Genomic DNA, 72,089 nt, shown 5'->3' with positions numbered 1-72,089 from the left:
TATCCAGCTCTAATACAACAGGTGAATCAGTGTGACGTTCCCTGATCGCAACTATCTCACTGAGTAATCTGGGCCCTGCTTTGTTGTCGTTCTCGCCTCGCCTTATGGGACAATCTTGTCTAAAACGATCCGTAGCGTTGTATTAAAAGCGAGATTTAGGTTGCCCTTCAAATATTACCTGCGTTTTATATCCCTCTGTGGCCACGATTGTTGGTATGGCAGTTTTAAGTTCTATTCGCATAATCTGATACCACTGTAAATGTTATAGATTTAGGTTGAAGACCATCTTTCATTCCTGATTTCCCTTATTTTCCCATACTTGCTAAAATGGCATTTTCTCGTTAGGCATTTCTATTGGTAGGTTTGTTATTCTGACTAATTTAATAATCAACATCTGCACATGTTATAACAACATCAGAAAAGGAACCATTAAATTTTCGTAAATATGATTTTCCATTTGTAGTTAGTAATATCTTCCCCATCAGTAGTTTACTGGTTAGTTAGATTCAGACAGCGGTTTCCAGGTTGTCGAGTTGAATGGATTCCAGTATCATATTTAAGGGAGGCTGGGACTGAGGTTTTGGTGAAAAAAGTAAAAATGATCGATTTTCCAATTTGTGCATATTATTGTACGCCGGACTCCTCCGGATCATTTGGCGGTGGTATTTTTCGGGTTCCGCCATTTTTGAAGTACTAGCGTGACATTTATATGTCCGGTTCAGTCCCCATCCACTAGCTTTTACCTACGAAAATGTGTTTTCTTCATATATACATTTTCAGGTATTTAAAATGTTCCAGCTGAACCAGTTTGGTTTCAAATTCCATGAGAATTCATGGGTTGTTAACACCTGTATTGTCTTGATATTAAGAGAAGGAATTTTTTTATAATGTTGATACTTTAAAAGATAGTAGCCTACAAAGGGGTATTTTTTTCATAATTAGAGAAAAACAAAAACATAAAACACATTTTCCCCTCACATTCATGGACTACATATGCAGACTTTATCTCTGTTAAAATTCTTTGCACCGGGCGAGTTGGCCGTGCGCGTAGAGGCGCGCGGCTGTGAGCTTGCATCCGGGAGATAGTAGGTTCGAATCCCACTATCGGCAGCCCTGAAAATGGTTTTCCGTGGTTTCCCATTTTCACACCAGGCAAATGCTGGGGCTGTACCTTAATTAAGGCCACGGCCGCTTCCTTCCAACTCCTAGGCCTTTCCCATCCCATCGTCGCCATAAGACCTATCTGTGTCGGTGCGACGTAAAGCCCCTAGCAAAAAAAAATAAAAAATTCTTTCCATACCTTGAAGTGCCTGTACACCAGTTTTCAATGTGATATTTGAAGTAACTGTTCAGCTGGAGCATTTTTTATGCTTATCGATTTAAAAAAAATTTAAATTGCAAGTGTTAATTTCTCAGAAAGTTCTGTTGCTATTTTCCTGAAAATTGGTATATGGCCTTCTTTCACGATTAGGAGACTATAAACCAAATTTCATTCAATTCTATCATTAATTATTATTTTTTTATAAATTAAGTCCTAACTCCCCTTAAGTTTTATTGTTTGCTAAATCCACTCATGAATTTGTGCTGGCCCTGGTTTATTTGTCTTGTCGGTAAATGCACATTTTATTGTATTCCTCCTAATGCTATTGGTTGCCATTGTAGCTTTACTTTATTTTACTGGGAAATATTAACGCACCAACGTCACACGCAATGAAAGCAGTGTATAGCGAACCGCTCTTCGCCACAGCTCAAAACCGGACTCCTACTTCTGAAAATAAAAGAGGTGGTATGCTAAAGCTCACAAGTCAATTTCTACTTTTAGCGAGTTGCTTCTCATAGCTCATGGGTAATTGCCCTTCTTACATGAGTCATGGATCAACCAGTACGCTACAGACCCTACTTAAAAGTAAGATAATAAGTGAGTCATTGCAAAATCCTACATATCAAAGATTTTATCTCACTTCGCACGTCCTTACAGCCAATGAAAGGCCGCGATATCAGTCACATGGTGAATATTTCTAAAGTCTACCGTTCTAGTCTTTCAGGCAAGCAACTATGTTGAAAGCATCCAAGGGATATGAGCTACGAATGTTTGATAAATAAAATATAATAAAGTATGAGTTTATATTCTTCATTTATTCCTAAATATTACAATCCTTTTCTTAATCATCTTTACCCGGTCGATTAGATTAGCAGTTTGCCTTTTCGTAGCACTAGGAGTGCTAACGTGACTCAATACATTAGTTTACTTAAGCACCTATGCAGAGTTTCACTTAAGCTGTTATAACTTCATTCGGTGTGGAAATTTTTCAAAAAAAATTAAAAAAGCCTGAGGGTATAGAACCAAGGAACAGACTAAAAAAGGAATTATGTAAATAAGTTAATTTGGCTGGGATTTGAATAAAAAAGAAAACGAGGAAAGAAACAAGCGATTTTAGGCTGTTTTTTCGGAACTGCATTTAGGCCGAAAGTTATTTTCGAAACATGTTTTTAGGAAATTGCTTAATTTTACGTTTTTCGTATGTTTTCAACAAGGTAAGGGTTATTCTGCCCGAAGGCAGGTCCGAACCTCCGGAGAGGTGTTCCTGAGTCGGAGTTTACGTGCGGTAGGGTGGCCAGTTCCTTTCCGCTCCTCCATTCCCTTACCCCCACCAACAGCGCGTGGCAACCCATCCAACTCCTGACCACGCCCAATGTTGCTTAACTTCGGAGATCTCACGGGATCCGGTGTTTCAACACGGCTACGGCCGTTTGCGTTTTCAACACAAACAATAAAAACAGAAAGTCTGTCAGTAATCGACTCAGAAGAAATACAATTCAAATCTCTTTCTGGTAGCAAATGCCTTTTTTCTTTCTTCGCATATTTTTATTTTACCAGCTGACTGCACCTTATTTTTTACAATTTACTTTACGTCACACCGACACAGATAGGTCTTACGGCAACGATGGGATAGGAAAGGCCTAGGAGTCGGAAGGAAGCGGCTGTGGCCTTAAGTAAGGTATGGAAATGGAAAACCTCCGAAAACGATCTTCAGGGCTGCCGACAGAGGGGTTCGAACCCACTATCTTCCGGATGCAAGTTCACAGCTGCGTGGCCCTAACCTGACGGACAACTCGCCCGGTTTGACTTTAATTTGAGAGTAACATTTTCATCACTATAAACATATCGTACCGGGCGAGTTGGCCGTGCGCGTAGAGGCGCGCGGCTGTGAGCTTGCATCCGGGAGATAGTAGGTTCGAATCCCGCTATCGGCAGCCCTGAATATGGTTTTCCGTGGTTTCCCATTTTCACACCAGGCAAATGCTGGGGCTGTACCTTAATTAAGGCCACGGCCGCTTCCTTCCAACTCCTAGACCTTTCCTATCCCATCGTCGCCATAAGACCTATCTGTGTCGGTGCGACGTAAAGCCCCTAGCAAAAAAAAAAACATATCGTAATAAGTGCTGATACTTTGTAGTATCTTTCACGTATAGCGTTTTGTTTTTTCAAAGTAATTTTGCGTTCAGTGAGCCATTTTTTAGAGGATTTTTAAATTTGTGCAGCAACATATTATTGTTATGTTTTCCTTCCAATTGTGTTTGACTGTTGTGGTCATGGCCCTCGTAAGAGTTGAAACATTTGTGGTTATTTTTTTAAGTTTCAATTTTGAAAATTTTGTCATTTAAATAAAATTTATTAGAAGTATTCTTAAGCAACATTAAATGTAAAATCATTCATCGGACGCTCGAACACCTATTATGCAAATAAACTGGAGTTGAGTACATAACATTGAATTTCTCATGTATAGTGAACTATATTATCAACTCCATATTTGAGTAATATTTTCATAATTATAATATTTCTTCTTAATTTTTGTTAGTATCGTATGTACACCAGGAAAAATCTCAGAAAACCTTTTAGTGAACTATTATTTTTATAAATCTCGTACGTTAGTAATCATATATTCATGCGTATAACAGAAATTGTACACCTGATATTATCATTGAAGAGTAAATATGTACAGAGTAGGGAAAAGCGAATCTAGATACAAAATAGGTGCGAAGAAGGACAACAGATTAGATACTGTATTTGAAGATGAAAGGTTTGTATGTGTAAGTCAAAACATGTAATTATAACACACGTGCTATTTTAATGTCTAAGTCAGGATTATGAGAGAATAAGATGAGGAACAAATTAACATTATGTAGGTAGTGTGATTTAAAGTAAAGATGAGATATTAACATTCACTTGATGATTTAACGGCTTTGAAATATCCTTCGAGAAATGTCTTATGTCCTCTATTATGTTGACCAAATTAAACCTATATCCTAAATCCTTTCTATGAAGGACGTGAAACCGTCTGAAATATGACGTCCTACTACAGAACTTCTTCCAGAAAGAACTCGAATGTTGTGTTCTTACTCTTCTTCTTCTTATTATTATTTGCGTATGGACTCTTTTGGATCACGCAGTGTTTTTAAGATTCGCCTTTCTGGTCTTCCATATGGCTTTCATTTTTTGTCCATGGGTTCTCTTCCTTTTTTCAATCCGCTTGATTCCTGTTCTCCGTCGAACTTCATTCTCTGGCTGTACTACCTATCTGTTTACTTTTTTACAGAACAGATTTCTGTCTAATATTTCTGATATATTTAGCTGGGCTTTCTCCAGATCATTTTTTTACTTCTTGGATCCATGGAAGACTCTTCAATTTCCTGCTGTATGTTATGACTTTTTGTGTAGGCTTTGTTGTTGGGAATCTTTGAACGTGTCCATAAAATGTCAATCTTCGTGTTATCATCATCATCATCATTATTGATGATTGTGATTTTATATACAGTATTCATTGTATTTAATGACAGCCTTACTGGTACATGATCGGTAGGATTTCCGGAAGCGTTTTCAGAAAAGTTGTCATTAACTACTGTTGTGATTTTACCTCTAGCGGGACTGATCCCACCTGTTTGGGTTTAGAACAGCAGTATGTGCACTGATATTAGAAGAAAATATTTCCAATGAAATCTTCGGCAAAAACTCCTTCAACAGTATACTATGGAGTGAATGTATCATACTCAGTGCCAAAGACTGGAATATGAAATTGAACCAGGTCACATGAAGGTAAGTGTTAACTTTCACATTAAATGTATGTTAATTTAATTGCATGCTTCAAATCGAAGGAAATAGCTCATGAATCTTCATTTTGTGTACAGTAGTCATTTTAGTTAATGTCAGCCTTACTGGTACATGCTCGGTACGATTTTCGGAAATTCATCCAGTAAGATTTCACAGGGGTAAAAACTGGAACAATAAATAATTTCATTATCCTCTATAACTTCCCCTCATAATCAGTAGTAGGGTTATGAGGTTACGATTTTATCGGGGATATTCTGCATTATGTCTTTCTTGATGCAGTAGTGCTTGTTAGATAATAATATCTCCATTAGGTTAAGCTGGTGTCCTTACCTGCCATTTTAGACCTACTCTTCCAGCTGTACATTTTCCCCTCTGTTCACATCAGTTCCAGTATATAATCCTCCGACACCTTCTCTCTCTCTTCTTAATGACACCTGCTGAAACTCAACATAAAATTCCTCTAACGTAATTTCAATGTTGGATTTACATTTATGGAATATGTATTTTAGGGGGAAACATTTATTTTACTTATTCTGGTGTATTAATATAAGGGTATTGAAATCTTATAAATAACGTTAATTCATCGTATAATACAATATCAATTAAAGTTAATAGGTCTCCATCTTACATAACAAAACTAAGCTCACCTTACTACTAGCTCTTACTAGCTAAATCCTATCACGTTTATAGAATCCACATTACGTCATAACTTGCAGAAGTATTAGTTTATTCGGAGAATGCGTCGGTAAACCCACATGTCGAAACTCTCCAGTTTCCTCTTTTCTGCCTGTTTGATATCAGATCTCAGCTGCATAGGTGACAATGGGGAGTATGAGGGAGTGAGCTAGTTACAGTTTTGTGTTTTTTGTAACAGTACGGTCCTTCCATATCCTACTCGGGTTCGTAGTGGCTGCTCTGGTCATGACCTTTCTTCTCTTGATTTTATCAGAGCACCTGTATTAGAAGTACACAGATTTCTGGATGACCTCGAAACCAGCTATTTCTCTTGCATTAGGTTGGTTGGCTTAGTAAAACAATGCCATTAAATCAAATTTGATGTCACTTCAAAAAATCTTAATCATCATCTTGAAAGGAACCGACCCCGTGAGACCAATGCTAATTGTGGAATCCACCTAAAACTCGAGTGTTTACTTTCTCAGTATGTATGTAGGATTGTTGAAGATAACTACTAAGCTTTCAGAAGTTGGTAGGAGCCTATACAAAGGACTTCGGTGAAAGATTAGGCCTGACATGACAAGCTAACAATACTATGGACCCTACCGTCAAAACAGAGCCAAAATGATGATGGTGGTGATTACTGCTTTAAATGGAAGCAAATGGATCATCCTCACAATGAAATTGCTTTGATCTTTATTAGGATATGTTCTCCATGACCATCACCAGAATAAAGACACCTGAAAGAATTTGCCCCTGAGTATTGTAATGAGTATGATTCATATCTTCATTTATATTGCACGAATGCTACTCACATCTCATTCATAACTTACCTTTACCAACCAGAAGGAAAATTAATGACAGGCGGAATTGCAAAAGAAAGAAGTAAACAGCTGGACTCGGAGACATAACTGGTGAAGTGTCCGTTGATGACACAAAGAACTTAGTTTTAGATATTTATATCATTTCGCTAGCAGATCACAGAACTTCCAATATAGCCCCAACGTGTGCAAAAATTAAATTTCTCCGATGTCGTGCTTTCAAATCTTGACTAGCAGTAATGATGCCAATAACTGTTGTATTTCAGGATTATTTGGAGGAGGATTCTTGAGCATTACTATGAGAGAAATATAGAAATGAATGCCCGTATACCTTGCTAAAAATGGTCATGTAATTTTTTAGAAAGAAGGCTGATGAAGAAAGATTAGAGGCACCGCTTGAAAGCCAGATAAGAAAGAAAAGAAGGGCGTATTCATTTTCTGGGCCCTAGTAGCAGTACTCCAAATTTCATTAATTAGTATGTACTTTTTCTTCTTTTTTAACACAATTAGTAGGAGATACTGTCATTTCTAACCTCGACCCATTTCCATTCTATGTAACACATCTTTTTATAGTGAGTGTACTTTCTAGGATGAAAAGGAATGATGGTTGCTTTTTATGAGTATGATGAAGGAGAACCGTCAATGAATCTTTAAGTACAATTTTACAGAATCTGAAAGAGCGGACCTTAAGAGATGCTTCTGGAAAATATATATGTGCCCACGACTAGGTTGTATTGCAATATTATCGTCAATTTCCTCTAACGCAGAATTCTCAACCCCATGGAGAAAGTTGCTTACATGGCAGGGATAACGGGGTAATATCCATGCAAATTTTGCGAATTGTAGTAGAGGTTGGAGAACTCCCAGTACTTCGTCAAGTAGGACCGCAATACATGGATATGGAGAATTGATTTCATCATTTTCAAACTCTTCTCATATTGGATTTTATCTTGACGGAAATTTTTTTATATCCTCTGTCAGAATACAGAATTTTGGTGATGAGCTTCAAGCTATCTACTGCATCTCACGAGGGGTGACTAAATGAGATGTGTGGTTGTAATTAGATCTGAATACAATGTATGTAGGGTGATCTACGATCTCACAGGAATATGATTCGTAGTTTGCGATTTCTATTAGTTTCTGAGTTCGAACATTCATTTCGTTTTATTTTATAGGTTCAATTTTTCAGATAGTTGACTTTCTTTCTTTTCTGTTTGTCTTTCAAACATTTTTATTAGTACCAAAACCTGTCATCTTCTGTGATTTGAGACGGTTTAATTAATTAATTAATTAATTAATTAATTAATTTATTTATTTATTTATTTATTTATTTATTTATTTATTTATTTATTTATTTATTTATTTATTTATTTATTTATTTATTTATTTTATTTGAGAAACCAAAACAGCGAGACGCCGAATTACACAGTTACACAGTGAAATAGACATTTACAATGGAGTAGCACAACGGAAACTTTATGAATGAAGAGGAACAAAGAAATGCAATCAACTAATAACAAAAGTAGCGGAAGAAAATTAAAAACAAAGCGAAGTAAAATCATCTCCGTGCAGGCCATTAAGACCCTTGGAGGAGTGGAAGGTAAAGGTTTCCACTAACCGTAACCTCGGCACCTGGTAGGGTAGAGTGGTTAGCTCTACTCCCGGCCACCTTACGCCCCGGAATTAACCTGGTTCTCATTTTTGTGCAGGCTTAGTGAACCTCAGGGCCATGTGCACTTCCAGAACTGGAAATCTCGTTTCTTAAGTTTCCGACTTCCTGACAGGGAATAGCACCCACTTCCTCCTGGGTGAACCAAACATGCCTTTACGGCCTCGGCCAGGCAGCCCCTAGAAAATAATAGGTGGGCACTTGGCACGAGGCACTTGGCAATTTTACCTCATGTTGGCACCACTACAAAAAATAAATGAAGAACACCCGTCGATCAGAATGACCAATCCTCTTCTTTTCATGTCAGATACAGTTACGCATTTTGTACATATTACTTCGTATGTAATTTCGTATGGCGCTTATGATCTTTCATTTACTTATAAAACTATGAAAATTTAAAAATTGCAATGTTTAAGCTAGACGAAAAATAAAGATGAACTATTTTCATTTGATTGTTGTTGGCAATGTGACTAGTATAGTGGTGCAATCTATAACTACCTTGACTTCCGTATTGAAGTGTTGCCGTTTTGTCTGTCGTCGCTAGCACGTGGTCAGGTGTGATTCACGTGTTATGAAGGTTTTGCTTTCCTTGTGAGATATTTTCTTTGTAACTAGTGCAGGTCGATGTCACAGAAACAGGAGTGCTCCTAATAGTGAAAATGAAATGGTTTATGGCTTTTAGTGCCGGGAGTGTCCGAGGACAAGTTCGACTCGCCAGTTGCAGGTCTTTTGACTTGACTCCCGTAGGCGACCTGCGCCTCGTGATGAGGATGAAATGATGATGAAGACAACACATACACCCAGCCCCCGTACCCGCGAAATTAACCAATGATGGTTAAAATTCGCGACCCTGCCGGGAATCGAACCCGGGACCCCTGTGACCAAAGGGCAGCAAGCTAACCATTTAGCCATGGAGTCTGACCCTCCTAATAGCCAGGTATATGAATTAGTGCGGAGAACTCTCGAGTTGTACGAGAGGGAGAGGGAATTCGTACGCTTGCATGGCCGTCCCTCTGTTCCTGCAGATGAAGATGTGGAATGCACATGTCAAACATTAGGGCTTTCAAAGCATTCTGTTATTCAGAAAAGTGTTCGCCTCCAAGAACTGAAGGAAAAAGGGACTGGGGACTTAGCAGAAGTGAAAATGGGGCTGGATAGTGGGAGCGTATATTCAACGACCGTTTCCATGAGAAACTGATATTTTGGAGGGATAGTTTCTTAAAATATGGAGGCATTTTTGATGACACACAAATACTATTATACCTGGGTTTTATAGAGTAAGAGTTGCTATCATTTTCAGTACATTTAAGTAAACTGTGTCAATAAATCGTTACTTTAGTTCGAATTCAACCAGGACTCAAACTCTGCTTCAAATGAATCCAAAAAGATTTTATATTATACTTTTCTAACTAATTAAAATGTTAAAAATGATGGAGACGATTGTAATGGTATAATTAGTACGTTTCTGGTATTGTTACTCTATCTACAGTATCTTATCTATAATCTGCTTGGATTCAATCGTCATTACTTTCAAAGGGTTAGTCACAAACTTTGTCTAATTCCAAGAAAGACAAGAATTCATTCTTCCTGGATAATAGACTACCCAGTCAATTTTAGATGGGGCAAAATCCCGAACTCGTAGTCCTTGATGGAAATTAGTCACGGATATTCTGGATGTAGACTTTACCTTTCTCGACAGGAGAATGATATTGCCTTAATCCTTCAACAAATATGGCGTAAGACTTCATTGGTTTCACGTGCATATAACAACCACCTTTGAGTTTCTTGACAAACCAAGGTACAGGGACACGTAAACATTCTTAGATCTCTTGATAGATTTCAAATTAAGGCAATGAATGGTCGCTAATTGGAGAGGAGAATGATCTTTAATAGGAGATATAGAACTGACTATTAAGATAATTTTTCGTAAGTAGGATACTAAAAATGAAGGGTCCAGTTTTGCTGTCATTGTTAGTTTCCCTAAATCAATTTCTTCAGATGAATTACCTTCTGACGGCACACATAAATTACGTACTCTACTTTCTTCTGTTAATTTCAAATTGTCTACACAACTAGAGATACTCTTCACTTGAGGCATACCTAAGGCCTGACGGTACGTGCCTCCAGCCAGCAGCACCTGCAGGATGAGGCCAGGAGTGCGACTGCGCAGCATGCAGTGCAATCCCCTGCAACAAAAGCAACATGTGCGCAAGTGAAGCAGGAAAAGCAGTAGACAAGTGAAGAAAGAACCTGCTGAAAGTAAGCACTTTCAATCTGCGAAAACAAGGCTTTGCTTTAAAAAGTTATGATCAACTAATTCAAAAAGAATGAGCATCTTACTTCAGATATCATCAAGCTTTGAAGTGGAACATTTTTAGGAGCTCGAATAATATAAGAAGTTAATAAGGGTTTACGTGTTTCTACTGTTTACTTCCGTTAAAGCGAAAATCTACGACTTAAAGCGATTAGAGCTGTTAAGCATTTCCAGCCAAATTGCACATTGCCATTTTGTGATCATATACCGTTTGGTCCCAGCAAATAGTTTCTGTATTAGAGCAGTTCCATATCCTCCTGAGAAGTGGATCCTCCCAAAATGACACAGAGTTAAAACTTTCAAAGGACAAACGTTGAGTACCGGTTTGTGTATCAGTTGTTGGGAAATTGATTCATCGTGGAAGAGTTTGATTGTTCTCCTTCAAACCACATTTGGACAGGTACACGTAAGGTAGAGCCACCAGATTTTACACAGTTCATCGTCAAGTGCTCAGGTAAGTTCACTTTTCTGCGTTTAAAACAAAACAAGTAAAAGTGTCAGTAAATAAATACAGTATAAAATCACGACAGGAAATACAGGAACATTATGGCAAATAAGCATGTACTTTTAAAATAATATTGGGTGTCTCTGTGTGTGCGCCAAATTAGGAGGGCTGAGTGTTCCATTTTAGGAAAAAGTAGTGAACTGTTTAAAAATTAATTTTGTAGGATTTAATCCAAAAATATTCCGGTTGTCAGGAGGGTATGTGTCTAATACAAAACATTACCCGTATGACCTAGAACGTACTCGATATGGCAGAAGAGTATTTCTATTAACTATTGATCTTTAAAGGTGTGTGTGTGTGTCCAACCCTTCTACCGTTTCTCTACGGGATCGGGTATGAAGTGAGATGAATCTTCGTAGATGTTTTTACGACCGGATGCCCTTCCTGGCGTGAGCCTCATCATCGGATTTAATGAGATGAAATGAATGACGTGATATACTGTATGATGGCCGAGAAGGAGACGGTGAAACTCGGTCCCGACACACAACCTACTCCTATCAAATAGCATCAAGGCTTAACCTCATCCGACGGACGAATCCCCATCAAAAGTGTCATATTCCCTCACTACATATGAGTAATGAGGAGAGGTTTGGAATTTAAACCAGGCTTTTGGTAAGCAATGTAATCATAAAAATTGTATACTTCCACCTCTCCTTCCCTGCCGGCCAAACTTCTGATGATGAATATTTTTCCGACCAAAGGGAACTGGCTAACCATGGTGTCAGAGCATATAGACTAAACGAATTAACCATTTAGCCACCTTGTGGATTATATATATATTTTTTAATGTATCGTTTCATATATTGTAACAGTATAGATAAAATGTGTGTTGTGATTTGAATAGTTTATTATATTATAGTCGTTATTTTAGCTTTAATATGAACAAGACATTGTGTGTGTTTTCAATTTTATTTTCAGTGTGCTCGAATATTAGTATTTTTGATTTAACTGTAAAAATTATCAGGAAGTTGTCAAAGTACAGTGAACACTAGACATGCTTTGCACTTTTTGCTTTCACATATCTTCGGCTACGACGTATTTTACCACTAGAGTCTCAACCTTTTCTGGCCTTTTCCCGATTACATGGGGCCAGAACTACATATAAATTATGCCCAATTTTAAAGGAATGTATTAACTACTACGGTTCCTAAGAGGTTCGTATTGTTAAGTGTTGTTTGCAAAAGGAGAGACGTATATCAACGCAAACACAAATACCCAGTCCACATGGTAGAGGAATTTACCATAAGGGACTACATTCTCGGTCAGGCAAGTGATCGAACAGAAAGGCTGTATACGGACGAATTTTCTCTACAGACTTGCTTTGAACCCGTCCAAAAATATTATATTACGCACAGGTACAGAAATGAAAAGAAGAAAAACACGAATGAAACTACTTTTTTTCAGTTTTTCAATATCATTTTTTCTTCCATTTCTTCATTTATTCGGACAGGAATATGCTTAAATCTACAAGCAATACTGGCCTTTAAACAGAAATAATAAAGGTACCGTGTGATTTCCTAATTCATCATTCAGGCATCCCAGAATTTTCGTATTTCTTTGGCGCTCTACCTTATTTAAGGTCACGGCTTTCATCTCATTCCTAACTCTTTTCTTACACATCGCCATCAAAACCCTATCTGAGTTGGTAGAATGCTGATATACTAAAAACAATAAAAATAATAAAATTCGTTGTTCCAGTATATCATAAATGTAATTTTAATGGAAATTTTTGGTTTCTGTTTTTAAATGTGATCGATTCATTATTTTCCCTGTTTTATTGTTCAAATAACGGCTTCAAATGTGCAAGAAATACCTCCGTTTGTTATAATATATGTTTAGGAGTAATTGTATGATATCAGAAATCGAAACTGAGTTAGGTACAATTATTTAGGATTTTTTGGCTAACTTGTTTAACATTGCACTAACACATCGCGGATTTTCGGTGGCGTAAAGATGGGAAAGGGCTTGATTGGGAAATTGCCGGCCGTAGCATGAAAATGGGAAGCCACGGAAAACCATCTTTTGGGCTGCCGATAGTGGGGTTCGAACCCAAATGCAAACTCACAGCTCAGTTGTTTCAAAGGTTTCAGAAACAGTACTAAGAACGGTGACCATATTTCCTGGATCCGAATTCGGGACAGATGGATGATTCATCTTGGATGATAGGCAAAATCCCTTCTCAGTGCACGTTGGGATACCAATACAGATTTATGTAAAGCACGTTTCAATTTTTCATATCCCATGGCATAACAGGTCTGAAGGGTCTTGGCCTATAAAGCGACCACTGCTCAACCCGAAGGCCTGCAGTTTACGAGATGACGTTAGTTTTGAATTTCTAGACCGAGGCTGCTCCTCAATTATTTTCACGAAGGCTGAGAGGATCTCGAAATAGCCCTCAGCTCTAGGTAAAAGTCCATGAACTGGCTGGGAACCAAACCTGGACCTTCCCGATAAGAGACGGACAAGCTACCCTAATACCACAGGGTGTAGTTGAATTTTGTTAATGTATCTATTTATTTCTAAAACGAACGATACAAAATGCTACCCATGATTATGTATAAACGTTATTAATAATAAAAATCACTTTCATTAAATTTTGTAGAAAGTCTGTTCCATTCTATTGAATGCTTGCAGTTGAAATGCTCGTTAGCGACGAAATGTACCAGTCGTACACGACGACAACTTCTGCACGAGCACTTTGACTTAGTTCTCATACATTACTAAACCAGATTTCCAATGATTACTTTGGATCATCAGCATGGCTTATAAACATTCAATTGTCACTGAGAATTCTCTGATCTCTAGGATATTTAACTATTAAAAATGCCCATTATAAGGACACATTAGTTCCGGTAAGTAACAAAACGAATTCAATCATTTTATTATTAGTAGTACAGTAGTTAAGTATTACTCTTTAATGTAAAAGTGAGTAAATTAACCAGGAGGAAATTCTAAACTTTCTTATTGCAGATTTCTGATATTCGGGACGTATAGTCATAACAGTACTAATTGAACGGAGTCTCAATTTCTAGTACAGTGTATCTTTCCCAAGAAACACTGTATATATATATATTTCCGTAAAAACGAGCTTTGAAAGGTTAGAGGCAAAACCTAATTGTGCCCTAGCTAGACCGCAGTGATATTCATAACTACACCGAGTATGCTCTCTGTGCAAAACGTCTCTCGCAACATTCACGGCTGAGCAAGTCGGCTACGTTGTTTGTGTCACGTAGCTGTGAGCTTGCATTCTGGAGATAGTGGGTTCAAACCCCACTACAGGGAGTACTGAATTTCTTCCGAAGTTAGAATATGCTGGGGCTGTCCCTTCTTTAAGTATACGATCGGTTTCTTCCAGTCCTAAACCTGTCATATTCCATGGTTGCCTTAAGACCTGTTTGTGTTGCTGTGACGTAAAATAAACAGAAAAGGAATCAACGCACACTGCAACTGTTTGTTAATTCTGGACCGTAAATTGCTTCAAGTCCAAAGTTACAACTGTTGCAGTAGTACTAAACATTATTCACTACCATGTAAAATGTCAAATTAAGTTAGTATTTTTGATCATACACATATTTCATGGTGGAAATCGATATTCTTGAGACAGTATGACAGTTTTACTTCCCCATTCACTTTAACACTTCCTTACACATTCGCACACGGTATATGTGTTATCACCGAGCTCGATAGCTGAAGTCGCTTAAGTGCGGCCAGTGTCCAGTATTCGGGAGATAGTAGGTTCGAACCCCACTGTCGGCAGCCCTGAAAATGGTTTTCCGTGGTTTCCCATTTTCACACCAGGAAAATTCTGGGGCTGTACCTTAATTAAGGCCACGGCCGCTTCCTTCCCACTCCTAGCCCTTTCCTGTCCCATCGTCGCCATAAGACCTATCTGTGTCGGTGCGACGTAAAGCAAATAGCAAAAAAAAAAGTGTTATCGTTTTAGTACTGTTCTAAATATTTTAAAATGTGACTGATATTTCTGAAGAATGTCCCGGAATTTGATGTTATTATCCTTTTAATGAAAAGTTAAATTTGAGCACATTATTTGATATATAATGTATTAGATAATAAGGGTTATGGGAAAATCTGCTGCTCTTCATGCAGTGAACAGTATTTCCACCAACTACAGAACAAGGTAATTCTGGGACTCTGTATTACATTATTACTACATTACTGGAAAACCTTGTTGAAGCATAGCCCTTATTAAAATATAAAACCATTTATGCGGCAAAAGCAAAGTTCTTGTTTATAGCAATATCGTATAGTGCTACTTAAGGCGAGGTTCCTGGAAAATGAGAAAAAGAGAAAGTAGTGCCATGTGCCTGTAGTTAAGACAGAGATACAGAGACAAGCACAAGACATGCATTCTCTCCTGCTCTAAAGCAAAGTCAATGCACAAGAAGATTCATAAATACTTAAACAAGAAATACAAATTTTAAGGTAGCCTAGAAACAGAGACAAAAACACATATATAGGTGACCATACATTAATCAAAATGTTAACAATTATATGCACCAACATGGTTATTCAGATATCCTGATTTCGAATATATGGATATAATAGAAGATCATTTAGAAAACAAACAAAATGCCAAATTTTAACTTAAAATCAGAATAGTGACACCAAAATATAAACAACTAACTGATAAGGAGAGATATATGAATGTAGTCATAGACTTTTGGATAGTATGATTGAAATCATGTGATTTATAAGAATTAGCTTTGAATTTAATTTGATTCAATAAATGCTTCACAAACGAGACAGGTAATTTAAAATCTAATTTACTTTTGTAGGATTTAGAACAAAATATTAGTGCATTTAGTCTTAAGTATAGAGCATTATGTTATTGAATTATTATTTGTTCAATATTTCTGTTAAAAGAACATTAAATGTATTGTCACCTTCCAAATACAGTAAGCTATTTGTAAGTATACTCATAGATACAAAACATACATCAAAACGAAAGATGCCTCAAATTGCTATGTAAAAGGGTAATCCACAAATATTACTTTTAAAATTACGATGATGTAAACTTCAAGTATACAATAAGAGTATGAGAATAAAGAGAGCATAGGAAAAGGCAAGGCCATGGCATAATGCATATCAACTGTAAGAAAGCGATTTAAATAATAACAGAGCGCTCGCATGTAGAATGAAAAGAAATGCTCGCGTGACTGAATTTCTTAGCAAGTCGTAGCTGCCCATTAGTAGTCGGACAGTAAAATTTACAAATACTCAAGAGTCTATTTCTTTCAACCATAACGCTGATTATTTTAATTAAAAGCCGAACTGATTATGCTTACAAGATAATTCCCTGTTTTCGGTTTTATAACAGGGATTGGTAAGCAGAACATTAAATATTAGTCATGTGCTTCAAGCTACTAAAATATCGGTTTAAAGTGGCCACTTAACATAAGTGCTCACTGAAATGATAATATTCTCTCAGAGCCTATAAGTTATGCTTCCCTGTAGATTTTCCTCTTTTCACATGTCACAAACATAAATATATTATTCCGAGCTGTAAAAACGTGAATTAGAAAATAATTACTCATTGCTGAATCCCAATATTATTTATTCTCTGAATAAGGTCAGTTACAATCTTCTTTAGAGAGTTAATGGCAGGAGGTCCCGGATATACTCTTAAAAACAATTTTAGTTGGGCAGACCAAGGAAACGTGCGTAAATTATTTAAAATACTTTTATATTTTCTCTTCACAATCAGTAATGTTTTAATAATAAGTGAGATATCAATATTATCAAAAGATAAATAAAGATATTACGTTCCTTTAAAGAGGCTTTCTAGTGGTTGTGAAGCACATTATTAACTTAGGTTACGATATGCACTAAGGAGGATAATACTAATATGTACAGTGCGTTGTATCCCATGTACTACAACGTAAGTAAAATCTATTTGTTTGTTTGTTTTTTGTTTCTTTATTTGCACAATGGATCATAAATATTACCGCTTGATTACTTGTTTTCTAAATTGATAAAATTTATTGCGAATAAGTTAAAAATATAGATAAAACACAAGCTAGAGGAACGAAAATTACATAAATTACTGATTAATGTAAAGAAAGGCAGAGAGTAATAAGCGTAAATTTTTCATCCAAGCACAAGCAACATCGAGAAGGATAGACTGAAAAGATTTTAAAATTACAATGCAATAAGCTTAGTGTCCAAGAACGTACGAGAAGAAGAATTTAGAATGAAGGGAAGTGAAGATGATACACGTAGGTTAACTTACCGAATATTGTCAATAACGATGCGACTTGAAGAATGTCATGTTGTAGTAACTCCCGATGATCAAGTCCTATGCACGTGAACAAATGTAATGGAATGTTTGTACTATAACTATATCCAGAAGTAGTAACATATCTACGTTTATTCTATTCTTTCGACCGTTGTATAAGTATTATGTGCTGTTAAAATTACAACAAGTATCATCACCCTTATCATCGTTATACCCTAATCATCACTTTATCATTTGCCACGTCTTAAGGTAATAATTTATGGTTTTAGTTTTAAAGTTGTAACAAGAATTCTATATCAATTCCTTGCAACATACTTTCATAAATACATTTTATTCTCACAAAATAATGGTCGAAGGAGTGTATCGGGTTCCTTTTCTGTCCAGTCATCAACATATTTAACATTTACTAAACTGAAATGAAGGGAATGTTTCATTTTGAAACTTCAATGTTACGCTTATTAGTATTAAAATACATAATAATAATATTAATAATAATAGTAATTTATATTATAATGCATATCGGGTAATGAATCGTTGTAGGAGATAAAGATAAAAAGAGATTTGAGTTGAGATAGTAAAAGAAGATTTTCCTCCTATTTAAATAAATAACTTAAAAGGGATAAAATTGTGGCCATAAAAGAAGTGCTATTACTCTGTATTGCGTCTAAAAGGAATATGTAAAGTTATATTACAAGCACCAAGAGTTTGTACAGTTGTTTGTGTAGATAAGGTTTTCATTAGAACATAAGTCCTGGAACGTCTGGTGCACATGCTGTACGATTATATTATTTTGCCTATATTAATATTATACTGATATTAAAATGTTTACATCATTGCACAAATGGTGATAGAAAATAAAAATATCGAACATGAAGAGAAAAACTGTTACGCTAAGCTTGTAGATGAAATAATAATAAAACATTAAATAAACCAATGATTACAATCAGGTAAATTCTGGCATGCAACATCTCAATTCTTTATACAAAACTGGGGCGTTCATATAGATTTGGTTCCTATCATTTGATCATTAAAGATGATTAATAATTTGTATACATTCCAAAAATATTGTTGTTAGAAGATTTGAAGTAGATTTCCACTTCGTAGGTGTACGGAATTATTTTATCGCCACTGTCGTTTCTTACATAATGTTCTGATTATCTTACAAAGTTTATCTGCAAGTAGTTGAATGTATTGAATTCATTCAAGTATTATGAAATGTTTTAATTTTCGTTATCTATAAATATCAATGCTTTTTGTAATCTTTTACATAACAAAATAAAATCGAATATTATTTCATTTTTTCTCTACATTATCAAAAATATGTAGTCAAAACTTGAGTTAACTTTGTATTTTCGCATGTTAAGTATAATGAATGAAACACCAATTGTAGTACTCTGTTTCTTCAATGGCCAGTCCGTAATTTGTAATTTGGACTAATTCGAATATAATTTTCGAATGAATTATTGTCATTACTATTTTACATGTAAATAATATGACATTATAAAAGTGAGATCATTTAAAAGTTAGTACTGTTTGACTCATTCTATGATCAGAAATGTTGCTTTAGTTTATAGTATTTAGGAGATATATATGGATTTAGCAGTCGACCACTACGTCTGAATGTTTGTGTCAATGATATTTGTTGCCCATTTTGTAATTCTAGAAATTTTCCACCTTCATTTAAGAAAGGTTACATACCATTAACCAGAATGCCCGATAATTGGTGTATCCAGGTAACCCCAAGTAAGTCCTGGATTCAAATGAGGAAAATAATATCAGAAGCACATTTCACCCTACAAAGAACAGATTTTCGATCGCAATATGGCAGTGATGGTATTATAAATGATGTGGCATTACCTTGATACACAATTCGGCCCAAACAAGGTAAAACAATTGCAAAGGAAACGAAACATCAAACGTTGATTAACAGAATTTACACAGATAATGAGAATATGTTCTACAAGAAAACATTGAACTACTTGCACTTCTTGGGAATCAAAATTCATCTGATATAGAACAATAACGACTAGAATACGTACGTATGTTGACAATGGTGAAGTGAAGTGCATAATATTAATATATTATTTTTCTTTCTCATTACCACGTGGTTTTATACTTCTTACGCCACTTTTTCCATACACTGGTGGGGTCGTGGATGCAAACTGTGTCACAAGTGTCGAAATAGCCCCGTTTCACGACCAGATGCCCTTCTTGAAGCCAACGTAATCACTATTCCCTTGTTCTGTGGTAGCTGGTATTATGGTGTGTTATGTATATATGAAAAGGAATGTGTTGGGATAAACACAAATTCCCAGTCCCCTGCTCATAGGATTAACTAGAAATGATTAAAATCCCAGACCCAGCCAAGAATCGATTCCGGAACCCCCTAAACCGAAAGCCCCAACGCTGGCCATTCAGCCTATGAGCTGGCCTACAATGCTGCTTCATTGTGTTACCGGTACTAAAGTATTCGGTGAACGGGAAATTGTTTCCAAACTCTTTGTGTCGAGTCTTTGGCGAATTCAAACTGCTGCATATAGGCCATATGTGCGAATGTTTAAATGTTGTGCGCAGGTATGACTCACTGATAAATATACAATTTGACGTGTACACGATATTATTTACATTTTGCAATGTTCCGAGGAAGTTAGTCATAGTCTTCACTTATTTATGTCACGCCACTCACGTCCGTATATCTCATCCCACAACTCTTGATCACTATCAACCCAGTGATATTAGGTTTGTTGGCGTATGCAGTTTCTAATTACCCACCTCTTCTAATTCCCTAGCCTATGCTTAGTTCCTTGAGATTTTAGAATCCTAATTTTTCCTCCTTCTTGTAACGATACGAGGAGTTGATAATCTCAATTTCTTTCCTTAAGATAAAAATCATTACCAGTACGTATTTCGATGCGTGGAGTATAGCGAGTATGTGAATAGTTCACAACAATATTAAGAACATCAAATAAAAACACAAGAGCTGAAAAATAAAATGGTATTCATCACAAAATGCCACGCACTGTACAATGTAGTTGACATCTTCAGCTTCCTCAAACCACGACAAGAATAATTTTATATTTTTGAGGAATCTGAGAACATTAATTTGATCTGACGAACATGTGTTCAATAACTTTTGATTTCTGCTTATATACATTCACTGTGCTAAAGAGACTAAGACATCATTTTACATTCTCACTATTAACCAGATTACAATGAAATCACTTGCTTGTGGCTAGACACAGGCAAAATATAACATTCCATATTCCAAGGCATGGTTGCTAGCTCCAAGAGAACAAGGAAACTTTTTGATTTGTAGTGTGCAGGATTCATTTCGCGCAAAAAAAGTTTTAATTTTCATATTTCATGAAAATCTTTATATTACTTCGTATGTTTTAAGATTTCCAATATTGCGCTTAAAACGATATCTTATGTTTTTTTTTCATATTTTCCTCCCTCTGTTAATACTTCCATCAACATTAGCCATTCTATCGAGACAATTTTTCAGGAAACGCATCTGAAAAATCCAGTCCAGTCTTTTCAACAGCAGTCTGGCAACACTGGATGAATTTACCTTTCACCTCCTCCAAGTGGACGAAAACACCTGTGATGTCTACGTCATGAACATTTTGTCAGAAAATATTGAAAATCTACGTGTAGCGCATCGTAGTAAGTGTTAAGTCCAACCAAAGTAATCAAAGATTTATTTTATTCTCTCAGGAACTCGGAAGGCAACAGGTCACCTTTTTGTCATACCCTCCGTACTCACCTGATCATGCACCATGCGATTTCTTTCTCTTTCCACAAAGCTGCGTGGGCGCATATTTCATTTGGCCGAGGAGGTCATTACTGCCAAAAGATAAGTTGTACAGACTCTTTCTTCCAATACTTTTCAGCGGTGTTTCCAGTGGCTATACGAATATTGGCGGACGCGCATAGCAGCCAGTGGCGACTATTTGGAGGGAAGATGTGGTCCTGAGTAAGTGTACGCCGTGTTGTGTGGCAACATTTGAAACTCACTGTTTCTGCTGGCAGTTTACACTCAAGGCGACAGTCCACGAATTTAATGACTACTAGGCCACTAGGCCCTACTGTAAGTAGGAGGTTATCATTGTGTTTTAGAAGACAAAATAAAATCTCTGTTTGTGTCGTTATGTTTATGGTTCGCTGCTGTAACCCGTTCCCAGAGATCTTCATTTCCTTATAGAATGTTGAGAATAAAGAAGCTTCATTTTAAATTCATGAGTTTCATGGCCGCAAAATCACCTTCTTTTCCTCAAAGATCTCATCTTGTGTTATTTCTCTGCCAGAAATTCAAGGCTAAATCTTGTTTCTGTATAAGGCTTTGATCTCTTTCATGGGAGAAGAATAGAAAGCCATATACGGAATATACTTATGAATACAATCTTTTAAAATGTGAAATTAAATACAAAAATAATATATGTATATTATTGTTGTGTTCTCACGTGGCGAGGCTGGTCGCTGCGGTCAACGGGTTGGTGGGCATGTATCCCATACCAGGGCTGACGCAGCGACCAGTCTACTAAAGTTTTCTTTTTTAGGTGGTAGGTAGGAGTAGGGGAATAGGGTAGTTTGTAGTGCGGTGCTTCCTGCACGTATGCTGGCTATCCGCGTACGTATGAGAGGACACTGAGTAGATGTAGAGGTAGATAATTTAGTTAAGTAGTTTTAGGAGAGATGTAGTGCCTATTGTTTGTTTGTTCTGTGTTTCGCTCTGTCTCTGTCTTTATTACCTGTAAACCGATGGTGTACACTAGGGTGGGTAATAAAGATATGTATGTATATTATTGTTGTCCTTTAGAAAAGCATCGTTGTTCCATAGAATCTGGCTAAACTTTTCTCGATTGTCACATTACATGAAATCTATGTATGTGGAATGCAGCGTGGGACAAAGGCTGGCAAACCAATCAAGTAAATCAAATAGTTATCATAAATGTGAAAGGCCTTTTGTTTGCAAGTATTGTAAAGGAAGTCAATAATAGCAACAGCAGAGCGGAGAAGGAGTGCTAGGAACCGAGAGAATTCCATGGTAGGTACAAGGTAGTAAATACTTTTATGGAAAACATCAAATAAAGAAAATACCAGAAGAACAGACGAATTCTAACAAAATACGTTACTACACATATATTTTGGTCTGAGGAAGCATTTTCAACTCTTAGAGAACAGTAATACAATAACAGTAACTAGAATGCATAATGAGGTTTTTTTACGAACTTGGCAACAAAGATCAAAATATTAAGGCCACAATTAAACTACACCTCCAGGGTGTTTAAAAACATTCTTCAAGTGAAAATATTCTATCCTCGAGGAACCAACAGGAAAGGAAGGGGAGAGACGGGGTAAAAGGAGATCGAGAAGGAGATAGCTGCATTAAAAATAAGAGAAAGTACAAGAACACGGTGCACAGATTTAAATTAGTGGAATTTGAATGGAATGTAACTTTTAGACATCTTGTCGTAAAGTAATGTTCCACAAAGTTAATTTTTGTATAATCGGAGATTAAGTTCTCACACTGAGAAAGCGAACACAGATCAGCAAAAGAGGAATATTGAAAGCCAAATCACCCTAGCCCATCCTCCTACTCCATTAAACCCACAACCCCGCCGAATCTCCTACCAGAGAGAAGGCGTTACCTTCTAGGTGGCCCGCCCCTTCCCCTCGGGGAGGGGAATGAAAACTTGTCATGATGATATTTTTGTAGAAGCCTGAAGGGCGATAGGGATTTCAAAGTCCCTGGATTTAGAAAGTTACATGTGTTCGTTAGCTCACCAGTCCTCACACATGCCGAATTTTTCCAGTTGGACGGAAAAATAAAAAAGTACGTGTATAGAATACGAATTTCAGGCGGAGTCCCTCCACACCACACCACATTCCAAGCTGGACTGATTTCACCGGGAAAAGTTTGCCCATTTATAGGAGGAGATGAGGAACGTCTTCGAACAGGAAGGAAACATCGAGAAAGTTCGATGACGTCACAGATGACGTAGCGCAGAAACAGCTGAAAAACCAGGCTTCTCAGTATGTTATAGGAGCATAATGATTGTGGAGCACGAGGCAGGCGAGCAGGTAGCGAAAATATACGTAGTAGCAGGACAAGAGATGACGGTGAACGGAGCAGATAAACAGGTACAGCACACAATTATTTGTACATTAGGAGGAGCACGTTACAATTTATTACTTTCTCGTACATCGGAAGACAATAATAATTGAAGATGAAATGTACAGTGACAAGCTCGATATAGAAACAGACAACTTTATTCAGAAACTACTGTATTGCCATCGTTTTTCTGGACCTACGACCTAGAGGTTAGGCCTGTTTAAGCAACAAACATCACTAAACAAATATCATTCTTCCAGCAGTACCTTTCACCATGGTAGTTTTCTCTTGGCCAACTCCCTTCACATCTGCTTCCTCAAGCCGTCCATGACACTGCATCTCATTCACCAACTATCTACCATTCACGGTAGTTTTGCTCTTGTAAACGGTGTTCCCACAATGTGATTCGTCCATGGCATTAAATGATGGCAGGTCAATTTCTGATTTTTTTCCAGTTTGGTCCTGACGAAGGAGGCTTTATTGTACGAAAAAGAGTGTCTAATATCCTCATTCTCAATCGTCTGCGATGCGTTTAAATACTCATAAGTGACCTATGACTGATATTGATTTCATGCACTTGTCTGCCTACAACATTTGTCGACATGCGGCGGAGTTCAGTACATATCTGACCTACAAGAGAATGGTCAAAACAACCATCTATCTGATGACATCATAAAAGATGTTTAGAGATTAAATTATGAACACAACATGACTCCAAATTATTAAGATTTTCTGGAGGGCAAAGTGATTAGGTATGTTAACCGATTCAGGACATCTACAGTAAAAGTGTAATGATAATCTCACCAAACATGTATAAATATGTAGCCTATCTCGTCTGAGAATTTGTAACATTTTAAATTAGACGGGGTGACTCTTGAAGATAGTCATTATTTTCTCCTGAAAAGACATAAATCATTAATGATTCGTAAACAATAGAAAAGTTGCCTTCACTTTAATGGTTTTCAAAATGCCTATAGAGGCAAATCATTACAGTCATTTACTTTTGTTGACAACGCAAGTGTATTCCTTTCATGTATTAATGTCTTGCGTTTTTTCGTCAATAACTTCATGTTACTGACACTGCACGACACGAACATCCCATAGTTCATTTACTAGCCTCGCTCATCCTTTACCCAGAATAACGTGTGAGATCAGAATTGCAAAGACTAAAGATGTCGTTAGCTGCTTTGGCATTTTCAGCTCAATAAACATGTGCTGCGGGTCAGTATTAGGATAACGTTAGAAGTATAATAAATAAATAATTTGTATGTCAAAATGATTCTAATCGATTACTGGTCGTTACTCTGTATTTACTGTGGGATGCTTAGCCAATTGGCTAATGGCGTGCGAAATTTAACGGAGAAGGGCGTGGATCCGAACCTCGGCAGGAATTGGAGAAGAATTTTACCTGGTGTTAAACATAAGGATTAACGAGACCGGGGAGAGCCGTAATGAATCTTACTTTTTGTCGAATGTGTATTGTATTATGGATAGTGAAATGCTTTAGCTTCCAACATTTGCCTGTGAGATTACTCTCCCTTGCCATGTCTGATTATTGCCCAATCAATCTTAGCTTTCACTACCAATTACCTGATTAATTAAGATCACAAATTTAACTATCTCAGTCAAATGTTTGTACTTAATTTCACAAAATGCTTGTGAAAAACTGTTTAATGTGCACGATATATTTACAAACGACAGGTTTATCCCCTACGTATCAATTATCTACACGAAAGATAGGTATGAGCATTAATAATTGCAATTGAGTAAGATACAAGATTCACATATAACAAATTAAAATTTATGAAAATAATTATATCAAGAATTGAGACAGTGATATAATAAGAAATGGAAAGCAATAACTTTCCAATAAAATAATTTAAAGATGAATTTGAGGTTGCCAAGTGTAATATTTTGAAAAAAAAAGTCATAATGAGATAATAGTCGTAAACAAGACCAGTTTGAGGTCAGTGTACGAGTAAGATGGAGTTCTTGTTCGCTTTACAATCCTAGGACTGGTTTGCAACAATTGTCCGTGTATCTCGGTCTTGGACAAATCATTTTAGTTCTGTGTACGAATGGCGATACACATCCTTCATCAGCTTCCGCGTGTAATTCAATCTTGGTATTCCCGCACAATTCTTTCCGTCTACTCAGCACACTAAAATGGCATAAACAATCCCCTCATGCCCGAAAACATTTCCATTCCAGATGTTTCTTCGCTTCTTTAACAGGCTGAGTTGTTATGGTTTCTCCTCATATGAACGAAGGGAAGATGAAACAAAGATAAAAAGAAAAGGATAATTCAAAGAAAATTTAGCATTATATCTCACGTGCTGAAATGGACCTTTTATATAATGATGTACATTGAACTGCCTTCATAGGTTTCCAGATTGCCTGTTAAACCACTCATATACTGTAATTTATAAGTTTTCAGTGATACTCCTTTGAATAACTGGAATTGTAATGGGTTTACCGGCTGAGTAACATAATTGATATTACATTAAATATAATAATAATAATAATAATAATAATAATAATAATAATAATAATAATAATAATAATAATAATAATAATAATAATAATGGTGTCCGTTATATTCTCCACGTGTAGATAATAATAATTTATTATTAATATTCCTGGGCATAATTCCGTTTTATTGGGGCCGGGATGAGTACATAAGACGGCAGAGCGCTGGCCTTCTGAGTCCAACATTGCAGTTTCGACCCTGGCTCAGTCCGGTGATAATATTTGAAGGTACTCAAATACGTCAACGTCGTGTCAGTAGATTTACTGGAACGCAAAAGAACTCCTGTTAGACAAAATTCTACCACCTCCGCTTCGGTAATTCATCGGAAAATGAACACAAAAAAATTGTTCTGATGGACTGCATACACATATGTGGCGGGGTTGGTGGGGGGGTGGCCAGTCTTAAGAAAAATAATGGACAAGAAGAGTATTATCAGATCCGTGGTATTGTTTCCTAATTCGCAATATGCAGTTAAAATCGTCGGCCTGGTCAGGAGTCGAACGCGGTACCCTCCGAACCGAAGATCGGTACGCTGACCATAAAGCTAAGGAGCCGATTATTATTATTATTATTATTATTATTATTATTATTATTATTATTATTATTTCGTCTTCTTCTTTTCGTTTCGGTCTTCTATGGACTATGTCATTTCAACTGCTTTCTCTTACTATCTTTCACATTTGCCCTGTGTTCCCGCATTCTTCTCCGGTGAGCATCCCTCCGTTCTTCGGTCCACTTCTTGTCGGTTTCCATTTTGGTTTTTTTCTGAAAACTCTATACTTCAAATTTTCTTCTTCAAAGAGTCACGTTCCAAGATGTCCTCATGTGAGATCCCCAGTTCTTGTAGGTCTTTCTCCGCCTCTATAAACCAGATCCCCTTGGCTTTCTTTCCCACAAAGTAAGCACAGATTCGATTGGACAATCTTCCGACGCTCTTTCGTGTCAAGTGGCCATAGGAAGATAATCTCCTTTTGGGTATTGTGTCCGTTATCTTCTCCACGTGTACATATATTTCATAGTTGTGTCGTCTTCTGTACTCTCCGCGTTCTTTGACCGGGCCCAAGATCTTTCTTAATACTTCCTCTCTTTGGCTTCCAGTTGTTCTGCCAGACCTTTCTTATTCATCGCAAGACATTCTGATGCATATTATAGCGCTTCCGGTCGAATAACGATACAGTAGTGCCTGAGTTTGGCCTTGGAGGACATTTATCGTTATTGTAGGTGTCTTTGGACAGATAATAAGCCATTTCCATTTTGTTCATCCAATACACGAAAGCTTCCTATTCACGAATGTTGGGCTCTATCCACTCACTCAGGCATTTGAATTTCTCTGCCTTCTTTGTTTTTCCTTCGTTCACCTTACGTTCTCTGGGTGTTGACTCGATTTTCGTTATGAACTGTGTTTTCTCAAACGAAATCTAAAGCTCTGCCTTTGCTGCTTGCATCTGTAGTTGACTGATTTGTTGTGTGGCCGTATCAAGTGATAAGAGAGAATTGCAAGGTTATCTGCAAAGGCTAAACAGTCGATTGTCAGGTCCTTGGTCTTACAACCTAGTCTGACCCCATTCTCTACACCTTCCTTACACAATACTTTACGCCACTCGCGAATAATTTTGCTCGAGAACACAGTTGAATAGCAGACGTGAGAGCTCATTTCCCTGCCTTAACCCTGTCCGTATTTCGAAGGACTCAAAAATCTCTCCTCTAATTTCACTTTGGAGGTCGTGTCCAACAGGGTTTTCTGAATGATTGAACTTGTCTCATTATCAAAACCCAATTCTTTTATACCCTGGATTAGGGTACTTCGATCCAGCGAATCGTAAGCCTTCTTGAAGTCAACGAAGGTCAATACTAATTTCTTACTTCTCAGTTTCATGTACGATAGAATTGATTTTAGATTCATGATTTTCTCAACACAATATTGCCCTTTCCTAAACTATCCTTGGTATTCTTCCAGTTGCTGATCTAGATGTGCTTCAGCTCTCGTGTTAAGTGCTTTCGCGATAATCTTGTATGTTATTGACAGGAGTGATATGCCACGATAGCTGTTTATGACTGGTTTCTCAATTTTTTTGTGCAGGGGTGAATCAGGGTCGATGTCCGGTCACTTGGCAGTTTCTCTGTTCTCCAAATCTCCTCGATGACATCCGTAAGCTTGTCAACTGCTCTGTCACCTGCATACTTAAAAAGCTCGGCAACTATGGCAACTATTGAGTCCTCACCTTGTGCTTTATTGTTTTCAAGTGACTGAATGATCTGTCTGATCTCTTCTCGGTTGGTGGACTTGAGTCTGGATCAACGGCCATATTTTATTGAAAGGAAAATTTTGTTGGAGCCTCACAGTTGACGAGGGACTCGAAGTATTTCGCCAGGATCTTACAGTTGCCTTTGTCACTGTAGGCAACTTTCCCATCGGAATTCCCAAAGTGAAGACTGGGGTGTGTGTATTTACTGAGATTTTGCTTGAAGTTTTTGTAGAAATCACGAGTGTTGTTCTTAAAATCTTGGTCTATCTGTGCCAAACTATTCTTGTAGAATGCTCGTTTTACCCTGCGTATGATTTTGTCAGCCTAATTTCTCGCGGAAAGGAACCTCGCGTTCTTCCGTTTGTTCCATCCCAGCCAGAAGTCGCCTTTGGTTTATGGCATCGTCGCATTTATTGGTCCAACAAGGATGCTTCCTCGATTTTGTCGGTGGGATAGTTTCTTTTGCCGTTTCAACTACGGCTTCTCTGAGTTGTTCCCAATTCTGTGGCTCAAGTTTCTGACTGAATTCTCTTTGAGTCCTTCATTTTTCCGCATCAAACCTGTTGATATTTCTTCCCTGAAATATTATTATTATTAATATTTTTATAATTATAATTTTTATATAGACCCACGATGGTGTAGAATAGTGAATTTGTTCTTCAATTTCATAGAGGGGTGAAAAGGCCAGTCTAGAATGACAGTCCCTTGCACAATATTGCGAAACTTGAGAGAGCTCAATCAGAAGCCTCTCTCTCTCTCTCTCATACTTCGTTGCTCTCTTCACCATTAGGTAATTATTTCTTGCCTTGTAGGACCCCAAAACTGTTTCGAATAACCAGCCACTAGAAAAACCTTACGTAAACATTATATTACCAGCAACTAGAATTATTTCTATCTGGCACACTAGCAAACCCACCAGTGCCTTGGAAGACATAGTATTGTGTAGTCGATGTACTTTGTCCTTAAGGCAGGCGCCTCGTGTGGGGAAGTTGTATTAATTAATTAATTAATTAATTAATTAATTAATTAATTAATTAATACTAGCCAGAATCATGTCTTTCATGTAGATATCTTCAAGGAAAGCATAACCTTCCAAATGGTGTTTCACTCTCATGTAGTTTTCTACATAGCAGGGGCCTTTGGTGTTTGTTGAAAGAACCACGCACCTAACACGACTCAGCCATCTGAACCACCTGTGGTTTAGCATATTACATGTTGGTAATACCTGCAGACAGTAGGACTTCAGAATCAGGCACTTTATATTTCCTCGAAATCTTTGAGGATCAACCTTAAGCGACGTAGATGAAAACGATTCAGCCATCCCATATATGTTTAGGATTGTCTAGTAGATAAATGTACTGATGATACCAGTATTGCATGTTATAAATCTCATTTTATTGACGGTTAACACTTTACAAATTAAAAAAGCCTTCTTTTTGTATCGAAAAGGACGGCATTATAAGGCTTTCTTATTTGTAAAGTGATACCAGTATGGTACACACGAAGTTTATTACCTACTACTAACTTAGCTCACAGAATTCTCATGTGGTGCATTAAAATTATTGCAACGATAAATAGTTGTCAAGTTCAAGCATACTTTTGAATAATTCAATAGAATATTTTATAAATTCTCATTGAACTTTCGATGATGAATGTGTGCATAATTCTGCTGCAGCTAAGAGCTACAGTGCCTTCAGTCAGGTGGATGGGCAGCAGAAGCTTCTTCAATGACTATTTCAGGTTGTTATTCACCAGTCCTGTTGCTCCAACAACGACCGGTGCTATGGTTACTTGTTACCCTGAATGCTAATCTTTAACTTATGATGCTGTTAAGGATTGCATTAAGAAATGCATTATTACTGATAATACGCCCCCCTCCGCCACGGCACCTAACGCCCTTGAAAGGGCCTTGGCCTGCCCAGCGACAGCTGCTCAGCCCGAAGGCCTGCAGATTACGAGGGGTCGTGTGGTCAGCACGACGCATCCTCTCGGCCGTTATTCTGGGTTTTCGAGATCGAAGCCGCCATCTCATCGTCAGATAGCTCCTCAATTCTAATCACGTAGGCTGAGTAGACCTCGAACCAGCCCTCAGGTCGAGAGAAAAATCCCTGACCTGGCCGGGAATCGAATCCGGAGCCTCCAGGCGAGAGGCAGGCACGCTACTACTACACCACGGGGCCGGATTATTATTGATAGGCTAATGAATTAAATACATTCTGAACCCCAGTATGATCACCACATCGGCACTTGTTTCCCGACAGAACTAAAGTAAGTAACCTCGTATGCTCATGCCGAGGTGGCGCAGCTCTTTTCAGGCACACCCCCAATGGAGGTGAGCTGCATGCACCATTTCAACCACATACCAGCCCTCCTGCCATTCTTAAATTCCTGACAGTACCGGGAGTCGAACCCGAACCCCCGAGAACGGCAGCTAATAACACTAACCGTTACGCTTCGGAGGCGGACTCCCGACAGAACTTAACTCATACGAAGTACATGAGGTCATACGATGTCTGAGGCACACATACGAAAAAAAAATAAAGCAGCAGAATTTATATTCAGATTTAATTCTTTAGACTCTCATTCTACCACTTCACTATTAGACACGCAGTCGTTTATCCATGTGCTATGTCCTCTTAATTGGCCAATGACCTAGCTGTAAGGCCCGTTTAAACAAGAAACACCTCTTTTTAATATTACCAGTTCGAGATCGGTAGCACTGACGGTTTTTGAAATACGACAAAGCTGCGTGATTTTCGCAATTCAGAAAATCTTGTGAAGTCCAGTTTCGATTCGGAAGTGGCTGTTCATGCCGTTAGCGGTTGGGATAGACGATAAGCACATACCAACACTTCACTTCGTGGAAGCAATTTTAATAACTGTTCCTGCACGGGTTGAAATTACAAAAATAAAATTATTTTAAGATTGTACACTGTAACAGTACCAGCCCACCTGGTCACCATGATCTTTAAGGCGTTAAGTCTGAATGGTGTGACACCGAGTTCCGTTGGGCGAAAAATTTTATTTTTTGCTAGGGGCTTTACGTCGCTCCGACACAGATAGGTCTTATGGCGACGATGGGATAGGAAAGGCCAAGGAGTTGGAAGGAAGCGGCCGTGGCCTTAATTAAGGTACAGCCCCAGCATTTGACTGGTGTGAAAATGGGAAACCACGGAAAACCATCTTCAGGGCTGCCGATAGTGGGATTCGAACCTACTATCTCCCGGATGCAAGCTCACAGTCGAGCGCCTCAACGCGCACGGCCAACTCGCCCGGTGAAATTCTTTTTTTCACCCTGAGAATGTTGGCTGGCAGGGGCAGGAGAAGTTGTGGTATACAATTTCTAATCACTAGACTGCGTGCCAGAAGTCAGGATTCAGTTCCTACCCTCTCCGCAGTGTTTATATTCCGTGACGGCATATGGCACTGTTGGTGGTGATTTGTTCGTCGCATGCGGACGTTAAGCCTTGAACAAACTCTTCCGTATTATTCGATTGGAATAGGCTATGTGCCAGCATCGGGTTTTACCATTTTCCTTTCTGTTATGCTATATCACGTCATTAATTTCATTTCATTACCTCTTCTGACGAAGTGGACGTCAAGAAGAGAGCCTCCGGTCGTAAAAGATCGCTACAGAGATTCATCTCATTTCATCCCCGAGCCCGTAGAGAAAAGCGACACCGATTGGACACACACTCTCTCACTCTGTAACTGTATTAAACTAGTGAAATTCCGGATATTTGGTAAAGAACTGCGCTGTGACTCCTCAGGGACAATCATAAATGTGTTCATTAATTATGCTAAAAGGTTTGAGTGCAGTGACTCCATTATGCAGATGAGTGTACGTTAGTACGCTGTTCCCCACTAAAGAGCTGAATGAGAGCCAATACATTAACTTGCCACCAGTGGTTTCCGGTAAGTAGACAGACGTTACATTTAAGTGTTATAATAATAATAATAATAATAATAATAATAATAATAATAATAATAATAATAATAATAATAATAATAATAATAATAATAATAATAATAATAATGTGCGCTTCTGCGGTGTAGTGGTTAGTGTGATTAGTTGCCACCCGCGGAGGTCTGGGTTCGATTTCACGCCCTGCCACTAAAATTGAAAAGTGGTACGAGGTCTGGAAAGGGATCCACCATGCCTCGGGAGGTCAACTGAGTAGAGGGGGTTCGATTCCCACCTCAGTTATCCTCAAAGTGACTTTCCGTGATTCCTACTTCTTTTCAAGGCAAATGCCGGGATGGAACGTAAGGCCACGGCCGCTTCTTTCTCTCTTCCTTGCCTATCCCTTCCCATCTCCCCGTCCCCCATAAGGCGCCTTGGGTAGGTACTCGTTCTCGTCACCAGTTATATCCCCGATCAAATGTCTCACGCTCCAGGACAATATTCCAAATAGAGCAGAATATTCAGGTGAAATAATTTTGTAGGTATCTGGATTAGTTTTGATGTAATGAATTAAAAGGCAAAATGCTGAGTTTTCACAAATAAATGAAATTTTAGTGTGTTAGTACGTATCTGAGAAAAACTTCTTTGCTCATTTCCCGTAAATTACAGTTTTCGCATGTTTCCGTCATAACTTGTAAACTATGAGGTATAACTTAAATGATTTTCTCATTGTATTTCTAGATAAGTTGTAATATCTACAACCAATGACCAGAATCATGTGTCTATGTGATAGTCGTCTCGACAAGAAAATGAAAGAAATGACTAAAATATATTATCGTAAAGAAACACAATAATAAAATATTACTAATGCTGGAAATGTATATCAGTATTCAGTCCTGTAGCATAATTGAAAAAGCAGAAAGGAAGTATATTAATGAAGCTATAAAGGAAGCAGTGAATATCGATCCGAAAAAAGCCACGGAGGTGAGGTCCATCATGCCTCGGCCAGTTCTGAGGTATTTCGCAAAGGAAGCTCCTGGACGGAGTGCTCGATATTCACGAAAATTATAAGATTGGTACTATTAAAGAAAGATAAGAAATTCGATATCTTGGTGTCACTTTTAACGAAACACTCATCTTTGATGCGAACTCTTGTTTAAAAATCTTGCACAAGACGTTAGATGCGTTTACAGCCTCACCACTGTTAAAGGCAGATCAAAAGTTCATTTATTTGAACAAAGCAGTCAACCCTACTCTCGTGTATGCTTTTCAGACCACTGAATTTAGACATATACCGCTTAGCTTCCTGAAAACCGCTGACAAAATGGTAAAGAGCTCCCTAAACGAAATTTTTCAGTTACCCAGGGATACATCCGATAGTGCTCTGTACTCTGATTTAAGATTCAAAGGCCTCAGACTTTTCAAAGCAAGCTGGGAAGTACATCTGCAACATATAAGCGCATGCAACGCTCTTCGCCGAGCCAGCAATAGCCACGTTTTAAAGATGCATTGTTTACAGACCCTCAACATCAGAGGTATTAACCGATTCTCCAATAAAGGCAGTGACCTTCCAAACCCAAGAAAAATATGCCAGGAACTAAGAAGTCGTGAAATAGCAATTTTCCTCAGAAGGGGTTCGGTGTAGAGCTGTATAAAGAGTACACTCCGGCCAATAATTGGATTAGGCATCACCAGGGACTTTCTTGTAGCGAATGGAGAGAGGCAATCAAGATGATATCAAATGTTTCTGCAGTACGAACTATTCTGGGCAGCACTCAGGACGGAAACCTCTGTCGCAGATGCGTCAGAGAGAAAGAAACACTGGCTCAAGTTCTCGGTTCTTGACCCTACGGCAAAGCACAGAGAAACTCACGTCACCACAAGATAAGACCACTATTGCAGAAGAACTCCATAGTGAAAACTTCCGTGTACATGAAGAAGTCCATGGTCTGTCTACGACAGGTAGTACAAGACGAAATGGCATAATTGCCTTTAAAGATAACAACAATAAAGGCTTCATTGTCGATCCTACCATCTGATTCGAGCATCATGTCGGCCAGTCTACTGAAGTTCATCCTGGAAAACAGAACATTTACGCGCTCACCATTCTGTTCTACAAAAATAATTACCAGCTGAATGAAGTAGAGATTATCGGCCTAATGGTTGGTGCTCGTGGCGCAATACCTGTCTTGTTCATAGAATTCTGTAGGAAGTTCCACCTGCTTATGAACAGCATTGAAAGAATAGTTAAGACCATCATACGTGGATCTGTACACATCCTGAAATCTCACCTGTTAGGACCTCCATAACTTAAAAAATCCGTATTACCGCTATATTTCTATACGTTAAAATATTATCTATCCTGATACGCTTTATTGCGGGAAGTCGTTGATTCGTTCAATAAATATTTTGTAAACATATAGAATTTTTTATCTAGAGAGTTACATTGATGTATATATAACAGCGGCTGAGATAGAAATTTAAAATAACCCATTTTTGAAGATTGTAACATAATAATAATCGCCTTAAGAGGTAGATAGATTTTATTTCATCATCTGAGTGCTCGCTCACAACAACATGTCGTGCACCTAGAAAGACTTAGTATACCGTCGCTGTGAGGTGGCGGATGCAGAGTGAGTTTCGGCCCACAAGTCGTCACGGCTGGTCCGTGGTCCGACAGTTCTGCACTCCGACCGGCCAACCGAAAAGAGGAGGCGTGGTTGCGGCTCTACCGTCGCTCTACGCGTTTGTATTCGGGAGACGGAGAGGGACTGGTCCGCACCGTCGGCTGTCCTGAGAATGGTTTTCCGTGGTTTTCCATTCTCCTGCACTAAAGCGAATGCCAGGACAGTTCCTAGCATGGGCCACGGTCGCCAACCCTCTCACCTTCTCCGATACAAACCTCCTCGCCTGAGAGACGGCGTCACCGTCTAGGAGGCCCGCCTCCCCCTTCAGGCGAGGAATGGAAACATTTAGTAGTAGTAGACGTCACCGTGCGACCAATACCTCGTATATCCCAATGCTCTTCATGTCCTTTATCCTCCTTGAGAGTGGTCACGCCTCCCAGTCACACATGGATATGTAGTCCATAAGAACAACGTGCTAATGTGTGAAGGAAATGAACCTTCAATGCATTATACAGTAGGATTGCGTAAATACTTCATGAAAATATACGTTTCTTCTACAAACTGGCACAGGAAAATGAACACAACGAACATTGTTCTGATGGACTCCATACCCATACGTAACTGGGAAGCGTGACCATTCTTAAGGGATTGCGGGATACGCGGTATTTAGACGCTTCACTTAGCATTACTAAATAAACGTTATAGAAGAATATATATTTTTATGGGCTACACGCCCATGATATATGTGTGTTCATATTGTTATTTTGAATGAATTGCAGTATATCAAGTATTAACTATATAATATTGTGTCGTAGTGTAATACCTAGAATCTGTGAGTACACTTTGGAAATTGTTATTTTAGTACATCCTTACAGAATAATAATGCTGATTAGACGTACGGGAGGAAGCGATGCTGCTCTAAGTAGATTACATTTTCAGCCGAGTGGTCAGCGAATTATGAGATGAGATAGTTGCGTGCGTAACGGCGTGCGGTTACGGAGCATTACCAGTAATGAAATATCTGACCTCGTTGATGCACAATGCTCTTAAAAGCATTGACGTAACAGGTAAACAGTTGTAAAATATGTTACAGAATGGTTTCCTTTATCCTGTTTTTGCAGGTTAAACCAGGTGCACACTGAAGTGTTGTCAGATTTTTACAGTTAGTAATATGTATCATTAAATGAATTACCATTTAGTTTGGTAGGATGATATAGAGTCCGCCTCTGTGGTGTAGTAGTTAGTGTGATTAGCTGCCACCCTTAGAGGCCCGGGTTCGATTCCCGGCTCTGCCTTGAAATTTGAAAAGTGGTACTAGGGCTGGAACGGGGTCCACTCAGCCTCGGGAGATCAACTGAGTAGAGGCGGGTTCGATTCCCACCTCAGCCATCTTGTAAGTGGATTCCTGTGGTTTCCCAGTTCTCTTCCAGGAAAATGCCGGGATGGTACCTTACTTAAGGGCACGGTCGCTTCCTTCCCTCTTCCTTGCCCGTTCCTTCCAATCTTCCCCCCCCCCACAAGGCCCCTGTTCAGCATAGTAGGTGAGGGAGCCTGGGTGAGGTACTGGCCATCCTCCCCAGTTATATCCCTCGGCTCAGTGTCTGAAGCTCCGGGACACTGCCCTTGAGGCGGTAGAGGTGGGATCCCTCGCTGAGTGCGAGAGAAAAGCAAAATATTGCAGAATTCTTCCCCGTGAACAGTCGAGATTTTCTTCTGAGGCAAAGTTCTCTGCAAAGCGTAAAAAAAAAATTCTCCTTGTTTTCTGACACGACAAAACCCCAAAGAGCTTATTTTCATGTCTGCAATTTTGCGCCGTGAAAGCATCTATCTAAAAATAATGCAATTTTGTTTGATTTAATTTGTTTCACTGAAATATTATCAGTTGTAAGTTTAATTTCATTTCATTTAACATACATTTTTCCAGTCACATTGTTAAGCGCTGCTTGGTTATTTCCCTCATTTTTACTTTATTGTATCCGTTTCATAAAGCTTACCGTAATGTAATTTGGTTTCATTTATTTCCAAGTTGGTTTAATAAAACAGGAAGCGTTGTTTCAAGCAAGTTTTATTCTTTTTTTACAAGTTGATTTACGTCGCACCAGCGACGATGTGATAGGAAAGGACTAGGAGTTGGAAGGAAATGGCCGTGTCCTTAATTAAGGTACTATGGAAAACCATCTTCAGGGCTGCCGACAGTGTGTTTCGAACCCACTATCTGCCGAATGCACGCTCAGACATCTAGGTGCGATTGCACCGTCCTTTGTTTCTTTCTCGCGAAATTTTCGCGGTCGACGTGATCGGTCGTTGCACCAGGCTGCCTACTTTTGAACTTATCATGCCGGCTAGTGACAAAACCATTGGTCTGCATTGCTTAAGTCCGGCTAGTGACAAAACCATTGGTCTGGATTGGTTAAGTCCGATTATTGACAAAACCATTGGACTATGATCAAGGAAAGGGACTCTTTGGGCATAAGCCCCCAGATTTAGTCCAAGAAGCGGCTGTTAAGCCTCTAGAATTCCGTAGGGCGATAGCAGAGCATTTTATGTTGGACAGTGATGAAAGCCTGAATTAATTTATCATGCTGGTTAGTGACAAAGCCATTGGTCTGAATTGCTTAGGTCTGGTTAGTGACAAAACCATTGGTCTGGATTGGTCGGGTCCGGTTAGTGAAAAAACCATTGGTCTGGACTGGTTAAGTCCGGTTAGTGACAAAAACCAATGGTTTGAATTTCTTAGGTCCGTTTAGTGACAAAGCCATTGGTCTGAATTTCTTAGGTCCCTTTAGTGACGAACCCATTGGTATGGATTGGTTAGGTCCGGTTAGTGACAAAACCATTCGTTTGGATTGGTTAGGTCCGGTTAGTGACAAGACCATTGGTCTGAACTGCTTAGGTCCGGTTAGTGACAAAACCATTGGTCTGGATTGGTTAGGTCCGGTTAGTGACAAAATCATCGGACTGGATTGGTTAGGTCCGGTTAGTGATGAAACCATTGGACTGTGATCAAGGAAAGAGGGTCTGGGGGCACGATTCTTTTCGAGGCCGCGAGTGTGCTATATCCTTCGCTACATTATGATAAATTCAATAGAAAATATTGTTGCTCTGTATTGTATATTATTTCGTTACAGATTGCACGCATTCCACTATATTGCTGGGAATTACGTTATATCCCATTGTATCTCAGCCAATGGAAATGCTATTGCGTGGTTGAGCAATGGAGAATGGTGCGTGCTAAATTATACAAGTAAACGTACTTCTGGGGGCTGGCGGGTGGTTCTCGGGCTGTCGCAGTGAACACACATAAAATATGTACTATTTCAAATCCATGATAACGCTATAAAACTTAGACAGCTGTTACTTAATTTATGCCGTGAAAATAACAAAATTGGTTCTTGTGCACAACAGAAGACATTCTGTACTGCAAACACCACGTATAAAGGAAGAATAGTTTATTAACGTTATGCGGTTTTTCCTTTTAACTGTAATGGTGACTTTGATTATCTGTATTTATTGGACAATACAGGCATTTAGCCCAGATACATATTCACAATGCCCGGTTACATGCACAAACAACTTAAAACGAAAAGAAAAAACACGAGACTTCTTGGCCATGCCATGAGGTCCATCAGATGCTCCGGAAACGTGACGCTCCCTAGGGAGTCATCTAAGTCCCTACATGCCACGTCCATCGTCTCCACTGAATGTTAAGAAAAAATAATAATCATACGACCTACTACTACTGTCCGGCCGTGTCCTCACCCCTGGTGAGAAAATGGGCCACCCTCCCAGTGATGACACGACCGGCCCTATCCGTGGGGCAGACTCCAACATCCCCTACCAGTTGACAGTGCAGATCTCTCGCCATTCCATTAGCGGCCGGCCACATGAGGCGTAAACCGATCTCCTCATGTGCCCTGCCTCTCTCTCTCTCTCTCTCTCTCTCTCATCGCTCCACATATGCCTCTATCATTCTTTTTCCGGTTCTCTGCATATATTTGGGGTAGACCCGTCCTACCCCGTCCTCTAACGGTTATGGCCTGCCCTCCATCTACCCGTCTCTCCTTACTATCTCTTACTCTACATAAATAGTGAGAAATGAGCACACGCCAAAATAAATACAACTACGTGCCGTAAACTATAAGGAAAGAACAAAGGCAAATGAGACAAGACCAGTTAACATGTTACGTAACAAAAATAACAAAGATGAAAGATATAGAGAAGTAGAGATCAAGCAACCATGTGTAGGCCTACTTCTACACTTTCATCTTACCCTGTCAGCGTGTCTGGTAGCACTTACCACTACACGATGATGTTATTATTTAAATTTGATGAGTGCCAATCAACTACTAACCTACTTATGCTGGCCACTTCACTGTTTACATTCCAGGTCACCTATGCGTTTGCTTAATTACATCATACAATACCTTTCACTTTCCTAAAACATAGCTTTTTTACTGAACTTAAAAACTTATTCAAGTTACTTTCACTTTTCCAATTGTTCGCTATCCACACTGAAATGTTTCGTTCATCATTTTTCTTGCATATTTCTTGTTGTTTAACACGTAGAAACAATGCCCTCAACTTCTCTCTCTGTCCCTGTAAAAGAACATAGTAAGTGAAAGTCATCAGTCTTTTCCTCACATAGGATACATTGTGAGCTCTCTTTATTCCTAATCCATCCCTTTAATGGTGACTGTGGTTGTGTTGTTGTTTGAGTCATCAGTCCATAGACTGGTTTTATGCAGCCCTCCATGCCACCCTATCCTGTGCTAAACTTTTTGTTTCTACGTAACTATTGGATCCTACATCTGCTCTAATCTGCTTGTCGTATTCATACCTTGGTCTACTCCTACTGTTCTTACCCCCTACACTTCCTTCAAAAACCAACTGAACAAGTCCTGGGTGTCTTAAGATATGTCCTATCATTCTATCTCTTCTTCTCGTCAAATCTAGCCAAATCGATCTCCTCTCACCAATTCGATTCAGTATCTCTTCATTCGTGATTCGATCTATCCATCTCACCTTTAGCATTCTTCTGTAACACCACATTTCGAAAGCTTCTATTATCTTTCTTTCTGAGCTAGTTATCGTCCATGTTTCACTTCAATACAATGCCACGCTCCACACGAAAGTCTTCAAAATCATCTTTCTAATTCCGATATCAATGTTTGAAGTGAGCAAATTTCTTTTCTTAAGAAAGCTCTTCCTTGCTTGTGCTAGTCTGCACTTTATGTCCTCCTTACTTCTGCCATCGTTAGTTATTTTACTACCCAAGTAACAATATTCATCTACTTCCTTTAAGACTTCATTTAGTAATGTAGTATTTCCTACAGGTGACTGTGGTATTAGATGAAAATAAAAATTATTTTCTATAGTTACTGGTACAGAAACTAAGACTTCAGGGGGAAAACATAGTACCTAAAATACGAATTTTTAACGGCCTTAAAATTGTTTTTACAAATATGTATGTTATAGATTTTATTTTACATGTCTTGCCTATGCCCAATAAAAGTAACAATTTGATATTCTGGTTGTCATGGGTCAGGGTGGAAATATTTCGTGTAGAGATCGAGAACGATATGATGTACCAACATATATCATATTCGAATATTATTTTCGTGAGCCCGACTGAGTAGACCAGGGGGTAGAACGCTGGTCTTCTGAGCTCAAGTTGGCGGGGTCATTCCAGGCTCAGCTCCGTCGTATTTGAAGGTGCTCAAATACTTCAGCCTCGTGTCCAAAGATTAACCGACACATAAAAGAATTCCAGTACCTTGGAGTCCCCGAAACCGTAAAGAGAGTTTATTCGTTTTAAGTCACGCAGAATCTGGCAGGTCTTATGGTGAGGAGGGGACAAGATAGGACTGGAAAGAAGCTCTGAGGTTTGCTTAGTATGAAAATAGGAAACTACGGAAAATCATCTTGAGTCTACCATCTTTCGAAAAATTCCTGAATGCAAACTCACAGCTATATTCGCTCTGTCAGCATCATTACCTTTACTATCAATATTCCTCCCTTGATGTCAGTGTCACAACCATCGCAATTGAAGATGATCTTTCGAATGTTCCCAACTTAATATATTTTCCCCAATATGTGTATATTAAACATTCAATCGGCGAATGTTTCAATTTTGGGGCCAATTGGTTAGGAATACACTCGCCAGTATCGGTATCGCAGTCACACAGCCAAACACATGAAGTGCATGGCACTATTGATCATGATGTCCTTAGTCATTTTACGAAGAAAGCGACATTATTATGATGATTATAAGAATCTCATTTTATTTGTGAATCAGGATGATCTCAAACTCAACGTGTCTGCGCATCCCATTAGATACCTGGTTCAGGACAACACGTTCTTGCCCTACAAACTCCTAGCAGATTCTCTTTCACTTCTTCCAATGTATTTTTCCATGAAACTTAATGACGTGGAAACGTTCCACAGACCACAGACCCCTCTTTCCCACCTCATCAATCAATTCCGCTTTGGCAGTGAGCTAGTCTTCGGAATACTGTAACAGTTCTCCTTTCTTGTCAAGACTCCACCATCAGGCCTATGGAAGGATTATTCGCGATATAGGGCCTTGGAAATGGACAGGGTATGCTAACTTACGCACGTAATGGCGCATTTCAACAATATAATACGTATTTCCTTGGGAGAGGGGATCAATTCTGGTTCTCTTCCGAACCAGACAATATTACGATTGTGAGATCTTGAGAGTTCATTTTCACATTTTTCCGGAATTTCCACGTTCTTTTGCAGATATCTTCATTCTTCTAAATTGTGTATGTCTTCTCTTCCTACTCACAAAATTAATGTTAATTTTTTTACGTCTCACTAACTACTTCAGGTTCGAACCCCGTAGTGCCGAAATTTTGGCCAACGGGAGATCATTCACGTTTGAACTCCTTACTTGGATCGAACCTGCCTTCTTGAGCTCAGAAGGTTTGCGCTATTAAGATTTCAGTCACTTATCTCTGAACTGTCCTCTTTTGTAATTTTAGTACTTAGTTATGGTTAAATAATTGGACACCCCTTTAAAAACAATCACCACCATCCCCTCTCAATAGATGCAGCATCGATCAATATTATATCCACTATTTCTATTGTGAGGATAATTTTACTCCTAACAGAAAAGTCTAATGAAAATGTGTAAGAATAAGGAAGGGCTTACTAGAAAACATTGAGAAAAAATAGAGAAAAATCTGGTGGAAAATATTATGCCTAGATAGAGGGATAAGAATTTCGACTGTAACCAAATGTGGAATTACACAAAAATACAGAGAAAAACACAACTTAATTTTAAAACATGAGACTTGTTTCTACGGGCACATCAAAAGAATGCTACCAGAGACAAGAGCTAAATAAGATAATTCTGGAATTCATGGTGAGTAGGAAGGCACAAATGAATTGGCTAAAAGAAGTCAAGGAGGACATGGAGGTAAAGAGCGTGTTTATATTATAATGGTACAATTTGCTTTATGTCGCACCAACACACTTACTGTAGGTCTTATGGCGATGATGGGGTAGGAAACGGCTATGAGTGGGAAGAAAGTGGCCGTGGCCTTAATTATATAATATACATTATTACAGGATGGCCATTAATACAATTACGGGATTCCGAGATCGAACGATCAACTAAGATTACACGAATAAGAAACAGTCTGGCAACTCCTGGTCGCAAGAACGTAAAGAATTCAATTCCGAAATGTTGAAGAAATACTGAGTTAATTGAAAGAAGAAGAACGAGAAATGTATTATGCTTACCGTAGTCCACAGTAGACTCAAACAACAACAAAGCGAAGTCATCTCCGTACAGGCCGTGGAGGTCCTTAGAGGAGTGGAAAGTAAAGGGCTCAACCATCCGTAACCTCGGCACTTGATGGGGTTGAGTGGTTAACTCTACGCCAGGCCGTCTTTGCCTCCAAGAATTCACCTGGTACTCATTTTTGGTGTAGGGTGAGTGAACCTCAGGGCCACTTGTACCTCCAGAAGAGGAAATATCGTTTCTAAAATTCTTTTGACTTCCTGACGGAGAATCTAATACACGTCCTTCCGGGTGAACCGAGCACGCTTTTACTGCCTCGGCGAGGCAGCCCCTTCAACAAAAAAGGGTGAAGGATAGGCCTAGGTTAAATAAAGTTTTGGTGGTTCCAAAGATGAAATAAAACGAAGGATCGAAATAGCAAAGACGGCAATGATCCGTTCGCGGTAGATTTGGAAAGATAACATCATCATCAGTACAAAAAAATGAAGCTCGTTAAGTCTCTGGTCTTCTCAGACTTCTTGTATGGCGCGGACGTGGACCATTCTGCAACGCGATCGTGCACGAACAGAACGTTTCGAAATGTGGTGCTGGAGGAAAATGCTGAGGATTCTTTCTTTGACATCTCATCGCACGAATATGTCAATTCCGAACTAAAAGTTCGTCTGTCATGCAAGGTCTCTCAGCTCATAGTACTTCACTTTGGACATTTAATGTGCCGGGAAGGTAGTCTTTAAAAGCGATTGTTGAGGGCAAAGTCCAAGGAAACACACTACGCTGACGATTACCAGTACAATGGATCGACATGGCGAATGGGCCCTTACGAATTCACTCCGAGCAACGACACTGAATGCTAATGGGTAGAGAAGAATGGCGGAGTATGGTTCATCAGATAGATGGATGAATGATGGTAGTCACGTCGCCTCAGTCATTAGGCAAAACGAATAAGGAAAAGAAATGGAAGGAGCATATCGTCGTTGCGCCTCGAAATTCCTTTATACTGTATGACAATGCTGAGGGAAGAAATACTGACCCGCAGCACATGTATCACTCAGAACGAAAATTCGTAGATACAGTTCATGCAATACTGGACCTTTTATTACAGAACCTTCCTGGTCAGAATTCTAAGCTAAAATCTTATCACATAGCGGCTTTTCTAGGCGCAACGATCATATCTAATAGCGTATCGAGCTTCTTAGGATAAAATTCGTTGAAGAAATAGGTAGACAAAAATTAATATAAGAACATAAATGTCATAATTTGATTAAAATGTACAAGAGAAATTGTAAGATGGTGTAAATGTTTAAATTTTCCAAAGTCTTGTTCTCAATCTCGATCCCCCCCACCAACGGAAAAACCCACCAACGGAAACCATGTCACTACTCATGGTAACCTCCCTCGTAATACAGTGTTCCATTTGTTTAAAATTTAACCAGTCCCAGCTCGAGGCTCAAGACTCTCTCTCTGCAAATATGTAGTGGTTCACACTGATTGTAAGGTGCCATGGGGCCAAGCAAAGTGTGCAATCTGACACGCACGCATGCTGCGTCGCCTCCGGCTTACCTGTTTATTAAACAAGCAATTAAAGCGCTTTACACAGAACACAAAGGTAAGCACACTAAAACAAAAACACATACTGTCACAGCCACGACTAATTTACACTCTCCCAACCTATCACCCCCTGCCTCACAAGCCCGAATATGGACACTCTTTTTAACACTTAATTTAAACATTAGAATCTTCTACTCGTTGGCTGAACGGTCAGCATACTGGCCTCCGGTTTAGAGGGTCCCGGGTTCAGTTCCCGGCCGGGTCGGGGATTTTAACCTTAATTGGTTAATTCCAATGGCACGGGGGATGGGTGTATGTGTTGTCTTCATCATCATTTCATCCTCATCACGACGCGCAGGTTGCCTACGGGCGTCAATTAGAAAGACCTGCACCTGGCGAGCCGAACCCGTTCTGGGATATCCCGGCACTAAAAGCCATACGACATTTCATTTCATTATAATCTTCTAATAAACTTAACATTGGAACACTGGAATTAAGATGGTACGGACCAAGTGAGTATCTACACGGTTTTGGGTTTTGTGTCACGCAGCCGTTGGCTTGCACTAGGTAGAGAGTGGGTTCGAACCCTACTGTTGCCAGCCCAGAGACGAAGTGTTGGATCGAGCCGACGCGAGTGGGACCGATGCACTGTGCTCAGGAACTCTTCGCCTCAGTTTGCAGGCGTGAGATTTTGGCCGTTCGAGAGGCCCTGAAGTCGAAAGTAAACTACGGTGTTATTTATCTGGAAAGAGGAGCAACGAGAAAAGGCCACATTCCCATCCCACTGCCGGCAGCCCTGAAGATTGTTTCCCGTAGTTTCCCATTTTGAGACCAGGAAAATGCTGTGTATGTGCCTTACTTAAGGTCAGTACTAGCCCTTAAGTACATAGGTTGTTCTTTGGTGTGTTGTTAAGAGTAATGTGTTACTAGCGCTGATTTACAGAGTCGAGGGCTAAACACTAAGGGATTGCTCAATGAACCGACTGTAGGCTTTTGAAATGTGGGTGTAACTCAAGAGACTGAGCGAGTTGGCCGCGCGGTTATGGTCGCGTAGCTGCAAGCTTGCTTTCGAGAGATGGTAGGTTCAAATCCCACTGAAGATGGCTTCTCGTGGTTTCCCACTTTCACACCAGGAAAATGCTGTTGCTGTGCCTTAATTAAGGTCAGTACTAGCTCTTGCCCATCCTTGCGTCGCCGAAAATCTTCGATGTGTTAGGGCGATGTTAAACAACTAGCAAGAAAACCCAGCAAACTCAGAGTGTTCATTATCCCATGGATAGACCGCTTCACCAACGAAGAGGTATTTTTCCATGCAGGGACTTCATCTGAAGTTCCTAGCTGTTGTAAAACGCAGGGAAGCATCTTATTTCAGTCATGTATTCGAAAACATCAACCGAGGTTGTGGGTTCGGATCCCACTGGTGTTCGGTTGGCCTTTTTTGTTCTGTACGTAACATCTCTTCTACACGTACTAAATGTATGCAGCACGACCTAATAGGTTGAAAGTCGGTTTCGATTACAATGCGGTCGTGAAAATTCAATATTCACAGTTATTCCTTGTTATGCGCGTTTTCACTATAACACGACTTTTAAAAAATATAAAAAATATTTTAAAAATATACAAGTTAGGTTGCGGATTCACGATCACCCAGTCGACGATTTCATGACCGACTGTGGGGGTGCTGTTTCAAGGAGAGCGCTGGGTAGCTGTGTTGTGTCGTCTCACTGTTGACTGGCGGCATGTGATCAGTATCAAGGATAGCATTGAGTTAGCAAATTGTGTTTTATTATTTCTAAAAACGTGTAAACGTGTTCGAAATGCTTCCAAAAGCAAAAATCAAAGGAAACCAATAACGCTTGAAGAAATTCTGTAAATTATAAAGCGATATGAACGCAATGAGCGCACTGTGGACATTGTTAGAGCTATAGGAATCTCAGAATCAACCCTGGGAGCCAATTATAGAGAAAATCACTGAAGACTATCAAAGTTATGAACGTATAGCAGGGCCTCTCAGGGTGCATGCGCCTGGTGCATGCACTGTGCACGGTGCAAAATACGACTTCGCTTGGTTGCCCAGAGTGCAGAACTCCACTCTTCGATTTGGAGCAATAGCGCTGTCCCTCTCTTTCCCCACGCCTGTCTCGCTCGCTCCCCCTGTTTCCCTCTTCCTCACTCGCTCCGCAGCGCTCCAAATCCGAGCCGAGTTGAACCGAGCTTAGCCGAGTAGCCTAGAGACGAAGCGTTGGTCCGAGCCGAGCCGAGTGGAACCGATGCACAGTGTACGGAGCTTTTGCGCTTCGATTTGCACACGTGAGATTTTGGGAGTTTGAGAGGCCCTGACGTATAGTTTCAGACTGTACTAATGGTACGAATAAAAGACTTCCAATCGCTTAAAATTCTAGGCTTTTCGTTTGTTCCTTGAAATAGTCCCTATCTCCTACCTAACCCATATTATAATACGTTCACTTTATGCATTTTTGTATTACGCGATGATTACTCGGAACGAAATAATCGCGCAAAGAGAGGGATACCTGTACTATAATTATAACCAATCATGGAAGGCAAGACATGAATGAAGAATATCATTTTCCTTAGCACGGAACCTCCGACAATGGTTCGACGTTCACAATATAGCAACTTTGAAATCCTTTGTTCTAGATATAAGAGTAGTTATTATGGATTTTTCTCTACATTGGTAAATAGTTAACTTTGATAATGTATTCTGGAAGGGTGGCCAAATTTCGGCAGTAGAACAGCTCGGTACAGTTTGGAGAGAAGCAATAACTCAAAGGTGATATTGCTTCCAAATCCTGTTTTGAAAGAACATTTATCTTCAGATATTGTTGTTTGTAATTTATAAAGATACGTTTACAAACTCTTATGCGATCAATTAGGATAAAAATAATATGACCTCATTTGCCGTGCACAAGCATTCTGGTTAGGCGCAATTTAGACTGTATGCCACTTTCAACATTGAATTTTACTCTGTAAGATAGGGGGGAAACTAGTACTCCATTGTTCGACCAGTTGCTGAGTATTTATTAATGTTTTCGGGTAAGCACCGAATATATCTACATGCCAACATTGTATGATACAGAATGCCAAATGAATATCCCTCCTCCCACCGCCCTCCCTTTCAAAATTCAAATATGTCTTGCAGGTTTGATGCAGAAGCGAATACGTTCCCACGTATCCACCTATGTATGTTATAATAACTGTAAGACGATATTTGTTACAGGGATTATCACATTAAGGAATTGATATGCAATTCTCTGCGGCAGATGAGAAGTGAGAGCTCAAGCTTCCAGGTAAACAGTCCGTAATAGAGGAAGAGTCTTGTACGGCAACCGAGTAAAGTTTTACGAGCACACTCCTCTAAGAGATGTGCACTTAAGGTTGTCGATAGAGAGTTCCTGTTCTAAGGGAAGGGTAAGTGAGACTCTTGAAATATGAGTCGGTCTCTGTTCCTTTCGTCATTTCTTACCAAACTTACAGGTTTAAAGAATTGTGCTGTAAAGGTGAAATATATTTAATGTGATTTGGAAACTTCAAACTTATGCATAAAAGGGGAAGTCGAAGTGTAACTATGCATGAAGGTAGCCTGAGATCGGTCAAACTGATAGAAAAATCTAACACCGGGCGAGGTGGCCGTGCGGTCAGGGTCACGCGGCTGTGAGCTTGAATCCGAGAGATAATGGGTTCGAATCCCACTGTCGACCATGGCCTACCGAGTGACCGCTGCTCAGCCCGAAGGCCTGCATAATGTGAGGCGTCATGTGGTAAGAACGACGAATCCTCTCGGTCGTTATTCTTTGATTTCTAGACCGGGGCCGCCATCTCATCTTCAGATAGCTCCTCACTTGTAATCACGTAGGCTGAGTGGATCTCGAACCAGCCCACAGATCCGGGTAAAAATCACTGACCTGGTCAGGAAACGAACCTGGGGCCACCACGTAAGAGGCATCACGCTACCATTTCACCGTGGAGCAGGCAATAATAATTCATTATTTTTACACAGATGTGAATACCATCATGACGTACGACTTGGCTCTGAAAACTTACTTCGGTTCTTAGTCTTTCATCGTCATCATTTTACAGTTCCAGTTTCCCGGGAACTGTTGGCCATTCTCTTCCATTCTGTCTTATTGAGATACGTTCTGTTGTTAGTGACATCCTTCAGTGGCTTTCCCCGATCTTATTTGCGAAGCTATACGGGTAAAGATAATCTTACCAAACCAATGTAAACGTCATTATCAATTCATATAAATGGACTTGACGGTATGTTTTAATTGTTATTTTAATTTATAAATATGTCATTGGTATTTGCAGAAGTGATTTAATTTTCAATGTTCGTAATTGCAGATTTAATATTATGAGAATCATTCTCTGTCATTGTTTTGAATGAACAAGTAAAATCCATTGTTATCCGAGAATAGGAGATTGTGATGATACGTCATTATTGGAGAGCTAACCTAACAAATAATCGAAGGGGATGTTTATAACGTTCGTAATTCCTCCGCCTATTTCTTTATTGTAAATAAACCAAGCCACCAATACTTCGGTCCATCTAATGATGAGTATTAATTATAATTGATACCTTCTCATTCCCCTATATAATGAGCCATTGCACGAGACGATTGTCTGTCTCTGGCATAAGATTATTTATGTCGTCGTTGGGACCTCCTATACCTGATGATTAGAGTTGACTGACTAGATGGAGGCACCGAGGGAACACTGAATAACGATATACTGTTTTATGAGATGCGTACTCTATAATGCTCTTGTCTATTATATTGATATTGCACGTGGCATGCTCCACTCCAGTACATAACTTATGTATCGTTCTTATGCGGACAGGCATTCGGTATCCTACTTATATATGAGACTATTATGATATCATCACGCCGTACCATGCCCTCAGCCTGCACGGTCTCTATGTCCTCCCACGCATCAACGTTGTACCACCCTTGCGTGTGTTACCACCTATTTATAGTGGGATCTCCTCCTTCAGTTTTAAATATATATATTTTCTCTCTCTCTCTCTCTCTCTGTGTGTGTGTGTGTGTTTGAACTCTTGCGGCGCAAAATGAAATGAAAGGTAAATTTTCTGACACAAACACTAACTGTCTGAAAATTTCTGCGTTGCCAGGTACAAGCGTGATTAAAAAGAAAGGGCACATTATCACAGAGGTTTATGAACCTTTTACTAATAAAAGGGCGGTTTTTTGTGCTCAAATAAAATAAATGCCGTATGGCTTTTAGTGCTGGGATGAGTCCGAGAACTTCGGCTCATGGGGTGCAGGTCTTTTTCGGTTTGATGTCCGTAGGCGACCTGCGCGTCATGATGAGTTTGAAATGATGATGACGACACAGTCACCCAGTCCCAGTGTCAGGCGAATTAACCAGTTATGGTTAAAATTCCAGACCCTGCCTGGAATCGAACCCGGGACCCACGTGGCCAAAGGAAAGCACGCTAACCATTTAGCCAAGGAGCTGAACATTTTAATGCTTTTATGCCATGATAAAATTCGCAAGAAATTGATATAAACGCCACTTGTCAAGATCCTATCATCATATAATTACGTACGTGGGCCCTATATTGTAAAGTGTGTATTGGACAATTTTATATTAATGAGCAAGATTAGAAATATATATGAAAGACCATAACACGAGATGAGGTATTCAAATCTCGGCACTATTTTTCTGCTGAGCTTTTGTATTACCAAGTTAACGTTTTGGCTCTCTTTCCTACTATAACAAGTCCATTATGCATTTTCAATGTTGATTTTGATTACATTATTACATTTATACTAAATGTGCACCTATTTCCATAGGATGACTCTCTGAGTATCCAAATAAGATGCCACTATTGATTCGGTACAGCCCGATGTGAGAAGCCCGATCACAGATCCACTGATAGAAGATCAGCTTGTTGTCGTATTGTCAGATATTACAACCACAGTGTAAAGTGTTGAGAAGTTAACATCTACTGCAAGCTGTATCGTTGCTGTGTTTTACAATATTAATCCTTCTTACGTGCATGCAAATCAGGATATCGGTTTTATAGGAGTAACATCTGTTGCAAGCAGTAGTCATATTGTTGGACATATGACATTAAACACGCCTTGTGAACGATACGATTAATAATTCAGAAATGTATATGATGTAAGTCTGAGCCACCACCGTAACTGAATACAGTTTGTGCATTTTTTGCTTACAACGTCATGGAGCTTTCTAACTGATGAATTATTGGTACATAATTTTAGTAACATTTCATTTGCGTGACTCGTTGGCTGAACGGTCAGCGTACTGGCCTTCGGTTCAGAGGGTCCCGGGTTCGATTCCCGGCCGGGTCGGGGATTTTAACCTTAATTGGTTAATTCCTACGGCACGGGGGCCTGGGGAGGAGACCTGCATCCTCATCACGACGCGCAGGTCGCCTACGGGAGTCAAATAGCAAGATCTGCACCTGGCGAACCGAACCCGTCCTGGGATATCCCGGCACTAAAAGCCATACGACATTCCATTCCATTTGCGTTATGGCGCAAATGTGCAAAATCTTTCCAGTCTGTCGAGAACAACAATTTTTATGGTTTGTACAATTGCAATAGTAATGCTATGTAGGGAGATGAGTAGCGGCGGAAGAGATAAACGACACTTGTATTAACAATAGTGAGTGTAATGACTGCAACGACGTGCTAGGTATTGACGAGCTTTAGGGCGCTCATTGCAATGTACTTGAATGCGTCGAAACGCGTCTGCTGTCCTTAATCAAGGTACAGCCCCAGCATTTTTCTGCTGTGAAAATGGGAAACCACGGAAAACCATCTTCAGGGCCGCCGACAGTGGGGTTCGAACCCTTCTATTTCCCGGATGCAAGCTCACAGCTGCGCGGCCCTAACCGCACGGCCAACTCGCCCAGTGTGTTATGGCTGTACTTGTATGTGCAGTGAAACTGGGACTTCAAATAAGGTACTAAATATATATGTCTTAAGGCTCGGGGTGATCTGAATACTTGGGTCACGACATTAGAGATACTAAATGTGTATACCTCGGATTTTTAGGTGGTAATAGGTTAGAATGCAAAGTAATTTGATTTGTAGGAAGTGTTATGCAACCCGTTGTACCACAACGTAGGAAGAGTAGAATAAATTCAAGGAGTTCTATAGGCGGTACCCCTAATATCTATGCAAACCTCATAACATAACCGTTGTACAGTGTAGGGTGTACTTGTTACTGGCTTAAGTAAGTTTGCATTCTAACCTATCAGCACCTAATAATCCGGACTCTATGAAAATGTGTGACGCAATGTTACCTAGCAACCGTGCAGGCTGTGATGTGAAGTATTGATGGATGGCCATGACTGAGAGACATATTATCAAAGAGGCCTCATCTCATCGCACTCTAGAGAACCGATTATTCCATTAGTGGTAGTTTCATAGGACCTGAGCCATTCTCCTTTCGATTCTCTTAATCCTACACTTGTTGACTCCCAATTCCATACACATGTCGCTCAAAAAAAAAATCGCTAATGCAAATATCTTAATCGTTTTCAATGCGAGTTTCATTGATTAGAAGACATATTTATGATTATTTGATTCTCACGAAGGGAAATTTCACTCCATTTTTTCTGGAGAGCCTGAAACACCTCGGGAAAAATCGCACTCTGTTCAGCTATATTATTTGCCCATTTCAGTTTAAAAGATATAGAAAGAAATGGTATTCCACAGATACGTAATTAATGGCCCATTTTGCCAGAAAGTGCAAAACACGACAGTCTCAGCAGTGAATCCTACTTTCGGAAAATTGGTTGTTATTAGCAGGAATGCATCATACCCGTGGATAAAACTGGATTGATTCTTATTGGAGTGGTCGCCTGTGTGGGGAAAATGGTGAAGAGATCGTCGTCAATACCTAACCGTAGTGTGTGAACGAGCCGTTGCACTTTTTGGTTTCCCACTCCCTCCTGAGTTGGCTGTGCGGTACGGGGCGTGTACCTTTAAGCTTACGCTCGGGACTTGGTGGGTTTGTAGACTAAATCGGGAGCCTTGAATATGAATTTATGTGGTTTCTCATATTGAAAGCAGGCTGTACTTTATTAAGTGGCCAGTGTCTTCGTATTTCTAATCCTTTCCTATCCCATCGTCGCCGAATACCTATTTGAGTTAGTGCAACATTAAACTACTAACAAAATAATATCTTGCCTTGGCAATTATTTTAGACTAGAGGCCTATCGGGCCGTGTAGCAATGAAATAAGGCTCAACCACAGCGGAAGTTAAGGGAATTGTGAGGGTATACAGTACCGCATTGCATGGAAAATCAACGACAAATTCTTACATTACTTTGATTACAAGTTGCTTTACGTCGCACCGACACAGATATGTCTTACGGCGACGGTGGGACAGAACTGACGACGGTGGGATTCATACCCAGTCTCCAAAATTTGAACTGCAAGCTGCATGACCTGTATCATGTAGCGAAATTGCTCATCATCAGAGGGATCCTTAGCCTTCTTTTCCTCTTTTATCAACCAAAGAAAAATGAATTCCTTTATCCTGCCCTATGGGTTAGAATAATGTATTCCCACACAGTTGAAATCGTTTTATTTCCGGAATCAAGTTCGTACTTAAAGCAGAAACACACTGAAATTCGTTTAGATCTTCCGGATAATATATGTCAAAACAGCTTGTTCTTTTAGTGAAGAACGAAGTAAGTAAACAAAATAATATGAACTCTCTCTAATGCATTTTTGATATGCTGCGGATATATGGCAGTGAACTAGTTCATTTATCATAGTGAGCACTTTGTAAATTGTAAAATCAGTGTCACGAGGAAAAGAGACTGGAGAATTGCTGCAATGAGTAGAGCACGCAATAGCACGCATTGCGGACTCCTTGAGGGAGAGAAACTAGCCATTTTGGCACCCAACTTCGATGGGACTCTAGCCAGCTTTTTCCGCAATATTGTATATAATTTCCTGTGTCCTATAATTCCTGAAGATGATACTTGTACTGACACACACTACTGTGTTCTGCTCTTCACTGCAACATACAAGTCGGTCACACAGTAGCGTAGCCAGGATCGGCCGATGGGAAGGGGTTTTAGTTACCAAAGGCTGATAGAACACAATGAATATGCCTGTGTAATGCGCGCATGCAAGACATGTAATTATAAGGACAGGTGTACAACTGAATTATGTTGATATTCAGATTGCAATAAACTACAAAATATTACATTAAAATACAGAACAAGAACAATATGACCAAGGACAACAATATTACAGTAAATTGTATGTTCAGTTTACAATCTGAAATCAAACTTTTGAGGCTTCTTAGAAAATAGATTCAACAGATCTGTTGGTTCTACAATTTATGTATATGAATGTTTTTTCAGTTTATAGTTTATTGTTAGTTTCTATCTATTTTTTGTAAAAATTCCATGAGTAGGGGTGGTGTAACCCCCAGCATTCCACCCCATTTCTACGCCTCTGCAGTCATAGCAGCTCAATACTCATTCAAAGACACACGTAGTGTCTAGTATCATGTCCAAACATAATAGATTTCATCCCCTGGATGAGGAAAATAAATATTAAGCTTATCGGATCACATAATAGGGTTCAAAGGAAACCCGACTCCAATGTAAACGTCGTATATATTTTCAAATGTTGAATTTTTATGTAGACGTTCGGAGGAAAGGAAATTTGACGAAGCTCTCTTCATCACACTACGAATTAAACAGACAGATAAAAACTTTAACTTATTCAGGATGAGTAGAATAAACAAATGAACCTTGCGAAACAATCTAAGGAACCTTTGAAAATTTCTGGATCAAAGAGAATAATGAAGGATTATAGAAGGGTAAGGAAATAGGAAGTTATAACAATCAACGGATGAGAGAGACTTATAAGACCTATGTAAATCACCATTTACGATGTAATTTATAATATAACAAAGGATTCAATATTTTATATTCTTCATACAACATATTCGTCAATATGCTATACAGAAAGAAACTCAATGGTATTTGAAATGAAAAAAAAAAGAGTATTGCAACTTCACCAAGGAAAGAATTATGATTTTCTTACGTTCTCGTGTGTATTGCCAAGTTAAGCCAAGTAATTTTAAAAAGCCAGTAATGAGATGTCCGCATTCAGCATTTAACTCTCGAGCACAGGTCGATCTGATTGACATGCAATCACAAAATGAAATGGAATGAAATTAAAATCGTCCACAGTAAACCAAGACACAGCCAAAATCACGCTTCCGCGGAGGGAGCTAACCGGTTCGTTGAAGATATGTTGTATGCATGGATGGAGTAAAATAAGACCCCAGATTGATCTATAGCACTTCAGTTCAGTACGGAAATCATGCGCTTCATTCAGGTAAGAACGTTCAATTTTATACTTTTAGCCAAGATTCCAATAGAAAGTTTGGGTCCAAATATATTTCATAAAGTGTTTTTGTCATATTCATAGGAATTGGTCGGTCACCATGTGAAGCTATGTTTAGATATTCATCTAGAGTTGGGATGTTATCGGATGGAATTCTTGATGGCGAAACTGTTAATGTACATACAGAAGAGGATATTGAGATTTTGTTTAATAAGCCTGGAGAGGACAGTGAGCAACATCAGTAGAAAAACGATTAAATAGGGCTAAATAATATCAGGAAATTGAATGACAAATGCGGTAGATGTGAAAATTTTAATTTGATATTTTAGTTCCATTACAAAGATGCAAACATATTTCGTATTACATTCAAATTTCATAATAAGTACTGACTTTAGTTCTGGACTGTTTCAGACTCTTTGAATACTGCAAGTAGCTCCGTTGATTTTCACAGTTATCTCATTTATGAAAGAGTGGAGAAAATAAAGCAGGAATGCAAGAGATCTAAAAAATGTTTGAGGAAATGCGCAGCTAAAATTTTAAGACTATATTCGGAAAATTTCCACCAGGAAAGACTGCACGTGTTCCCATACTAGACGCCGACCATGGTCAAGGTCCTGCCAGAAATACTGTATACTGGCAGTGGTGATGGAAATTGAGAATGGCGTGTATAAGCTCTGTAAGTACACATTTCGTTATACTGAAATTCTACTTGTACATAACTTCATAATTGCTTTAAACTTAATATACGTATGAAGGAAATTAAAAAATTACTAACCCTCTTTTAATTTACAATACAGTATATCCTATAACAACTTATGACGGGGACTATGTAGTCTACACTGACTATTTTATCATTAATGGCTCATTCAACGAGAAACGTACTTACTGTGACTTTACCGTTTCAGGCATATTAAAGCAAAAATATACCATATCAAAAATAAAGTCCTGTATTGAGCATTTCGTAGAGCTGGAGAAAATACTTTCCCAAATTCAATTCGTTGTCCGTAACAATAAGGCCGGCCGAACTTTCAGGACCCATTCTTCACACGAAGAAGAAAATATGTTGTATGGATATGGGTCTGGAAACACTTTATTTCCATGTTGTAACTCATTTTCTGTAACTTATTAATGACCGGAAACACAGAGGAACAGAACGTAGCAGATACCACATGAAACTCTTTCTTAGTACATAAAATATTTAAAATGCCCTCCGCTAACATTGATGTGTGCATGAACCCGCAGGGGTTACATCAGAGCATCTGGGATTCAGTTTTGTTCCTTTATTCTTATAATCCCACCAGATTTGTTACCTGCAAGTCATTTTAAATTGTAAAATGCGATAAAAAATACTTTTCAAAAACTCTACACGTCATAATGAACACTGGATCTGATTGGATTAAAAAGTAACACGTAGATGTCTCTCTTACTCATTACATACTGTATGGCATGTTGCTAAGTCACATCTTGCCGAAGTGCATGGATTACGTGTTGCCTAACCCGACAGGATTTTCTTGTTCAGTGAAGTGAATTGCGTGAAGCCTAATGCAACTTACAATGGAAGTATTTGAAGTGTTACAGTCCGATTCCATTTACAGTTTGCATGTTGGTAGCTCCTGAAAAGAAAACCGTGTGTGCCAAGATTAATTTTTAATACTGCTTTTTAAGTTGAGACTGTTGAAAATACGCGCGGAGATGAGCCATACAGCAGCTCACGGGGAAGGTAAAATTGAGTGGCGTGAGTGAGAGTTGACTGTCAGCCCGCCCGGTGGTCATGATCACTACGGAGTTGATGGAAAAATTTTCAACATCAGAATGCTGGCCGGTAGGATGGGATTCCTAATCTCTAGATAGAATACCAAAAGCCTCGTTTCAATTCCAAATCTCTCTGCGGTGTTCACGTAGAATGAGAGCATATAACGCTGTTGACAGTGATAGTCTGTCAGAGATCACTTGGTTATTCGACAGGACTAAGTTTATTTTATTTATCGTATGATGAATCAAAGTTATTTACATATACATTTTACATACAAAGTTTGTAGACAAGTGTGCACAGTCACAAGCTCGTACAATCTTACAATTCTAGGTCTAGTTATTTGACCCATCTTATTGCTTCAGCTGATGTATGATGGGTCTCCGTTATCGTTCCTCTAAAAGCATGAAGAGGGCAGTCAGCATCAATGAGGTCGACAATCTGCAGGGAGGCACCACAGTCACAATTTGCAGAGGTAGCCCATCCCCATTTGTGTAGCAGATATCCACATCTGCCTTATCCGGTGCGGATCCACGTTTGATGAACCTCCACTGACATCTGGGAAGGTTGAATCCTTGTATTCGCTTAGAAGGGTCGTCAACTAGACGTATATTAACTACTGAAGACGGCTTCCACTGGATTTTCCATGAACTGGTAACTTTGAAGGAGCATCCTTTAAGGTTAACTTCTGTGCGCCACGGTTGTTTTCTTGATTTCAAGAGTTGATATTCTGTTAGTGCAACATCTTGGTGAATGCGTAGCACTGGATTCTGCGGAATGATTTTCCATACCTTTAGAAGTGCTTCTGATCTTATTATGGCTGGAGGTCTACGTTACTTCACTTCCGTAGGTATAACCTTCAATTGCTCTACATGTGTTCCCCGGGTGGTGCTCAGAAAGCAACAGAGGGAAGATGAGACTGAACTGTCAGAAAAGACCTCTCGGTCAAAGAATGAATAAGAAGGAGATGTGCGCTCCTTTTCAGGACCTTCAAGTTCGGAGAATTGGACAATCTCTGCGCATTTGTCAGCTGAATACCGGAGTAGGTTTTATGTCGACACGGATTTTCACCATCTCACCATCTCACTACCTTACACCGTCATCATTTTTACACCTAGAAGTCGAATAGAAAGGCCTGCACCAGGCCTCACCGGAGGAATCAATCAATCAATCAATCAATCAATCAATCAATCAATCAATCAATCAATCAATCAATCAATCAATCAATCAATCAATCAATCAATCAATCAATCAATCAATCAATCAATCAATCAATCAATCAATCAATCAATCAATCAATCAATCAATCAATCAATCAATCAATCAATCAATCAATCAATCAATCAATCAATCAATCAATCAATCAATCAATCAATCAATCAATCAATCAATCAATCAATCAATCAATCAATCAATCAATCAATCAATCAATCAATCAATCAATCAATCAATCAATCAATCAATCAATCAATCAATCAATCAATCAATCAATCAATCAATCAATCGGGCTAATAATTTAGGAGTAGCATGGAGGACATGACGTAAACTAGTAAATTGCGGAGTAGATACAAAGGAGGACATCATTAAGATAAGTTCCAGATTTTAAGTTCCAAAGTATTAAACACAAATAGACATAAATATTCTAAATATTTGAGTGTGATTTTATAGAACTTGACGATATTCTTTTAAGGACGAAACATGTCATTATTTGTTTAATAGTGTGTATTTGTATTCCCTGTTTAATAATGTGTTTTTACAGGTATGTTATAGCGTAATAGGCTATTTATATTCAAATTATGCGTTCGACAGAATGACAAGCTTTTACGTTATATGTAATTCTCTTCACTAGATCACAACAATTTAACATATACAGGGCAGAATCGGTTCTCACATATTTTACATTCTCATGGTTAATTTCAAAAGTACATGAAGCACTCAGGATTGCTTGATAACACGTTCTGATATTCGCGGCATCTAGAAACGCACTTTATAACAAAAATATTTTCTGTTCAGATACTGAATCTTGTGTTTGGACTGAAAATTCAGTAATTTCATCGCAGAATAGAGCTAAGTCAGTTTTCCTTCCATAGATTGTTTAACGTTCGCTAGTATTTCGTTTGTGAAACGTGGGACGTATTGTTTACTTAGTTGGTTGGCTGTGGGAAGGCCTCGAGATCCTACACAAAAATGAAAAGTTTCAATCAGAAAGAGATCTTAGAAATCCCAGTCTTACTACTACTATTGAATGTTGATTGTGAAGGTTTTATTGATAAATTGTACACAGTACATACCTGGTACGTCTTTTTAAGCCATTTTAGGACTGCAGGGTCGTCTATCTTCTCCAGCGGACTGTTGGCTTTGAATAGCATCGCTGGTATTTCGTTAATAAATTCTGTCTTTTCACTCTTAGCTTTCTTTTGCTTAGCTAATGAGAGTTCTAGTGTTGCCTGCCGTTTCGTTGTAGAAGTGCTACATGTTCATTACCTTTAAAACAAAGTTTTGAAACAGTACCTTTTTTCTCCCACTCTATACGAACATTCCAAATTTTACGCATAAAAGTATTGCTTTCATTTTCAAAACATATAAATCTTCACTGGTGAACTCTTCAGCTCTCTTGTGCACCGTAACACTTGTCGATCGAACAATCTTTGTTACTGATTGCATTGTGGTCACTTTATTTATTTTACCTGAAACAGGACGCTGAAATACACCAATCCTTTGTATTCGCAGTCAGCTCTACAGCCAGTAGACGTTATAAGGGATTTCAAGATTTCAGAGAATCCTACCTTCGTGGCGTGAGGAGACAGGGCGAGGTGGGATTACCAGCCATCCCAAGGAGGTAAACACTTCGATTCGAAAGAAGCCTGGAGTCAAAGTCGGCAATATTCATGATCATGCCATTAAGAGAATTTCTAAGATATTAAAAGGGAACAGGTATTTCTGTCGACTTGAGAAATATTTCTTATCTCTTCCATTTATATTCTCACACGTAATTGTTGAATACAATTTCAAGCTCGTTATTGTCTACGAATTTTACTTTAATTTTGCACTGACCACAAAATAAGTAGATTTCACTTTAAATTGTCGTTATCGCCCTAGTTTGAGAAAGTAAAATCACTATATTCCTTAACCAGAAACATATAATTCTTTAAGATATCTCGAAGTCGCTTTCAAATATTTTTGTCCAACTTAGTGATTTCATAATTACAAGTATCTAATTGAACTAACTTTTTAAATATAAAATGTTATATTGATAATAATACGGCATTAAAACTTCAAATAATCATAACGGTAAATAAATGTAAATGAATAGTATCAGTAATACTTCTGCTCATTAAAATTCATCAATGACATAAATGAATTACCTTATTTAATTATTTATTTATTTATTTATTTATTTATTTATTTATTTATTTATTTATTTATGTTAAATGCGTATTGCCTTTATGTGCTTTCATAGCATTTTGCTTGCTTAAGTGTTTGGGATGAAAAGTGTTCTTATTGATAAAAGTTAATACGGTACTACGGTATTACTAAACGCACTATGGAAAACCGCGAAAGGATTTGGAAACCTCCACTTTAGTGTGATTTTTAGATACGGCAGCGATATCACCAAATATATCCATTAACATTGTCTAAATTTGTTAAGTTTATGAAAAATTTGAAGAAATTTAGGGGCAAGTAATATTCTGGGCGGTAATTCTTGAACTTTGTTCTTCCTCGTAATTAATACAGTATTATAGGTAAGTAAGCCAAGATCATGTTAAAATGTGGCATTTAACCATGTACATTTCTGACCTATGGAATCGAATCGCTTTGAATTTTCCGTGTTCGATTCATACATATTTATATTGCTATAAGCTTGAAGTCATATATCGAATAATTCCTATACAAACTGAGAGTATTCATATGAATTATCGTTTGAAAAGTACCGGACAAGTTGGCCATGCTGTTAGGGGCGTACAGCTGTGAGCTAGCATTCTGGGGAAGTGGGTTCGAACCCCACTGTCGCCAGCCCTAAAGATGGTTTTCCGTGGTTTCCAATTTTAACACCACGAATATGCGGGGGATATACCTTAATTAAGGCCATGGGCGCTTCCTTCTCTCTCTCATCGTCACCATAAAACCTATCTGTGTCGGTGAGATCTAAAGCCAATTGCAAAAGAAAAGTTAAAAATGTAAAGAATATCTTATCCCAAGTGGAAAAACGCCCTTTGGTAATTTTCGTTTGACCAACTGTGATATCATTGAATAATTTCGACATTGTGTTATTGTTATTATTGTCGTCCTTAATCTACGAGATTTCAGAACAATTGATCAATATAGTCATATATTCCCTGTGTTTGCAAGTTCGCATGGTGACTTTTGTAACTTATGTATTTCCACTAGAGCGTGTATTGGTAATTAATTATATATATGAATAATTTGGCGCCATTCAGTTGAAAAGTAAGACAACGGAATACCAGCTCTACAATGGGCAAGAATGGGAATGTCGGTCCACTTCTATTGATTCCATTTCCGCAATGGAGTATGTCCATAACGTTCTAAAATTTGTAATCTATCTTTATTATGTAATGTAGCAAGGAATTAAATTCTAGCTCTCTTTGCTCTTTTGTTACTGTGTCAACGTGTAAATATACTATTAAAGTCGTAAGAATTTTATTCATAATTTCAAACCATACTGTTTAAAGAAAGCGTTTGTTAGTGTTGTTATTGTAATTGAATGTATTTATTCATATAGACCGTTTGGTATGAGCCACGTGCCCTCCGTCTGTAGAGACTATGTTGTAAATTGTATCACTATGCTGTATAAGGTAGCGTCTCTTCAAATGTTTGCCTTGGAGTGGGATAGGTACTTCCAATAAAAATACGTAATAAGTAGGCATTTTTCCGGAGTGAATTTGAAATTAACTCTCTCAAAGTCATCGTGATTCGAGCTTGTAATATTCACTAAGTGCATTTTTCCAGCACATACTGATTTACGATGAAGTGTAGCGTTGACAGACAATTCTTTAAGAAGTTCTCTACAGCGGCGATGTGTATTACTCTGAAAGCCGTGATCCTTCTAGTAAACATGTAGTCTTTCCATGGGCCGAAATAGAAGGTCACGCCTCTGTGGTTCGGGTTCCATGTAAAACAGGAGGTTCCACGGCTATGAAATGAAATGTCGTATGGCTTTTAGTGCCGGGATATCCCAGGACGGGACCTGCGCGTCGTGATGAGGATGAAATGATGATGAAGACAACACATACATCCAGCCCCCGTGCCGTAGGAATTAACCAATTAAGGTTAAAATCCCCGACCCGGCCGGGAATCGAACCCGGGACCCTCTGAACCGAAGGCCAGTACGCTGACCGTTCAGTCAACGAGTCTGAATTCACGGCTGTGATAAACTGTCATGTAAAACTACGAGCTTGCTTCCTTCGTTGGCTGAGTAGACTAGGTTACGTTAGGCTAGGCTACACGCAGTTCACCCGCTAAGGTAGAATATCCTGCCCCGTTAGGCAACACGCAGTCCGTGGTTTGATGTGCGAGATGCTTGTCAATTTAGGCAATACGTAATACAAAGTCGTACAACATGATGTGTTAACACTAAGGAGGCCCTGCATTATTTATTTCTGTGAAGAACTGATCAGTTACGATGTCTATCGATAGACAGTGGTACCAAGTTCTCAAGAAAGGACAATGTTTAGCCTTCAGTACTGTTTCCTTACGTGTGAGGAACCTGTCTGAGGATCTGAATTATAGTGAGTTCTTTTAAAATGTTCCTGCAATTGTTAATGATCATGTACGCAATGGAACGTGCCCTTACACGTTTATTCATGCTGCCATGGTTTATTGAGATGTGGGATTATTATTATTATTATTATTATTGTTATTATTATTATTATTATTATTATTATTATGTTAAATTAGTTGTGTTCACATATAGCCTTTCATATAAAATAAAGAAGAAAAGCTCTCCCTATGAACAATTTTCCCATAAATCGTCTTTGTTACCTATCAATGAATAAACGATTACGATTTTAAGGCACAGATTATCGACCGCTATGTACTTATAAGACCATTATTCAGCTTATCCCAAACTTTTCTGGTTTCACTGGAGCTAACTTGGCACTGACGGTCACGTAACATTTAAGATAATTATTCCTTCCCGGTATCGAATAGGCTTCCAAATTCAACCACCACGCAGATTGCCATCAAGAAAGCCACTATGCTAATCACGTCCCATATCTGTAATATATGCAATGGGTATAAAAGTTATATTTCCGGTTGTTTGAAGAAGGTGTGTTTAAGTTCAGTTTAGATGGTACAATTATTTAGAGAGAAACACACAGTATCATGAAGATGGTTTTAATTTAAATTATATTATTTATACTAATATAATAAAGAGAGCATGTGAATTTTGTGAGTTTGTGTAGGTCTATGCCTGGAGGGTAATCTCAGAAACTACTGGACCGATTCTAAAAATTATTTCAGTAATAGAAATATACATTATCCCTGAGTGCCATAAGCTATATTTTATATTGTTAAATATAAGTTTTCATCGACTCCCAAAGGTGATTAAGGGATGTGGCAGATAAAAGGCCCTTTGGCACATTAACATGTTCTATTTGTCGTACAAGGACAAGACAAAGCTCATTTTAAGTCTCACGACGGGCAGAACAAAAAATCGACGCGGCCCTGCGGGCCCCGATAACCATGTTCAAAGTGACTAAAACCAACCGTTTTGGATATATTGGCATCACATTAACCCGCTCTAGGAACTGAATGAAGAAATGATCAGCAGTAATCATAGCAACGTCAGCTCAAGGATTCTGCAGCAGAGTACAGGTCTGGTGTTCGAAGCAGGCTAGGCCAACGAGAGATTCTGCTACACATATGACTGTCTCGAAGAAAGCACTGTCGGAGTAAGCCAGCCCTATGGGTTGTGGTCGGGAGTGGATGGCATATAGAAAAATAATAGAAAATCGTGTCGAAACTTTAGGTTTCGGGGTCGCTGAGATGAACAGTGACACTCCGCGTGGCGTTTACGTCTAAGTTCACTCCCCATCGGCACGGGAGTGAGAAGGCTTGAAAAAGAAAATATCCATAATAACCGAGATTATTGATGGATGTATGTTTCAGCATAGCTTTCAAAAAACAAACAAACAAACAAACAAACAAATAATGACTGTGTGGGCAGGACTCCCCTAACACCGTGACTCTTTCGATGCCGTTTAACTTATACTTCAGGCCCAGACGAAATGGAGGCTGAGAAGGGGTGAAAATAAGAATGTCCAAAATGACCGAGATTATGGTTGTATGTGTTACATTCCAGCACAGCTCTCAACTAAAATTGGTGCACACATGACTTACTATTCTATCTGAAAAAAAAATGCGTGAGGTAAGATACCCCTGGCGGAGGGGATGATACTGAAAAATAATGGAAAACGACGAATATTACAGTCGAATTCATAGTTTTCGGGGACACTGAGATGATTAGTGACACACCGGATGTCGCTTAAGTAGAAGTTCAGGACCCATTGGCTTGGTGATTTAGAAGGGGTGATAAAGAAAATGTCCAAATTCACTGAGATTAATGTTGTTTACACAGTTTTCGGTGTCGCTCGGCTGGTTATTGTCAGTCCCAGTGACAGTTGGAATCGTGCACATCATATCTATAATGCGACGCGTCAATACATTTCGTTATCACAATCACAAACAGCCTGTTCTATCAATAACTGATGTAGTCTGTTGAAGTTCTTTTTTTTTTTGCTACTTGCTTTACGTCGCACCGACACAGATATGTATTATGGCGACGATGGGATAGGAAAGGCCTAGGAATTGGGAGGAAGCAGCCATGGCCTTAATTAAGGTACAGCCCCGGCATTTGCCTGGTGTGAAAATGGGAAACCACGGAAAACCATCTTCAGGGCAGTGGGGATCGAACCCACTATCTCCCGAATACTGGATAATGGCCGCACTTAAGCGACTGCAGCTATCGATCTCGGTCTGTTGAAGTCTGAAACAGGTAACTATTTAGGTTTTGCCTCCACTTCCAGCGATCTTGAGCGATGTTTTCCCAATTAAGTCCGCTGATTTTGCGGATGTCTTTGTTCCATCGATCCAGTGGCCTTCCTCGCGGTCTCAATTTATCTCTTGGGCTCCATTCGAGAACAACCTTGGTCCATCTGTCATCCCTTCTTCAGGCCACATGTCCAGCTCATTGCCACTTCAAGGTTGATATTGTCGTTATGATGTCAAGGACATTTATGACTGCTCTTATGTCACGGGCTCTCTTTCTATCTCTTATAACTTATTGTTATTATCGTTTGAAAGGATCAACTACTTCCCAGACAATCTGGGCTCCCACAAAGAAATACTTTAAGGCAAAACAAAATAATTTCAAGCTAAAACGTAAAATTATACACATAACAGTATTTCTGACTTTACAAATGTACAAAAGAGTTCATAAGCAATCAATCAATGCAACAATTAATAAAACTTTAATTTTTTGATAGTTGCTTTACGTCGTACCGACACAGATAGGTCTTATGGCGACGATGGGACAGGAAAGGCCTAGGGATGGGAAAGAAGCGACCGTAGCCTTAATTAAGGTACAGCCCCAGCATTTGTCTGTTGTGAAAATGGGAAACCATGGAAAACTATCTTCAGGTTGCCAACAGTGGGGTTCGAACCCACTATATCCCGGATGCGAGCTCACAGTTGTGCGTTTCCAACCGCACGGCCAACTTGCCCGGTGAAAACTTTAAAAAACGCTTGAAACAGGTAATAAAAATCCTACAAGTACGAGGTGTGAAAGAGGAAATTACCAAAATTGTAGATGTACGTGTGTACAGTATCTTCCAGAATAGCTCTCAACCAAACTTCGTACAAGTACGAATTACTCTCTCGAAGAGGTCCTGGAGGAGTAAAACAACTTCTAGCTAACCTAGGGGAGGATAAGAATAATCTAAAACGACCGATATTAGCGTCGAATGCATAGTTTCCGCGGTAGCTGACTTGTATTGAGGCACTCGGAATGCCGTTTAAGAATCGGTTCAGCTGCGTAGGCATGGCGAAGATTGGTTATGAAGAAAATGTCCAAGCTTACCGAGATTAGTTTGATTAACTAGAAACTGTAGAATGTAGAAAGCAGTAATACATCTGATATTTAAGCACACCATCTAGCTTCACAAGCCGCTTGGGACATATTCGCGTAAAGGCGAAGTCTATAAGACTTGAAATGTAGCACATAACAATATCTTCTTAACTACAAAGTAGTCCCTAATCAGTCAACGTCACAATAACAAAATCTACAACAATTCTCTTCACACATAATTAACAGGTAATAAAATACCTTAAAGTAAACAATCAATAAAATGCGCCACTGCCGGTTTCAAATCAACAAGAATATGTGGCCTAGGGGTAAGGAGAATTACGCACAACTTCGTGCGAGGAACTGAACCGTTCAATAAACTCTGTGATTTTCCACATTCTGTCTCCACTTCGTTCAGCTTTATCGTACTTCACTTTCTGCCACGTGTTTTCGTAGAAGAATATCAGTTTAAAATGCCGCATAACGTTTGAATACAAACAAGTAATTCGAATAAATTCATGAAGGAATCGTGAATCGATTACCAAATCCCGTTCGAAGAACGAGTACATGTGCTAGTTTGGAAATAAACGATCTGTGAAAATGTTTTTTCTTAGGACGCCTCTTAATCACTGAAGAAATATTTCTATATTTTCTGGATTATTCCTTTTGGAAATATTATCAATATATATAATGTAGAATGCAGCAAAACGTCTGATATTTAAGCACATTATCTAGCTTCACACGCCGCCTGGGACATATTCGCGGAAAGACGAAGTCTGATCTAGTGCTGAAGTATAGAGAGAGAAGTAAAACAGGACTGTGCATCCATCTAGCGGTAGAACTGTGAACTCTTTGTAATAGTGGGGTGAGTTAATGTGTTGCAGAATAGCAGCGCTGATAAGTGGTTGAATTGGCAAAGTTATTTACAACGAAAAATGAACACAGAGAAATCCCTAAAAGTGATAATTATTAATTTACAGGAAAAGTTTCCTCGACTTGAATTCAATAGTTCAGAAATATACAAATAAATGACGTCATAGAAACGTAATACACGACGATCAATATCAAGGGTGATCTCACCAACCTCGACAACTGTGCATGAGCATTTAGTTTGAACATCTAATGTACTTCTTTTAATTGGATTCCAGGAAATTCCGGGGCTCTCGGCTTAAAACAAATTTAAATATATCTTTAATCTAGATCGTGTTATCATAAATTCTAGTAACACCTCACGATCCACACATATCGAAACACTTTCAGTGTAATCTTAAATAATAAAATTCAAACTCAGTCCGTCTCTGTGGTGTAGTAGTTAGTGTAATTAGTTGCCACCCTCGGAAGCCCGGGGTCCATTTCCGGGTCTGGCACGAAATTTGAAAAGTGGTAGGAGGGCTTGATTGGGGTCCACTCAGCCTCTGGAGGTAAACTGAGTGGAGAGGAGTTCGATTCCCACCTCAGCCATCTTCGAAGTGCTTTTCCGTGGTTTCTCACTTCTCCTCCAGACAAAATGCCGGGATGGTACCTATCTTAAGGCAACGGCCGCTTCTTTCCCTCTTCCTTGGCTATACTTTCCAATCTCCCCCCCCCCCAACCACCACCACAAGGCTTCTATTCAGCATAGCAGGTGAGGCAGCCTGGACGAGGTACTGATTCTTCTAATCAGCTTCATCACCTACCCAAAATTTTACACTTAAGGACATTGCCCTTAAGGCAGTAGAGGTAAGATCCCTCATTGAGTCAGAGGGAAATACCAACCCTGGACGCTAAACGAATTTAGCAAGCAAGAAAGAAAGAAAGAAAGAAAGAAAGAAGGAAAGAAAGAAAGAAGGAAAGAAGGAAAGAATGAAAGAAAATTCAAATTCAAATACTTCCTCTTAGGACTATGAAGGTTGTACATCCACTTTATATTTACTTTTACTAACAATACGAAACTGTAATTTGGAGACTACATGACTAATTCAGACACAACATTTGAGTTAAAATAGTACTGAAAATGTATATGATAGAGTCTTTATAATAAAATGACTGTCGGTCATAAGTTCTGTTTGACTGCCTTGCAAGACATGTTCGTATACGCGTGGTGGAAGTGCGGGCATATAACAAAAACTGGACAGTGGCGTCTGAAGGTCTCTTCAAGCTCTACTTCATTTTAACAATAGTAAATGCGAACCAGCAGAATGTGAAAAAGAAATTTATTTGTAATGCCTGTACTTTTCCTAACTACATTTTGAACCCACACTACAAACGATAAGGTAGATTAATTGACAATTTAAATAGATATTCTTCTTCTTCTTCTTAATCTGTTTATCCTCCAGGGTCGGTTTTTCCCGCAGACTAAGCGAGGGATCCCACCTCTACCGCCTCAAGGGCAGTGTCTTGGAGTTTCAGACTTTGGGTCGGAGTATACAACTGGGGAGAATGACCAGTACCTCGCCCAGGCGGCCTCACCTGCTATGCTGAACAGGGGCCTTGTGGAGGGATGGGGAGATTTAATGGGACAGACAAGGAAGAGGGAAGGAAGCGGCCGTGGCCTTAAGTTAGGTACCATCCCGGCATTTGCCTGGAGGAGAAGTGGGAAACCACGGAAAACCACTTCCAGGATGGCTGAGGTGGGAATCGAACCCACCTCTACTCAGTTGACCTCCCGAGGCTGAGTGGACCCCGTTCCAGCCCTCGTACCACTTTTCAAATTTCGTGGTAGAGCCGGGAATCGAACCCGGACCTCCGGGGGTGGCAGCTAATCACGCTAACCACTACACCACAGAGGCTAAATAGATATTCTTAGAATGCAATATGTTAAATTTGTATCAAAGTATTTAGTGATGTAAGAGTAAAGAGTAATGTTTTGAACCTGCCGTTTACTCCGTTGTTTGAAGTTAGCGCATGAATGGGGTATCCATGTCTTTGCCCTAAATTATTATATAACGCCAATAAAATGATACACAAGCGACTATTACCACCCTATATTACCATACAAAATTTACCGAGCTCGATAGCTGCAGTCGCTTAAGTGCGGCCAGTACCCAATATTCCAGAGATTGTGGGTTCGAACCCCACTGTCGGTAGTCCTGAAGGTTTTCCGTGGTTTCCCATTTTCAAACCAGGCAAATGCTGGGGCTGTACCTTAATTAAGGCCACGGCCGCTTCCTTCCCACTCCTACCCTTTTGCTATCCCATCGCCGCCAGAAGACCTATCTGCGTCGGTGCGACGTAAAGCCAATTGTTTAAATATCGTACAAAATTTAGCTATTTTAAGAGCCGCGGTATGGGACGGTAAGTACAGGACACAGAGCCTGCTAAAGGAGTGAAAGTAAGGGCCACTGTCAGTAACCTAGACAGTACCTGGGGCAGAGTGTTTGGCCAGACAGCTTTGCGCTGAGGAAGTAACCTAGTACTGTTGTAGGCAGAATGAACTACAGGGTTGTGATTTTCTCCAAGAACCAAAGCCTTCTTTCTAAATTCCCGACTTTCTGACGGGGAATCGAACCCACGCCCTTACGGCCTGAGCTAGGCAGCTCCTAAATATCTCTGTGTCTGTTAGGTTATCAACTCGGAGGTTGTTGTTTCCTCAAAGAGCAACACCAAAATTTATTCGGTTATAGGGAAACCGCAGAAACTAATGATGGCTCCATAAATGAGGCGTATTAGGCAATATGAAGAGTGAAGTGGTTTGCCATTGCTTTCCCCACTTGGTCAGACCCTATATGTAACACGTTTCATAACACTCGGTTGACCGAGCTCGATAGCTGCAGTCGCTTAAATGCGGCCAGTATCCAGTATTCGGGAGATAGTAGGTTCGAACCCCACTGTCGGCAGCCCTGAAAATGGTTTTCCGTGGTTTCCCATTTTCACACCAGGCAAATGCTAGGGCTGTACCTTAATTAAGGCCACGGCCGCTTCCTTCCCACTCCTAGCCCTTTCCTGTCCCATCGTCGCCGTAAGACCTATCTGTGTCGGTGCGACGTAAAACAACTAGCAAAAAAAAAAAAGAAAAAGAAAAAAAAACACTCGGTTGTACACCGAATGTCATCACTCAACACCACCCATGCCTCCGCAGCTTCCGTTCTGTCATAGTCATAAGCGAGACTGAGCCTGCAGTAGAAGCTGCAATTTGCTTAAGTCTGTGACAAGAGATAGATGCAAAAATACTGTATCTATCAAGATCCAGCCACAGGCAGGCCCAGCGTCATACGAGACTTCGTATGAAATGGTTTGTAGGCCCTACACATCATGGCGCGGAATAAATATCTAATTTCCTATACATGATCAAGAGATAATAATAATAATAATAATAATAATAATAATAATAATAATACTAATACTAATAATAATAATCATAATCATAATAATACAAATCTTCTTTTCCTGCCGCTTTTTCCCACCTGTGGGGTCGCGGGTGTGAACTGCGTCGCACATGTGGAGTTGGCCCTGTTTTACGGCCGGATGCCCTTCCTGACGCCAACCCTGTATGGAGGGATGTAAGCACTATTGCGTGTTTCTGCGGTGGTTGGTAGTGTAGTATGTTGTCTGAATATGAGGAGGAGAATATTGGGACGGACATATACAATCAGCCCCCGAGTCAGAAGAATTAATCAGAAGCGATTAAAATCCCCTATCAGGCCTGGAATCGAACCCTGGACCTTCTGGACCGAAGGCCAGTACGCTGACCATTCGGCCAACGAGTAGGGCAATAATAATAATAATAATAATAATAATAATAATAATAATAATAATAATAATAATAATAATAATAATAACCCTGTGGCCTCAGTTACCGTGTGCAAGCATTTTAGGCTGACGCCATCTGGCTGCTTGCTCGTCAATTTCGACGTTCTGTTTTACTCTAGGCCTACTAGATGGCAGAATAATCCGAATCTTTCTTGGGCGGCGTCTACGGATGAGTTTAATGAATTTTGTTGGGTGAACACCAAATGTGTTACGAGAGATCTTTTACATGCCGCCATGGTGTCAAATGGACTTTTCTCCGCCCTTCAAAAATCAGACTACCTCTGCCGTGTTTGAACGCACTATTTTGGGATTCGGGAGGCCGACACTGCCATGTACAAATATTGAATGGACGCATTTATTTGTAAGTTCACTCGTCTGCTCTCTCAGTAATTCTTTCATTACTCCATGGTTGACGGTTGATTATTTATACAGTTTACGTCACTGTGTAGAGAAGCTTGTGCTGTACGTTATTAGTTGTACTAGTATTCTGACCGAATACCTCACTCATGTGAACAGAAGAGTCAACTCCCTATACAGGGTGATTCAAATGATTGCGCGGAAACTCCGGCAGCCAATAGAGGTGTCAAAATACAATAACTTTCGAACAGGAGCGTATATTATACGACAAAACCTTACGTCAAGGCAAGTTTGCATTGGATTTAGTGGGCGACAGATCAAACAACATTTGTAAACGACATCCTGTGTCCAGTATCTAATTTCACTGACTGAGAGTTCATGCGAATATTTCTTCACTGTTTCGCGCTGTTTAAGAACGTAAATAAGTCTGGGAAAATAAATAAAATCAAGTGCTCGTTAGGTATTTCCTGACATTCACAGCCTTTTCCTTACGAAGGGCCTCGTCCTAGATTATGCGGTTCAATTCGATAGTGGTTGTACTTTTGCCCCTACTTCATTTTTTGCGCAAACTTTTGGATCATCCTGTATAATAGTATTAATAATATTCTCAATAGTTACCAAGTACCTATCTCCGTAGCTACCATCCTGGGGTCCCGAGCTCGATTCCAGATACTACCAGAGATTTACGAACGGCAGGACTGATATGTGGTTAAAGTGGCCAAAGCTGCTTATCTCCATCTGAGGTGTGCCTCGGGACTAGAAAACTAATATACTTTGTCTGCCTCCATAGCGTAACGCTTAGCATTATTAGCCTCCATCCTCGGTGGCCCAGGTTCGATTCCCGGTACCAACAGAATGGTAGGAGGGTTGGTAGGTGGTTAAAATGGTATATGCAGCTCACCTGCATTGGGGACGTACCTTAGAAATGCATCCCCTCGGAGTGAGGACATAATTCATTTTATAGCAACTTAGGTGTGATAGCAGCTGAAAGGACTTTCAACACAGAACATTATTATTATTATTATTATTATTATTATTATTATTATTATTATTATTATTATTATTATTATTATTATTATTATTATTATTATTCTCCTTTTAACTTCCAATGTTGGCTTTTCCCTCGAACTCAGCGAGGGATCGCACTTCTACTGTCTCACGGGCAGCGTCCTGGAACGTGAGACTTTGGGTCGGATATACAGCTGGAGAGGAGGACCAGTACCTCGCCCAGATGTTATGATGAACAGGAGCTTTGTATGGAATGGAAAGAATGGAAGGGATAGGCGATGAACAGGGAACAAAGCGTCCGTGGCCTTAAGTTAGGTAGTATCCCAATATTTGTCTGTAGAAGAAGTGGAAAACCACAGAAAACTACTTCGTGGTTGGCTGAGGTGGGAATTTAACACCCTCTACTCAGCTGACCTTTCGAGCCTTAGTGGACCCCGTTCCAGCCCTCAAACACGGGCTGCTAGTGATGTAATGTCCCAATAACATCCCGGTGTCGGTACATAGGCTGTTTCTATCGAATATCACCAAGGAGTCTGCTCACGACTTAATATCCCTATCCGACGGAAGAACCACTATCAACATAGCCCTCACTCCATATGAGCACAGTGGACTGGTTTGGAATCGAATCCAGGCTTTTGGCACGCAATCTAGTGATTAGAAATTGTATACCACAACCTCCCCTACCCTG

The sequence above is a fragment of the Anabrus simplex genome, chromosome 6 (genome assembly GCF_040414725.1).
Source record: "Anabrus simplex isolate iqAnaSimp1 chromosome 6, ASM4041472v1, whole genome shotgun sequence".
Lineage (NCBI taxonomy): Eukaryota > Metazoa > Arthropoda > Insecta > Orthoptera > Tettigoniidae > Anabrus > Anabrus simplex.
Note: the sequence above shows the minus strand (reverse complement) of the source record.